Raw genomic sequence first — 72,089 nt, forward strand, 5'->3', positions numbered from 1 at the left:
CGAGACTTGTAAAGATTGGCATAAAGAAGTTACCATTTACCCTCTATGCTTATCGAACGTCGACCAGGATCTTCGTCGGGGCAACACATTACTCATTGGTTTATGGGATAGAAACGACTTTGAAGACAAGATTCATTTTCTATGAGTCTTGTCAGAGCTGAAGTTGGATAAGGCAGAATGGATCCAATCCCGACATGATCAGTTGAATTTGAAGAGAGGAGGTTGAAAGCTATCTGTCGTGGTCCAATACACCAGAAATGAATGATGTGAGCTTACGATAAAGAGGTTCATACTAGAGAATTCCATGAGGGAAACTTTGAATTGAAAAAGATCTTTCCTATACAAAAGGACTTCAGAGGAAAGTGGATGCCAAACTGGAAATGACCTTATATAGTAAAGAAGGCCTATTCTGGAAGAGCGTTGATATTGACCGAGATGGATGACAAAGATTTGCCCAATATGGTGAATTCAAATCCAGTATTCTACCTAAAAGGGGAAAGGCCAAGGTGAAAACCTTTAAAGGGCGCCTTGTGAAAAAAAAAAAGAAAAAAAAGGAGGGGCTAGGGTGAAAACCCTCAAAGGGCGCATTGAGACCAAAGGGGATTTGAGTTAAAAACTCAAAAAGGGCGGCTCAAATTTGGATCAAAGTGGGGCATACAGTAGTCTTGCTATGCCTGAATTAACAATGAAGAAGTATGCTATGTCTCGGGGAATATACAAAGTACTCCGGATCCCCTAAACATAGATTGAGCTCAAAATGGTCCTCAAGAAGTTGGTACAGAGAAGCTCAAGTTGCGATATCCGAGGCACCTAGTTTCCCATTTTACCCATTTTGAATTTTCTACCTTTGATTACCTTATTCTTTTCAAGATACGTCCCAATAAATTTCCTTCTTAATTGCATTTGCTATCCTTGATTAACTTACTTGCTTCGAGCCATGCTCCTAATTAATTTCCTTCCGGTCTATTGTTATGATCTTTTTTCAAGCATTTTACATTGAAATAACGATTAGTGGACAAATAATACTTTCATAAAAGGAGTTTCGCATATTACTTTAGAAGCTTCTAAATAATACAAGAACCTGAAACATGACTTTTGTTTAGAACTCACCAAGCCTAAAGGTTGGAAATATTAGAGAAAGATGATTATCTCTTTGGACTTTTTTTTGGTTGAACAAAAAGACAAGACATTTCATCGGTAATATAACCTCGACAAATAACAAGCAATGTCAACCCAAGTGTAAAAGGGGATCATTCTCGGGAAAAGAAAAATGATACTCTGCATTCATACAGATATCAGACATATACATCTGGTCATTACACCTAGGGAATGGTGTAATAGATCAAATTGATTAAAGATGATACAAATCCTATACCTCAGAGTTGTAGCAGGATGGATGGAAGAAACCAAATGTTATTCCCCTGAAGTTACAGTGGGAGGTACAAACTTTATGTCCCAGAAAGTACAGTTGAAGGGACTTTGAAATTACAGCGGGACTTTGAAAACAGACGTGGCAAATTTAGTTACAATCGCCAGCTAGTCCGTTGATGCTGTCACCATTTCACTAAAGACATTACGCATTCACTAAATTTTATTTTATGTTTGCTACACACCGTTCAACTAAAAGCAAAACACACCGTTTAAAACCCTTTGATTCTAACGCACCGTTCTATCCTATACATCATATTTTCTTGATTTAAATTCTACCTCATAACCTTCACTTTAGGCAATGTATACAACGAAGTGTCCAGCCACATCATAAGCTTCAAAATCTAACATTACAATCTGTTCAAATCTATTGTAGGTTTTCAAGGGACCTTTTTCTACAATTAGACTGGGATGAAGAATATTTTTTTTTAGGCATTATACTCTTGGACATTTGGAAATCATTAACTAGGAACTTGTTTCGATCATGTTTCCAATCCAGCTTCCTATGGGTTTATGATGATTGTGCGTTCGATGTTTGGGTTTTTTTTTCAGTAGTTTAGGGTTATTGGATTTGAATTTGGTGGGTAAAACAAAAATTGATCTTGGGGAAGTTTTATTTTATTTGTTATTTAAGTTTTTATTTGAAGGAAAGTAAAGATTAAAAATTAAATTATATGGACCAATAAGAACTAGACACTTGAATTATTATTAATATTTTATTTCTCACGTAGGGGAAAAATAAATCGAAAACGAAAATTAATAAAAATAAATTATTTTAATTTTTTGAAACAAATTAATTTACTCAATATTGAAATCCAACAGTTTCTTTACTTTGTTTAGAAGATGATTACGAAATGCTAAGCTGTCTCAGGTATTCAGAACTTTTGCTTACGCCACTCCACTCGTTTCTTTTAGCAATCCAACGGCTACCTACCAGAGAATCATCACTCCACGTAAGCAGAGGCAAACCTTTTATCTCTATCTGCACGTCAACGCTTTGAGTTTAAAGGAGTGCCCTAAGCAATTTCAGGAAAAACCCAAGTGGTATAGACAGTGAGAAAGTTTGAACTTGAGAATAATTTACTAAAATTCTATAAACAAAACAGTCGAATAGTAAGAAGTTATATATATATATTTAAAGCTTAAATTTTACAAATGAAAAATTAAAATTAAAATTTATTTAAGGTGAATAAATGATTAGTAAATTTATGTTATAGTTATTTAATTTTAAAATGTTATAAAATAGTTATAAAATTATTCAAAAATTTTTATTTAAATAATTAAATTACTCAAAATATTTTATTTAAGTTATTGGGCTGTTATGTTTTCTTTTTCAAATAAAAAAAAGAATCTAACTAGCGAGTTTCAAGTGATGATCGATACGAAAGATCAATACCCATCGATGAATAGAAAACATACTATAGATCTAAGTTGGTCTGATGGTTAGTATGAGAGATTAAAAAAAAATATTTGTATTTTGCCTCATAGGTACATTTAGAACTCTTTCATGAAAAATAATTGAACCGTAGAAATAAAAGGGGAATAAAATTTTTCGATAAGCATAGGCAGTGTGAATAAAAAAAGTCATATAATAATAACTTTAGCAGTCCAATTACTTAAATAAACACTTTCGAATAATTCAATCATTATATTGTAATTTGTTTGAAGTTAAGTAATTAAAATGTAAATTTATCGATAATAAGTAGTTTAGTAAAAAATAATATTAAAAAAAAATTGCTTTCCGTTTAAGTGTAAGATCTAATCAGATTTCAAAATTAATCAAAAAGAAAAAGAGAAAGAGGAAGAAAGAGAAAGGAGAAGAAATAAAATTCCCAACACCCAAAGTCCAACTATACCAAACCACATTCAGCTCTATATAATCTATAATTCCAAGCTAAAACTTGTGTCCCATCTATCCTTTTTTTCTTAGTATTTTCTAGAGGCTTTGCAAGTTTGCAAAAAAAATGAGTGACCCCAAATATGCTTATCCCTACCCTGCTCAAGGTACTCTTTTCTTTGTTTTTTATGTTAATTTCCCCTTATAAATCCTCTGCAAGTTACTTAAGTTCTCAGTTTTTACATTACTGGCCATTGTTTTTATTTTTTCTCAAGAACTTCCTATGTTTATGGCCATAGGGTTTTATTTTTAGGGTGATTTGTGTTTTTTTTGGCCGATTTTCCCTTTGGATTAAAGGGAATATTAAGGGTAGATTTTGGTGTAATTTTGAATTATAAATTTTTTTGGTTAGCAGGTTATTATCAAGGTCCCCCAGTGGTGGCACCACCGCAATATGCAGCTCCACCACCTAGGAGAGAACCTGGTTTCCTTGAGGGCTGGTATGGTGCAATATTTTTGAATTAAATTTAATTTATTTTTTTAATGTGTAAATTTAATTAATTTATATATTTTATTTTTTGGCAGTCTTGCAGCTTTATGTTGCTGTTGTCTTATTGATGAATGTTGCTGTGATCCATCCATCATCTTTATCAGCTGATAATAAATAAAAATATTCTCTGTAATCTCACTATATATATTGTGATGCTAGGTTTAAATTCTTAGGAGGATTAATCTTTTCAACACTAGTAAAATTATAATTTATAGATAGTGATGATGGGTGTGTTTGTGTTTTGTGGTTTGAAGAACTTGTTGCTTTAAGTTTCTGTTTATCTTCTTCATCTTTGTAATTTTCTTAAGCAATGGAAGAAAATAATCAGCGAATTTCCAGTAATTATTTTTTTCTCTTTTCAATTAATTAATTATGTGGCTAATGAAAAGGACATTAGTGGTTCAGATTCATTTGAGCTGTAAATCAATTCATAAATTGTGCAGTTACCTATTTGGTCCTAAGGTGATTTAAATGGCAATAAAAATAAATGATTGAATCAAATCACTTCGAACTTTAAATGAGTGTGAAAGGTTGGACTTTGGGAATTAATAAAGGTTAATAAGCGGAATGGATTCGGATGATTTCGGGTTTTTATAAGACGAAATTGAGTTAAGAATGTGTTGGAGTTTGTACTCCCAAGAGGTTGTTCAATCGTGGCCAATCGTCATTCATGCGCTAACTCGGTTGTATTGAGGCGTAAGCCACGTGAAAATGAAAAATGGGGGCCGGGCGGGGGGGGAGGGGTATTCGATTCTGATAATGGCAATATATTATTAAGTCTTGTTGATTAGTGAGAGGTAACAAGGGAAGAGGATGATGGTTTGATAGAGAAGACGGGAGTACGATGGTTGGAAGGAAATTTTGGCCTCATGGAGAGTTTACAGGTTCAGTGTGGGAAGTATCTGAGAATAGATTTACGTGAATTGTTTGCATGTCCTTTTTATAGTGGGGGACAAACTTAGCTACGTACCCTAAGTTTGTTGACGTGGAAGTCTGATTTGATATCGTTGTAATGGTGGTGATGTGACGTCCTAGGATGAGATATTTTAGGATGACTAGCAATCAATTACTCTGAGTCTCCATGTGGTCCTCATATTGCCTCACCGAAGGTGCACCGTTCTAAAGTTTGCCAGGCTATGGTTCATGAAGCAATTACTAGTTCGTAAAGTAGCTTTAGGTTCGTGGTACCATTGGTTCCATTGGAAGACACATGTCAAGCTCTTTATGGTGTTCTGTGAGGTTCGCAACGTTCGCTACACAAGGTACAACAATTGCCCCCCAAGCAAGTGAAGGTTATAAAGTGACCTTCGTGAGCCAGGTGAAAAAGTCTCAGCATGGATGTTTATCATGGAAGCATCTTGAAGTTTATGATGAAGTATTATACATTATATAGGGGTTCTCATTCTAAGTTTGAATATATATATTTTAAATTTGTAGTTTAAATTTTGAAAAATTGAAAATTTTAAACTATTTAAATTTATAGTGGGATAAATGACTGTTATTTTTTCGTTCATTTGAGTTGAATGATGAATTTGGCAAAACGTACAATTTGTTACGATGTGTTGATTGAATTTCCAATGAAATCGTCATCATTTTTAATATTTAGGTACACATGCTGTGTGTTAATTAGAGGGACCTTTCTTGTTCACAAGAGATGGTGCGTGCATGTGCGTGTGATAACTTACCTAAGAAGTTTCATAGTAATCAAAGGGTTTCATCTTGTTTATAAATATTAATAAATTTTTAAGCCTCATTACCATTTGCTTTCTAAGTTTTTAACTTTCTACAATTCCTCTCTCTTTCGTGTTCTTGGTGCAATTTAGTTTGATAGGTTCTAATCACTTTAATTTCTTTATATTGCTTTTTCATTTTCCTTTTTATTGTTAGCAAAACATGGTTCCGAGATTGCTTAGTGTTCCTACTGATAGTAAGGAATTTGAGTGTACAACATTTGTAGAGGAGATGTGAAAATTGTTGGAGTGTAGGGTAATTACGTGTTTTAGTAATTTCAGATACATATTCTATGTTTAGAAGGGGAAACATTGATTGAGTGATATGAACAATTGTAAGAGAGAAAATCGTTGGTTTCTTTAGCCCTTAAACATTTCTGAAGTAGGGTTTCATATATTTCTGTATCTTTTCTTTGCAGAATTGTTGAATTCATATACGGTGACTCCCGGGCAATTAATGGGTTCCTTGTGGTGGACTTTAATGGCGTATTTATTAGATTGCCAGCTACATGGAGAGTAAGCTTCTGTAAATCTATTCAGAAGAATATACATTGTAACACCTACTAGTGAAAGCAATAAAAGAGGGTTTGTAATGTTTGGCACTCTAAGGGGAAGGAAAGCTGTCGTAGATAACACCACCAGCAACTTGAGTTTGGTGAGGGATAAATAGATTAAAATTAAGTGAACTTATGGGGAATTCCCTTTTCATTTGGCCTGGGTTAAACCTTCCACTGAAAAAAACACTTGGGATATTTGTTCATTAATGTTAGAGTATGCCCAAAGACCAATCATGAGATGATTGTAATCAAATACTCGTTTTACCTTATTTTTAATATAAGGCATTGCCATTTTTATTTAAGTTTATTTTCTTTGTGTATAAATAAACTAGTTAATAATAAAGTCCTAAGAATAATATGATTATTCTTAAAAAGGTCATTAGTCGAGTATTATTATGGGATTGGACAATGATAATGCATTGAGACAAAAATCAATACATGTGTCTGTGTTAGAGAACAACATACTGGACTAACATGCCATGAGTATGTTTCTTAGATTATAATGTAATAGCCACAAATATTACTCATAGTGATAACTATGTATATGATTATCAGACTTGAGATCATTATTGTCTCAACATCGTGAGTCGTATATTTTGATACAGTCAAACGTATATTGTAACATGTTGTACTATAAAGATTGATGTTGGATATACCACAATCCATGTAGTGGGATATGGTTGATCAAGATAGGATTTATCCCTATTATATAATAGGATCAATATCTTAGGTCTTTTGATGGATTACATAGAGGCCAAGACGTTATTGTTGCGACTTGGAATCAACATCTTCGAAAGGGATCCCATCAACAACGTTATTCATCGCTTTTCAGTTTTTGAAAGGTATATTTTCGACCTTTGTTTCAACTCGATTCGTTCCTCGTACATGGATCCTTGGTTGACGATTACCAAAATAATTTTTTCGCTGCGCCACGAGGCGTAATGACAATCCAATAGTTAAATGCAGCAGAAGAGGCTCAATTCAAAAGATTGCAAACAAGTCCGCCAATTGGGTATGAACAAGTTCAAAGCTTAAGGAACGTTTGGCGATTCAGCTTAATGGAGAAAATTCAAAATATTTGAGATGATGTGGACTTCAATACCCTAAGTGAAGCTTAACTTGATGGAATAAAGCCATGTAATGAGGCTTAACCATATATGGGTATAAAAATGTAATAGCAGAAATTGTTTTAGGATTATTTAAAGAACCCAAAAATTGGTTATTTGAGTATGCCTTTTGTCAATAGCGTAGATGTGACTATCGAAGCTAGAAAGGATGGTTCCAAGAGCTATAAAAGGAAAGAAAACTGTGTAGGTGATTGAAGTTTCATGAGCTACTGAAACCATTCAAGGAGTTAAAATTTATGATGTTACTCAAGAACCACTTGAGGGGAGTGAAGGACTCAATTTGCAGGTTCGCACAAAGAGAATAAGAGATCCATATTCAAATTCTCTTCCTTCTATTGGTGAAGGTCCCTTAAACGAGAATGTGAAAGATATTGAGTCTCATGCAGACTCTAATACACAATCTAGTATTGGAGGTATTACTTTAAACTTTCTAATTTATTGAATTTGTTTTTGTAGGGTTTTGTATTTTCTAGGCAAACGAACTATTGTAACCAAGTGAAACATTCTCATTAAAGATGAATAGTCATAGTAAGATATCTGGTGCCAAGATTTATCCCTTGAATGTTTCATTAGATTGTGATATTCTTGATAAGGTTCTTTGTGAAAGTTTTAATTGGTCTTCTAGTAGTAGTTCCAGTGTGTATTGCTTTTATTACTTATCTATTTGCTAGAATTTAGAGTACTACCTGTTTGTTTGTCATGCAAAGAACTTATGTGGAGGTCAAAGTTCACTTGTGTCTCGAGATAATTTCATTGTACACAACCGTTGACAAGAAATAAAGTGATAAGTAAAAAGTATCATCTTTACAGTGATTGTATAAGCAAATTTTGTGAAATAAGACTTAGCAAATTGGCAGTGAAAATAATTAAGGGTGAATTAGACTAACTACTCTATTTAACTAAAAATTACCTAAGTAAATTAAATGAAAGAGAAATACAGATAAAAGCAACAGTTCACAAAAACAACCTCAATGACATAAATGTGTTAGATTAATTATCTTCTGGAACTATGAGTTATTAAAACCTAGTAATAATGTTAAAGAAAAAATCCATGGCAACTCGACTATTCATTAACCCATGAAATCATACTTACTAAATTATTAAAATTTTCTAACACAAGTCTATGTTAAATCAACTTGGTAATTTACATAAGCAATCATTCATAAAGTGAGGTAATGAAACATTTTTATGCTGAAATAGTTTAATCACATTAATTCTAGGGTTATGCAAGGTAATAAATTTTTTTCAATATTATTACTAGTTTAACCTATTTTATCATAAATAAGATCAAACATGCATCAATTAGATGGTGTGTCAATTAATTACAATCTAGGTCTGATTAAAGTATTAATTCAATTGCACCCACACATTCATAATGCACATATAGAGTGCCATGATTTTATTTGATTGAGTGAACAACCAAGACACATAACATCATTAACAACATTTTAATAAATCTAAGCTAAACAACATAATCAATCTAACAATAATAAATTTAAGTCGCTATGATTAAGCTGAAAATAAAAAAAATAAAAATTGACAAGCATGTTCATTAATGAAAAACAAAATAAAAGTAAAAATAGGAAGAACAAGAATACAAATCCAGTGTTTTTCTGCTCATACTCCCTTATTTCTTTTTTCTTTGCTCGTTTTGCACAAATCTCCTTAGGAATGTCAAAAAATTTATTCCCGACATGCCTTTGAATTGCTTCTCTCAACTTTCTATGTTTTTCTCTCAAATGGGGAGTAGAAGAATGAAAGAGAGGAGAAGAGATGATAAGTGAGTGAGTGATGAGTTGAGTAATCAAATAAGGCCTATTTATACATGAGAGGAGTGTCTATTTTTATCAAATTGAATCCTTGAAAATATCTCACCCCATGGCCTATCCTTGCTTTAAGGGAATGGAGTTGATGGTTTTGCTAAATTTAGCTTGGTGCATGAGAGAGGAAGCTTAAAAAGGGGAAAGGGGTTTGAACGAAAATATGAGAAAGTTTTTTTTTGTTATTTTCTAAATACTTTAACCAGCATTGGATGATTGATTTGGGCTCCTTGATGGACGGTTGAGCCTCTCTTCCTTAATAGGCAATTCAGACTCTTTTCTCCTTAGCAAACTGTCCAATTCTTCTCCCCAATTTCTGAGTTGGGTCAAGCATTCCATTAATCCCTTAATTGGGGCATCAAAAATTGATTATTAATCATCCCTCCTTTTCATGGCTTGTGCTATAGGGATGCTACAACATTTGAGTTCCAAAACACCACCGTCAAGACTGCCCTTTCTTCAAATGCACCAAACTGCTTCGAATTGGAAAAATTGTGTAAGTTTAACATATAAATAATTAAAAATAGATATTTATATTTAATTTTTTCCAAATTAGATATTATGTAATAAAATTACAAAAATATAATAAAAAAACTCGAAAATTTACATGAATTATTAGTTAGAAAATGCTATAAAAGTCTATATATTTTAGAGTTATCAACATGCAAGAGATAATAAATGTATTTCTATTAACCTTGAGGTTCTTATTGCTCTCAGTGTGTCCACTACACCTACCTCAACATTTCCTATAACTTAAACGTTCGCTTCTTTTATGGCCTCAACAAGTTGTACTTAAACTACTTCTGCCTCGATTTTTTTTAGCTCACCAATTTTAGCCACTTCAGATTCAAACATTAAGGAATTAGTTACTAAAATTCTAAGTTTTGTAAGGAGTGAACTTATAAATCAGAGGCCTCCTATTCTTCCCAAGGATCAACAACAGAAGAAAAAGCGGAAGACTGTTTCTCTAGGAGTTTAACCACACAAAATTAATCCCCTTTCACTGCCTCTTCAAGTAACTCTAGCCAAATAACTCATGTTATTCATTCTCTTCCATCGAGTTTATGCAACGAGTCTGCTCTTTTAGCTGGCTTATCTTCAAGTTCGCAGAGCTTACCTAGTGGCTTTGTTTCCTTAAATATATTCGATAATAAGTCTATTATTATGCATTATTTGCTTGATTAGTATACCCGTTATTTTATTTAAAACTAACAACTTAATTTGATTCTTTTTTAGTATGTTCTATCCCTAGTATATCCACCATAATATACAACTTCAAGCTCAGCTGCATCATCCGTTGCTCTTTCTTCCACTTTTTCAACTTCATCAATTCTTTCTTCTATCAGTGTTTCAATAACTTGAACAAACTCTCTTTCTGTTGGGGTTCTTCCTACATCTAGAGGACCTTCTCAAAGCTCTTCATCCATGAGCATTACTTTTTCTGAGATATATCTTGGTGGGATAATGAAGAGTCTTATAAGCCCTTATTCTTGCTATTTTCTTTAGCGAGGATTTGAAAAAATCATGCATCTTCTTTCATCCTAACAAAGAAACCAAAAAAATGTCTAGATGGTTTCCTTCAAAATAGATTAAGGGCCCATCTGTAATGTACCCTATGGATTTATGGAAGAAAATTGACAGTTAGAAGTATGAGAAGAATTTTGCACACCAACAAATGAGTAGATCTTTAAAGAAAAAGGAAGTTCAACTATATAAGCGGCTACACTTGGCATTCAAGTGGCTTATAACCTACTCAATATTTTCACTGTTCTGTTGGGTAAATTTTGCGATACTATAACATACTTTGTTATACTCAATCTTGTTGGTCTTCAATGGGAAGCTTTTAAAGAGGATTAAAAGCTGTTGTATTACTTCTTTCTAGTACTCATGCTAACTCAACCCTTGGAGAGGAAGAAACAGATAGTGGAGGTGGGGAGTATTAAGAGCTCTTTAATTTATTTTGTAATTAAAATGATTTTCTTCAATTGGCCTGTTCATTTTCTTTCTGAATGTAATTTTACTTGTAGCTTGACTCCTTAAAGATAACTCATTTCTTTAAAGCAAATTTAGATAACACACTTATTTAAAATGGCTTTACCTCTTTAAGGTAACATGTTTCTTTAAAGCAGAACTAGATAGCACACTTCTTTAAAGTGACTTTACCTCTTTAAGGTAATACATTTATTTAAACATGTTTATTTAAAACGGGCTTAGATAACTCACTTTTTTAAAGAGTTTTACCTCTTTAAGGCAACACGCTTATTTTAAAACGAACTTAGATAGCACACTTCTTTAAAATGGCTTTACCTTTTTAAGGTAATACACCATTTGGTGAAATCCTAGTTTGGCGAGCTGATAAGTCGTAATTTATACATATTTTTATCCCATGCTTAATACATTTTTGGATGAATTATCATTAGATTTATGGAATTTGATGCTCCTAATCCTTTAATTTCATGTTTTATACTTAGTTGAGCATAGGAGAGTAAAAAGAGCGAGAAATAGGCCAAAAATAGAGAAATTGGGTCAACGTGGGAAATCAACACGGCCTGTACTTCCTCACACGGGTAGACCACACGCCCGTGTCTATTTAATAGACTCTAAATAAGGCCTAAGCCACCTCACACGGGCTTGTCACACGGGCGTGTCCCTGTCGAGCCAAAGTCTAGTCCTATTCAGAAAAGGCCACTCTTGAGAGTTTTGAAGCATTCTAAAGCCTATATAAACACCCCAGGAGGTACCTAGAAGGGACACACGGAGTAGGAGGCAAGGAATTACTCGAAGAAAGCTGATTGATCCATCTCAGAAGCCGGATTTTCCTTCAAGACTGAAGATCTCCCTTCAATTTCCTTCAAGGGTTTTTGAGTTTTCTTTATGTTTTGTTATTATTCTTCTGAGATGTTTCCTTTTACACTTATGAACTAAGTCCCCTAAATACCTAAGGGGAATGAAACCTAAGACGGATCTTGTTATTATTTTCTGAATTATATGATAAATAATTGATTAGTTTTTAATTATGTGTTCTTAATTCTTGTTTTAATATTCCAGGATATTGATTCAATTATTGATGTGCTTATTCAGAGGAGCAAAAGTCCCTGCCTAAGAGTAGATCTAGAATAATTAAGCAGAGTTGATTGTACCTCTAGACATAGGGCGACATAAATCTGTCGGATTAGGGTCAAACCTAATAAGGGAATCCATAAATCGAGTTAATGCAACACTAGGGGTTTTAATTAGAAAGAGATTTCAATTAATCAACCTAGGGTTAGATGTTGTTAGTCTCGAGAGAGATAATAATACAACTTAGGGATTTATACGGATCGAGTCAATTTAATAAATCGTCTAGTTCAGAGTCAAGTAACAAGTGAAGTCTAGGTGGATTTTTCCTTGGGTATTGTCCAAATCAATCAATTTTCCCAAAAGTATTTCCCCAATATTCTTCCTGTGCATTCTTAGTTTAGTTAATTAGTTTAGATAAAGTAAATCCTCTTATTTTTAGGCTAGATAATAAAAAGAAAGTTAATACTAGTACTTCTAGTTCCTGTGGGTTCGACATTCCGGTCTTGTAGTCTATACTACTGTTTGATAAGTGCGCTTGCCTTCATTGTGATAATAGTTGGTTTGCAAGTACGATCAATCATAAATATAAAACTTATCACGAGACATCACATCACGAGCTCTAAGGTTTGTCAGACTTTTTTGTTAAGTATCAGCCCAACCTTAGATAATTTGGGCAAACTCATTAAATTCGCAGTCGTTTAGTTTTGTTTATTATTTTTTATGGTGATTTACTTAGTTAAGTTGAATTTTAGTTAGAATAGAACTAGATTACTGTAGATGATAAGACCTAAATTTTGTTAAGTGCACTCAATCACGTGAATTAAGAGATTTAGTGGAATTATATGATTTTTCCATTAATCTTTGTCTCTGTGCTTAAGTATACAAGGATAATAGTTGTCTTTCTGAACACCTTTTATGTTTTCTTCTTCTTTCTTGATTTTCTTCTGAAAGTATCTAAAAGCTTAAGTTTAGAGAACTTTTTAAAAGTGAAGGTTCACAATATCTAGCCAATATATACGTTAGTACCAGTTCACTGATAATTTCTAATGAACCCTTATGTTATGATTGAACTCATTTATGTGTTTTTCATACTACATGCTTAGATGTTAGAATGGTGTATGAGGATGGAAACTTCTTGATTCTGGATTAAGTGTTGTTGGTTATTGCATGCATGTTCAAATTTGATAGATTGATGATATGATATGCATAAATATCTTTATTTTAGCTCAAGAAGCTAACGAGGGTCCAAGTGATAAAGGCAAATGATTTGCTTTTTAGATTGTGCTAGAATTTCTGGTGAGTTCCTTCTTACTTCTATGTATTGTAAATTTCTTGTTTAAATAATTCGTATAAGGTAATTAATCCTCATCTGTAATGGGTGAAAGGTGTATATATAGACAATGGATATTCAAAGTCATCAGCCTGAGTTCAGTCAGTCTGTAATATAAAGTAAGTGTCATTCTTCATGCTTAACCCACTACCATCCTCTTTTAACATATTTTAAATGATATAGTCCGTGGTGATGGAAAAGAGGAGATATGTTTGTGTAGCCTATGGTAGGGCAAATATATTGCAAACTAGATTGGCAGGTCATGATAAAACATGTTATTCTGAATGAAAATGATATAAAGTGTTAAGGAGGTGAATGTATGAAAATGAGGATGTATGATATGCTTGGGATTCTGAATTCTTAATACATGGTTGGCATGAAGATGTGTTGTCTAAGTTATGTTAAGTTGGTATATAGTATACACCCATGTGTTAAGTAAGTTGACATACTCAGTTTGTCTGTTTTTGGTATACACCATTGGGGGTACTATGTTCATTGTGTGTAAGTGTCTCTGAAAGGTTCGATTGTATTGTAAGTAATGTTATGTATGATTTCTTCTTGGAACTCATATGAACTTACTCCGGTACATTTTCTTTCTCAAGTTTGCTAACAGAAGGAAGACTTTGTTAGAAGGACTACACCATAATGTTGTTGTTGTTGTTAGCTAATTGTTTTGTTCTGTATCATGCATAACTTTTGGGGGTGACATATAAATGTATTATGGAAATGAACAGTATAAAAAACTTCTATTTTGAAAAAAAACTTTGTTTTTACAATATTTCTATTAAGTATCAATGTCTGGTTTTGAATTATTGCATTCTATTTAATGAAGCTATTATATTTGAACTTATATGCCAAATGGCTTGAACATTATTTCAAATTGTTAATGATTTCATTCAAACTTCAGTAAAACCACCATTATCTTATGTTTATATGTATAAATTTGTAATAATTTTATAAAGTTTCCACCAAATTGTTTTGCTATAAGTTAGTCCGATTTTGAGTATTGACACATCAAGCTCGAATCTTATCATATGCTCGAGTTTGGCGTGTTACAGGGGCTTATTTTTATACTTTATCACTAACCCAGAGGATTTCATATTTTGAAAATCCTGTAAATGTTTTTCTAACTTCTCTTCTTTTTGTTCCAAAGTATTTTGACTAGCACAATTATAACTATCATCATAATCCTCATCATTATCTTTATCATCCATATCAACATCCTTATGCAACGACCTGAAAGTCAGTGGAGTTAGAAACGGTGATTTTGGAATACTGTTTTCCGATGATAAAATTTGTGAATATTAGTTATTAATATTTATGTTTGGTCTAATAATTTTAATTATTTGGAAAGTTAGACAAGATACAAGTGTATCGGTTTTAAAGTCAGTGGTTTGGGAAATTGAGGTATCGATACCTTGTTTTTGTAAACTGGACTTGTAAATATTTTTATTAAATATTTATGGAGTTACATTAGACGCGGATTAAATTTTGGATAAGAAAATTGCATGAATTAGGAACTATTATGGTACAGAGACTAAATCGCGTAAAGGTCAAAAGTTGAATTATAGATTTAAATAAATAAAAGGGACTAAAGTAGTAATTACACCGCTAATTAAATGATGTTGGATGGTTGTGGGGTAGTTGATGATGATAGTGTTATAATATTAATTAAAATTAAACAATAAAACTTATGTTATAATAATAAATAAATAAATAAAATGAAAACAAATGAAAAGAATATTAAGGAAAGTGAAATGAAAGAGAATTTTCAATTCTCTTTTGTATGCATTCGAAACATAGATAGAAGAAAGAAAGAGTTTAACGGTATTAGGGGTTTCAAGCATTTCAACTTCAAATTGGTTAGTGCAATTTAGTCCCTTTTTTGTAATTTTTACGTTTTTGGAATCCCAATACCTAGGGCTAGCTGACCGATGTTGCAATTTTTAATATTGTTCAATATTGATAATGTTACCATTGTTGATTAGTTGGAGTTGTAGGGATTAAATTGATAGATTTTTAAGTTCGAAGTGGAAAATGACTAAATTGTAGAATTAATTGTTGATTTTGAGAAATAGGGACTAAATTGTGAAACTTTTTTGAAATTTAGGGGGTAAAAATAAGAATTAGGGAATTAAATTCGGCTTAGAGTGAATTTGATATTAAATTTTGGGGTTAAATGTGGAAGTTAAGTTAGTTTTGACTTTAGGGACTAAATTGAATAAAGTGTAAAAGTTGTATAAATTAGAAATTAAATGTGAAATTCCTTTTGTATAAATGATATGTATGGTTTATTGATTTTCGTAGCTAATGTTGACTCAAATTCCTCGAAAAATAAGGGAAAATGCAAGGTTGTCAATGAATAGCTCGGAGATTATGATTTGTATTTCTATAACCTATATCTTTTCAATTGTTACACTCACAAACTGCGATAAGGACTAAATTGGTAATGACACACGGTAAGTAGGAAAATATGATAATGACATACGGTAAGATAGAAATGTTAGAACGAGCTGAATTGAACTGATTCAAATTACTTATTGCAATAAGGACTAAATTGAATAGATTTGAAAATATGATATATTATTATAATTGTGCAATTGATTTCAATTAGTGATGAATTATGCTGTTACATATGTGATTTAATGATTGGTTGACTAAATTATATCGTAGAATTGAGAAACTGAGTATAACGAAATTGAAATAAGGGTAGATAATAGATATTAGTTTATAAGCTCGGTTTAAGATATGTAAATAGATTGAATAATTAGATGATGTAATAGGACTTGGATATTGGCATGTTAAAATGCATTATAACTTTTATAATATGTGTTATTGTTTAATTATAGAAATACCACTGAGTTTTTACTTAGTGTGTAGCTTTGTTTTCCGTGCGCAGGTTAGGTACTTTTCAGTTTGCCGTAGATTCAACATCCAACAAGTGTGGTGATAATCTATTTTGTAATGGCATGTACCTAGGAGGTCCTTTGTTGAAGTTGTTTGTAATGTGTTGATATTTTGGTTTTCTAGCTCGATAATGGTCATTTGTATATATATGATTCTGGTTGAAGCTATATTTGATATGTTAGTTTGGCCTAAGGTTTTGGTATGTGTTTGTAGCTTAAAGCTTGATATCCTAAGTAGCTAGATATTAGTTCAATATTAGCAAATTTGGTATGAATGAAAGTCTTGATGGTTGATGTTGTGTTGATATGTTGGAAGATATAAAATGTGGTACCAATGAGGGTACATTGGTTAAACACTTAGGATGGTTGTTTTGGCTTGTTTTGAGCATGTTTAATTGAGTTTTGAATAGGTTAAATGACTGGTGAATTGGTTGCTTAGTGTCCAAGTAAACATAAATTGGTAAACTTGAGTTTTAAGGTACATTTAAGTTCACACGGCCTGAGACACGGTTTGTCACACGGGCGTGTGCCCTGAGTGTGTAGAATAACAATATAAGTGTAGTTTCTACACGGGTTGACACACGGCTTGGGACACAGCCATGTGACCTAAGTCAGCGAGTTACACGGGCTAGGACAAGGCCATGTGTCTCAAGTCAGTGAGTTACACGGGTAGAGACACGAGTTGCGACATGGCCGTGTGTCCCTTGTTTTTAGGTATTTTGAGATTTCACCCTAAACTTTTAAAATTATTTCAAATTAGTCCCTGCCTATTTTTAGACTATTTTTAGGGTCCCGTAAACTCGCATTAAAGACCATAAGAGTAACTTTTACTCTGAATTGGTATGATATGGTATGATTCGTTATTAAATTGCATAAGACACGATTATAGAAATATTAAATTAGCATACATTACTCATGTATCATGTTATGTTAATATTTAGCTTGTATCAGTGCTTGCAATAAAATTAAATGTTTTGATTGGTTAGTAATGCCTGTGACCCTAATCTGATGACGGAGATAGGTTAGGGGTGTTACACCTTATCTACTAAATTTTCATTACATTGGTCAGCATATTTTCCATCCTGCCTAGAATGGATGAATTTTTTCCCTTTTACACTTGGGATTTTACTTCTGATTCTTCCTATTTGCTTTAAGCTCCTTAATGAGCTTTTCAGTTCTTTCATTTCTCTCATCCGCCTGCTTTTGCCTTTCCATCTGCTCTTAGATGAATTTTTGTTGTTCTTCATATTTATTTTGTTAAGAAAGAATTTGCTCCTTCATAATCCTTAATCTTTCTTGCATGTCCAGATATTATTGACTATTAGACTGATGATGCCGAGACCTTTGATCTATCGGTGATGCTTCAGTATGGTGCTAGTTTTAGGGATTATAATACCATGAGGGATATTGATAAAACTACTGGTAGGGATTTTTTGGATTTTGGCTTTCTCAGTTATTTTTATTTTGTGGGATTGTGTTTTGGTTGCCATGCAATGGGTCTGAATGTTGGGTTGTTCTAGCTTGGTTAACATTTGCTTCTATGTTGTGACTGATGGGATTAGTAACTTGGTTATTAGTTGGGTCAAACATGTATTAGAATGATCATTGACACCTAAATTTAACATGATTTGTCCACGCTCACTGCACAAATTGTTGACCAATGAAGAAAGAAGGGAAGAGGATGATGGTTTGATAAAGAAGGAGGGAGTATAAAGGTTAGAAGGAATTTTTGATCTCATGGAAATAGTTCAGAAGTTTAGTGTGGGAAGTATATGAGAATAAAACTATGTGAGTTGTTTGCATGACCCTTTTATAGTGGGGGGGGACAGATTTAGCTACGTGCCTTAAGATTGTTGGCATGAAAGTCTGATTTGATACCTTTGCAGTGGCGGTGATGTGACATCCTAGGATGATACATGTTAGGACAACTAGCAATCATTTACGTTGGGTATCCACATAGTTCTCATATTGCCTTAAGAGAGGTGCACAACTTTAAAGTTCATCAAGTTATGGTTAACGAACTAGCTATGAGTTTGTAGTATCGTTGGTTCCATTTAAAGACAGGTGTTAAACTCTTTATAAATGTTTTGTGAGGTCTGCAAGATTTACTACACAAAGTATAATATATCTGCACATTAATTATGATATGAGATAGAGGCGCACCATGTTTAGGTATATATTACTATTATTATCATAAAGTTATATTCTTGGTTCCATCTCTATGGTTTAATAATGGATTTTTTTTTTTAAAAGGATGAATGATGAGTAAGATACCTTAGTTGATTAAACAACCCAAAACAGGACATTCACATAAGAACAAAAATCCCTAAAAAAAAAAACATAAAACCTAACACCATTAAAGATCATAATCGATGAACATGTTTTGAGTGTGTTGTAGTGGTTAAGCTGTACATACAAACTACACTTCTCCCTATGAAATTCAACTTCAACTTCAATCTAAACTAATATGACGTGATGATGAAATATTAAAAATTTAAACTTAAATTTACATAAACTCAAATTATCACATTTACGAAACTATTTAAATTTGAAATAATTTAAAATGATTTAATACTAAAAATTTGAATACTAAGTCCAAATTCTAATGACTCGAACACAAAACAAGTTGAAGTTAAAATTAAATTTGGCACAAAGTCAACTTGATTTGCAAATTTTCTTTTTCTAGTATAGCTACAAGTGCAATGTATTTTATGATTTGAGATTAATCTTATTTGTAATGATTCAAACCAAAAATTTTGAGCTTGAAGTTGAATTCAACACAAAATGAATGTTTCTTTTTGTAAACATTGTCCTTATTCTCTTAGGGTCAGGGATAACATAGTTTGATATTCGTTTCGTTCATAATAACTCAAACACAAAACAACCTGAGCTTGAAATTGAAATTGGCACAAAGCCAGTATCTTTGAACTACAAGTATCCTCATCTTATTTGGGCTAGGGATTATATAGTTTGGGATGAATTCGAACTTGAAACTCAAATTCACATAAACCTATTTTTTTAAAATTTAAGTGTCCTCATCTTGTTCAGGCTGAAGATGATATGGTTTGATATTAATCCTGTTCGTAATGACCTGAACACAAAGCAACCCGAGCTTGAAACTAAAATTGGCACAAAACCTATGTCTTTTTTTCGGACAACTACAAGTGTCCTCTTCTTTTCGGGGTAGGATAATATTTAGGTAAAATATTTTCAATAAAAACAAATCCAAATGCTTGGAGGAATTCACTTCCAAGTCTCATAACACTATTGATAAAGCATAACATGTTCGACGCTTTTAAAGAAGATAATAAATTCAAAGAGGAACAGTATGGGATAATTCACTGAAATTCGACATTAATAGATAGTAGCATTACAGAGTATTGTAATACTTTTTTTCCAGGAAAGTTTATTTTTTAAGGAAAATAGATATGCAATATTTTTGAAGGAAAATAGATATGCAAAGCCAGAATCTGAAAGAAACACAGGCCAAATATACAAACTTCATATAATAATAGCTGTACTTATTCACCAGGAGGAGGAAATGGAAATTAGCAGCAGTAAATGCAATGATTTACTGGACCATCATTATGAATAATGGTGAACTTCCCATGGTTCATCAAGCTTTTATAGCCGCCTCCATGTATGTGGGATTTTCACCCCCATTACTTTTTACCACACCTCCGGTTTCGACACAGGTATTTATAAGGTTGCCACACCCACTGCCACAACCACCACAACCGCCACCGCCACAACCGCCACAACCGCCACCGCCACAACCACTGTTCTCCTCCTTGAGTCCACAACCACTGCTATTCACCATGCTTCCACAACCTCCACAGCCACCACCACAGCCAGAGCCACAACTGCCGCTATTCACTATGCTTCCACAACCACCCCCGCACCCACCCCCGCAACCACCACCACAGCCACCACTCTTCACCATGTTTCCACATCCAGCACCACAACCACCGGCACCGCAGCTGCCGCTATTCACTATGCTTCCACAACCACCCCCACATCCACTGCCGCAACCACTACCACAACCACCACTCTTCACCACGTTTCCACATCCAGCGCCACAACCACTGCAGCCACCACTTCTTACCGTGTTGCCTTTCTCATTTCCACAGTCCCCATTGCATGAACCATCTTTTTCAGGTATCATTGCATTTTCCAATGTCACATCCGAATGGACTTCAGTTTCAATGGAGGCATGCTGGTCGTTGTCAACAATTACCTTTCGTGTTGCACCATCAATCTCTTTCGTACTTTTGCCATCAACAGTGAAGCCAATGCGTCCTTCCTTCTTCAAAATGTGAGAAAGTATAAACATCGATACCAATCCGGGCAAAACAAACCATCCCTCCTTTGCCTATTCATTTTCAATTAAAAAGTGGAACCAGTAAGTAAATTTGATCTTTTTATAATTGTATAGTTGCATTTCTAATAAATGGCAAATAGCTAACCTACCTTCAAGCATCTAGATTTCAAGTTAAGCAATGCAACAGCTTTTCCGTATGGATGTTCAACAGAAAATTGAACCGCAGTCATAAAGTCACCTTCGTTCTTCTGCTTCTCACAATGTTGGGGCTCGTAATCCAGTTTTCTACCAGAAAAAACTTTTACCTGTTCAATAATCAAAAGAGAGGGAAATTTAACACTTATCATATATATATATATGCACAACTAAAACATGCAGACGCTCGGGCAGCAAAACTCAAAAGAAAGGAACAATAAAATGCTGGAGTATGATCTCCCCGAGTGTTGTGTAAGAGGTGAATGAATGATTTAAGTAGCTGATGAAACAAACTCCTAGCAAGTTCAATATATGTCAGGATGGAAGTTGAGGTAAAAATAACAATCTCTATTACTTTACGCTTTATTTGCGTAAATGAAGGTTCATCATGTATAAGAAACTTTGCAATATCATAAGAGATTTATATATATGATGTGAAAATAAATGGATGCATACCGTCCTATCGCCTTTGAGATCAAAGAGATGACCATTTTCACCGACTTCTGCATTGTGAAGAACCCATTGGGAATTCATCAAATACCAATGAGTCCCTAGAAACTCTGCTACAGTATGAGTTTCTCCATGCTTTGTGATACCAATTACTTGCTTACTCAAGATGCTGTTCTCTTTCATCTTTGCCTTCCCGGACTCCCTATAATCAAGCCCCGAAATTGTCAAATTAATGCCAAGCTTTACAAGTCTTGAAACTAACAGTGGTGAGAAAACAGAAAGATGCATAGGTGCTATAATTGTTTTCCAAAGAATTATCATATGTAAACAGCACGGGCTAAAGACACAAATATACTTGGCTTAGACGGTATATAAATATTCAATAACTTGTAAAAATACTCGGAAGTAAGCTTAAAGTTAATTGCCAACATTTAACTTGGTGTGGATGCTTAAAGTTAATTGCCAACATTTAGCTTGGTGTGAATGCATGTATATACCTCATTTGGAGTCTTATGACCTCAGCTTGAGTTTCATCAATGACACGGGTGTAGCTCTTGCCACTTGGGACAGTTCCGGTAAGAGGGAGATGAAAACAAGAACCTTTCGAAAAAGGATGGGATCGAACCATGTGAAGCACATGTGGTGCTGCTGTAGGAACCGTGAAGGAAGCAGCAACACGTAGGCCAATCAGTTTTGAAGATCCATTTCCAGAAGGGGGTACCAAGTCCAACCATTTCTCCACAGCAAGTTTGGAAACCGGATCTAGAAACTCTTCTATGGAGAGTGAAGCAGTGCCTAGAGTTTTGCATGTCTTTGTTACTGGTAAAGTGGAAGTTGAATTTGACACGAGTTCGAAATGCAGTTCCCCAGTAGGTTCACACTGAAATAAAAGAACCTGTTTCTTCCCAGACTCAGATAAAATAGTCAGTTTCTGCTTAGTATTACAGATTACATCGGGTTGAGTTTTACTTAACAAGACAAAGAGATTCCCCTTCTTTTCGTCAGGTAAGTTCTTAACTGCAACAATCTCCAAAAGTACCTGAAAAAAGGCATCAAACATAATGAGAAATGACCTTTAAAATACGAAAGCAGCATCGGTACCGTGGTCCAGGTTAAATATAGGTAAACTACCTCTACAACCCTCATCTCAGGAAGCTTAATAATGCTCGGAAACTCATTTGTTGCATCTATTTTCTTAGGTAAAATGTCGGGAATGCAAGGAATAACTGCAAGAGGAGATGGAGAATTCCCTCTATACATGGCCCCCGACTTCCAGTATCTTTTGCCGAATGTATCCTCCCACTGTTTAGTAGTCCCCAAAAATCCGACATCGAGCTTCTTCCCCTTAGTTCTGTCTGAGTCTGTATCATCATGCTCCAATATCTTACCAAGTACTGTATTCAAATCTTTGCAGTAAGAGACAGGATGCAACTGGTGCGTGTGCCAGATAAGGTCGATGTCATAGGTTGGAACGCAAAAGCGCTTTGTCGAATTCTCTTGATTCCTCTTGATCAGATGAAGGAAACCCTTATACCTAGCTACAGCTTCTTCGATAAAGATATCGTTATTCATATGCGCTCTGGATACCTAGAGTCGAAATTAGGCAGATTGTCAAAGAAGAATGCTACTGAAAAGATAACAGTTTAGATCATGCCCGGACTCACCTGATAAAAGAAAGGACTCTGCCTTTTAACAGCTGAAACTAGATCATATTCAGTGTGTTTTTCAAGTCCAGAAAGTGTTTCAGAGGCATTTTCAGACAAGGCTTTGGTGAAATCGAAGTCATAAGCTTCATTTGGATAAAGTCTGTTCCAAATTTCTTCAGTTCGCTGTTTACATGCGCCTCGAAGGGAAGACACAACATTAGTATTGTCAAGGATCTTCCCATAGAGTTCTTCACAGTCAGACTTGTAACGAACCTGATTTAAAAAGACAAGAAAATCCCAACTTCAATTTATAAAAAATAAAACAAGCAAAAAATTTCAGCTTAGAGACATACTGGGTTTAGCCTATGGCAATGCCAAATCCATTCACAATCAAGAGGAACAACCAAAGGCCCTTCCAAAATGGGTTCTTCATAACTTTTGGCTAGCAAGGGAAGCCAGTAAGCATTGTACCTAAAAATTAGCATATATAAAAAAAATCAACAACCCAAATTTTGATTCAAAATGCACATCAATTAAAAGGGTTTAAGCAAGGAATCAAATGCAAAACTTGGAGAAACTTAAACAAAATGAAATCCCCAAAAAGACCCAGAATTTGGAAATGGTAAAAATAATGATTTTAGCAACAATCAAGAAATTGAGCTGTGAAAGCGATCACCTGTAAATGGCTCTATGGAGAGTAGGGCCATCGTAGAGCCAACGGTTCCTATCGACAGCAGCGAGGAATTCAAGCTGGTTCTTGGCAGCAACTGCAAGGTCCAAACTGACTTCGATCTTTTGAGCTTCGATCCATTCCAGTCCTTGCTCTTTCTCCATTTCCATCTCTTCTATTTCCACATAGAAACAGAATCCCATTAATAGAAAAACAAAATCAAAGAAGGAAATTAATAAAATAACAAAAGAATTATAACTGATTTTTTTTTGTTCATAACTGATGATGAAAAGATTGAGAAGAATACCGGAAACGTATTTCAGTTGGCTTGTCATTGCTTTTCTCAGTTGTGATATTTCGCAATTTCTGTCGAGCTATATATTGGAGATTCTTGTCTGAAACTCTTAACTGAAGTTCAAAGAAAATGACCAGCATGTCCTTTTCATGTTTTTTTTTGTTAAAATGTCCTATTAGTCCTTGTACTTTGTGAATATTGTTGATTTAGTCTTTGTACTTTAGTGTAATCAATTTTATTCTTTGTACTTTTCGAATTTTAAAATTTTAGTCCTTAACCAAATAGTAGCAGTTAAATTTGGTTGTTTAAATTCAATTACTAGTCCTATACAATGTGTATCGTTGTAGGTCCATATTCTCCAATTAGATCATTCTAAGTCCTATACTTCTTAAGCTTTGAAATTTTAATCTTGACACAGATGACCGTATTTAATCCATTAATTGGATTTTTAGTGTGTAGTATGTGGAAAAAAATTAATTTAACAATTATCTTTTCGTAAGGATTGAAATTTAAAAATTAAAAAATATAAAAACTAAAATGACCAAATTAAAGTAAGGGATTAAATCCATAATCATAAAATATGGGGACTAATAGCAAAATTTAATATTTTTCTTATTTTCTCTGAATTGTGACATAGAATAATATAAATGAGGACAAGGTAATATTACAAATTTTCCGTTTAGTCTCTAAATTTTTTTATCCATATTAGTCTCAAAATTTGATTAGTTTTTCAATTTGATCTTTGAATTTAGATTCGATAAAATATGATGATATGATACTTTAAAATTGTGTCATGTTATCACTTGAAATTTTATTTTAAAAATAAATCTTCAATATTCATTTATAATTTTAATAACTTTTATTTATTTATTAAGATTTTATATATATATTATTTTTAAAAATTATGATTGAGCAAGGATGTAAAAGTAAGGGTTGTCTTTTATCTAGGGTCTCCAATGGGATAATATTTTATTTCTCTAAATATTATTTTCTTTTGTATGGATAATATCAAAGAACAATAATTTATAGTAAATTAAGGAATAAACAAAGATTAGTAAGCTATTGATAGGATTTGCAACTTGCATTGAAATTGTCTAATGATGTTCTCTTTCTTTCTTACATCTTTATATAATTTTTTATTGAATTTTCTATGAAGTAAGAAGGAAAATGCCCAACTGAAATCTTACTATTAAAAATAAATTTATTTATTTATTTAACACTCATATTTTCAAATAACATTTAACATAAATATACACATATTTTTTTTTCAAAATCGAATAATTATTTAAACATTTCAATTAGAATCGATTTTTATTTTTCAATTTTATTTATTATTTCATTAGATGGGGCGAATGAAAATGGATAATAAACAAGACAAAAAGAAAATGGGTATAATAGTGAGGCATTTGCCCCATTTATGGTAAAATGAAAATAGGATTTTAAGAAATAAACAAAAATGAAAGCAATGGTGGAACCAACTGCCTGTCAGGGTGAGGAAAATGATGTTGATTTGTTTCGTGTACGAAAACGCCAGTGAAGTGAAGAGAGCTCAGTTGGTACTTGGTACTACTACATCTAACTCAGATGTGCAGTACAATTATCGCTTTCCTTTTTTTCAAAATTAAGGTAGCTATCGTTGGTTGGTGCTTTCCAAAAATGTATGTGGTTGGCTATAAAGTACATTTTAATCGGATTAAAGAATTTATATCACACTGTGGTTAGTATTTTATATTTTGTTTTAATGTTTAATTTGGTATAAATTTTTATTTTAATTTGATATTTAAGTTTAACTTTATATTCAATTTAATATTTAAGTATTTTTAAATTGATACTTGTGTTTTCTTTATCTTATTAAGTACTTAAATTTTATTTTAATGTTCAATTTAAAACTTAATTTTTTTAATTCTGGTACTGCATAATGTTATTTGGTTTGAATATAAAATTAATTGTTGAAGCGAAATATAAATACTAAATAATTATTAACCCATTTTCAATTAAATTCAAAATCCAACTATTCAATAAAAGGTAAATTATTTTTAACACTTTTTTAATAAACAAGACTCTACTCCCAATATTACTGCTCGTCGTAACAATCATTGACTTTATGAGCTTCATTTCAAATAGGCTTCGGATTAATATTTAATGCATTGAGATCATTATCAATTAATCAAATGATTATGTAAAATTTTAAAATTAATTAATTTCATTTCATTTATCATTAATGGTTGATTAATTATGCATAAAATTATATAACGAAACTAAAGGTCTCTTTTGATGTGTATTTACTTTCAATATAGTGTGTTTAGTTTTGTTTTTATTTCATGCTACAATATCGTTATACTATTTATTCTTATAACTATTTTTACATTAATCACAAATAAACGTACCGTTCATCAAAATAAACCCTAAAATTGTAAAAATATGATAACATGTGCTCTAACTCCGCCTTTATTTCCGAAAAAGTTGAAGGAAAGCTCTTCAAAATGAGATTTCCATGAGCTTTTCAGTTGGGAGTGTAACTTAAATGAGTTGCTTAATCGAATATTGGTGTCCCTTTCACGTTAGCATTCCTTTTAATTTCATTAATTGTTTTAACTTTTAAAATTTACTAATATTAGTTGTTGTTTTATAGTAGAAAGTAATTATAATAAAAATAGTTTAAATTTAATTTTATTATTATATAATTTACAATTATGTAGAGATTTTAAATTCATTCAAAAGTTAAGGTGTATCACTAAAAATGAAAAATTTTGCTCCAAATAATAATAAACAAATAATAAATCAACCTGCAAGTAACTATATAAAACAAATTATTAAAATATTAATTGTTTTAGTAAATTAAAAAGTTAAATTTTTAATTGATTTATTTATTCTAAATTTAATTTTATTGAATAATAATTTCTTAATTTATAGTAATTGTATTTGATGCAGATACATAAGTTTTATGCACCATTGGTGAAAAATAGCAAAATGCATCATAATTAAATTAAACAAAAATAGAGGACTTATAAATAAATATTAATAATTTTATTTAACCATAATTAGACATTATTGTAACTCGGCAGTAGACTTGACAAGATTTTCGTGTAGAACCAATTAGATTTTCAGTGCAGCTCCTGATTTAGCTGCTAGTAGTAGCAACCCATCAAAACTCATAATGATAGATTAATTGACCAAATTGATTTAATTCGGTTACTCAGTCGGTTAAAGATTTTTTAGATTTTTGGTTAACAGTAAATTCGGTTTAAAATCGGATAATTAATTGAATTAATCGAAATTAGTAAATAATATTATATATTATATGCATTAAGCTATTACTAATTCGGTTAATTCGGCCAAATGAATATTCAAAAAATTTTATATGTTTTATACTTGTTTTAACCAGAAAAAATAATTTGGGTATTTTTTTTTAAAATTTGGTTCAGTTAATGGTTAAAAGATCAAAAACTTTGGTTAATTCGATTAATACCAGTTCGGTTCAGTAAATCATTTGAACACCCTAGCCCTAAATCAAAATTGAATCTAAATCCTAAACTAAAACCCAAGTTGAAACCCCAAACTTACGGTTTTTGACAAATTTAGGTAACTAAATTTAAGGCCTTCTAAAACCTTCTATTATTACTCATTCTACTCGAACATTGAGTGATTTCTATTGCATGAATTTTATCTTTTCATTGGTATTTTTTTCTAGCCAAATTAACTTTTGTGTTAAAATAATTAAACTCCCACATTACTAGAAATAAAAGAGTGAAAATAAAATAAAAGAAAGAGGCTAAAAATGAAAACAATGCATTGAATTAAGTTACAACTTAATTACAAAGAATGAGAGGGAGAAGTTGGAAGTTCATCCAAAATAAAAGCTCATATCTTTTGCGAAAGTGACTTAATACGCGTTTGTATATTGTGAGTTGTGGTTGGTAGTCATTCATTTGTTGTTTTTTCTCCCCCTTAAAATGCCAATTAATTTGTAATATACTAATAATATTTTTTAGGACGATTAAAAAATGCATCAAGAAGGCGTACCTAACTACTAACTAGAAATTGAATGAATTTTATTCATGTCTATTCCATGAATAACAATCGGGTATGCAAAGCTTTTGAATAGAGAAAGAAATTTTAGATAATTAAATAGGTAGATAATGGTATTAGGATGTGGGGGTAATTTAAGGCGATAATTACGCATCGGTCAACTTTTAAAAACATCATCTCAGCAACTAAATCATCAATCTGGGAACATCAGACTTGACAGGATCTTCGTGCAGAACCAATTAGAGTTTCAGTGCAGCTCCTGATTTAGCTGCTAGTAATAGCAACCCACTGTAGTGGGCCAAATTTGCCTGGCCCAAATAAACTAAAAAACCATAAACATAAAATAAATAAAATTATAACAGTCCATTAATTAATGTCTTTTTACAAACCAAATCATTACATGGCCCAAACCAATTACATAACCTAGACCTAAAATTAAAACCAAGTCACAAGCCCAATGACTTAGCTCAATACCCTAAACGGCCCAGAAATCGAGCCTAATGTCAGCAAACCCTAGCAGCCTTGGCTTGCGCCGTAGCAGCCCTAGCAGCCTCCAGGCGCCGTACACTCCTCCTACGCCAGCATACGCCCTCGTACACACGCCACTCACCTGTACCTGCAAAGAAATGAACAAGACGACAATAGCAACAATGGCCAATACGAAAAAAGCACAAAATTGTATTTCTTTTTATTTCTTTTTTGAACATTCGGCTATAAAGCCGATGATTTTATATTGTAGAGGGGTTCCCTTTTTTTTTTACTGAAGCATTCAGTAGCAATACAAAGCAGAGGCAATATACGCAGATATACAATACAGAAATTAGCAAGAAAAAAGGTGATTTTGAGCGCTCATACGTTCTTTCTCTCAATTTTGTTTCATCTTTCTTGGTTTGGCATGTGTTTTCCGAGTATAATAAAGTCAAAACGAAGACTTACCTTTGTGTATGAGCCACTGGAATCTATCTTCTTCGTCGGTGTCGAAGTTTGGGAAGATTCCAAGGCTGAAATCGGCAGACTATAGGGTTGGATTCTGAATAAGGAATGAAAAAGGCACTATCGGGGCGCTATTCATCGTTTGAAAGGACGAAACAGAGGTTAAACGGCGCAGAGGATTAGGGTTTCCCTTCTCCATTGATTCAGTCGAATAGCTCAGCTTTGGGGCCCTTTTAAGCAACTAAAATCGACACCGTTTGAGCCCGCTTCAATGGCTCCAAAACGGTGCCATATGGACAAGACCCGACCGACCCGACTCCTAGCCCCTGGGATCCGCGTGTTTTTGCGGTGAGGGGTTAATTCCGCTTTAAATCCCTTCCCTTTTGCACCAAGTTTAAATCGGCCTATTTGTGCTTTTTTCTTTTTTTAAAAAAAATTGTTTCCTTTAATTTACGCACGTTTGCAATTTGACCCGCGCTTCAGCGCCGCGTTTTGGGAGCCTGGAATATTTCCAGATTGAGCCCCTGTGCATTTGTGCGCATCGCGCAGTGGTCCTTTCTTTTATTTTTTGTTTTCAAATTTTCCCTTTTATTTTGGATCGTTTTTAATTAAGTTCTTTTAGCGTATAACCCTATGTGTTCTTAATTCATTATTATTATTATTATTATTATTATTATTATTATTATTATTATTATTATTTTAAAAACAACTTTAGATGATTGTTTTTTATTATTCTTGTAAATTCGTTTCTGTAGTATTAACATCACCCTTTGAATGTTTTAAATGTTTATCTCCTTTATATTATTATACATGTACGAATTTCATAACAAGGTTAATGTATTTGTATGTATATAATGATTCTTGACTCTGTTCATGTATTTTGGTATATATATTTTATTATTATAACACATTTTGTACATATATTTTACGTAAAGTTTAAATTATTTTTATACTTATTTATATTAGTACACATATTCTATATATATTTCTAAACCTATACATTTTATATATACATTTTCTTTACACGAAAGCATGTTTTTTTAAAATCTATTGTTTAATTTATTATAAAATTAATTTAGCCCTACAAATATTATCTTTTCTATGTAATTTTACATGTAATTATTTTTAAAAGTTATATATATATATATATTGATATTATTACTTTAATAGGTTTTCCTACTTACAACATTTTTTTTGCTATATGAGTTATCAAGTATTTTCTTTATGCATGTATATGGAAGAATCTTAGAAACCTCATTTTTTTGTAATCACAAAATTATTATTTTGAATATTTCTTTATATTATATTAGTTTTGTGTTTTATATAGCCTCTTATTTAAATATTTTGATATAAGGGTATGTATATAATTTTAGAATAACTTAAAATTTATATATATTATTATTAATCTCATGATTTTATTTTACAATAAATTTACATGTACATATGTTTTATAAATCTATTTTGTGTATTATGTCTTGTCATGTATCTTTATTATTCTTTTGTATTATATATATTAAATTAGCATGTACTTTGTCAACTTTTAAATAAATTTGTGTCTAAAATATTTTACACATAATTTGATTCGAACTTTTATTTTATAATATCTATTTCTATGGTTATATATCCCTAGTTTTTATTCAAACTTGTCAACCTATATATCTTAAGTTTATTAATCTTATACCATTTTGATTTCTACATTCCATTTTGCTTTGCACATATCTTGTTGTTTTTTATATATTATAACATGAATATATATTATCATTGCATGGTATTCATCTCATTGATTTGTTAATTGTTCTTCATACGTGATTGAAATTAGGCTATGATTTTAGATTAATCATATTTAATTGCTTATTCGCTAGTTCATTAATATTCACATTCATCAAGTATCGTATCTCATGTGTGCTGTTACCCCATATATCGTTTTCTACTTGGTTTATGAAATGTGGTTTTTAAAATCAAATTTTGTGATTAAATTCGTTTCATTTCAAAAACGCATTAATACATTTTAAGCTAGTTTTATAATTATTCATTTAAAAATTCTTTAAAACGAAGACGAGATTTGATATTTGGCAATTCGCGGAATCGTGCCCTAACGTGCTGGGTTGCAGTTTCGCGTTTACTCAAAATAATCGAATATCCCTTCAAAATTTCACCCATGTCTCCTAAAGATTCTTTAAAACGAAGGCGAGGTTTGATATTTGGCAGTTCGCGAAATCGTGCCCTAACGTGTTGGGTTGCGATTTCTCGTTTGCTCAAAATGATCGAATATCCCTTCAAAATTTCGTTCATGTCTTCTAAAAATCCTTTAAAACGAAGGCGATGTTCGATATTTGACAATTCGCGGAATCGTGCCCTAACGTGCTGGGTTGCAATTTCTCGTTTGCTCAAAGTAATCGAGTGTCCCTTTAGAATTTCGTTCATGTCTTCTAAAAACTCTTTAAAACGAAGGTAATACTCGATGTTTGGCAATTCGGGAATCGTGCCCTATTGTGCTGGGTTGCGATTTCCCGTTCGTTCAATGATCGAAGATTCCTTTAGAATTTCACTCATACTATCTAAATTCTAAAATAAGGCAATATCTTATGTCTAGAAATTCGATGAGTCGTGTCCTACTATGCTGGGTTTCGATTTTCTCGTTGGACCGGATAATTGGGTATCCTTCTGCGGTTTTCAACTTACAAATTTTTCGGAAGTCAAAATTTATCATGTTTTCGAGGGCATAAATGATCATGTCCTATCGTGCTGGATGTGGTGCTATATTCCTCTTAAGGAAGAGAATTTTGATAACCAACTCGGGTATTTCAAATATTATCGAAAAGGAACCACATTTCAAAAACATTTTACATAAGGACAACATTTAATCGATTTGGTACCAATTTTGGGTGTAGTGAGGGTGCTAATCCTTCCTCATGCGTAACCGACTCCCGAACCCATTTTCTCAAAAGTTCGTAGACCAAAATCGTTGTTTTAGTAAATAAAAAATGTTTTATTAAAATAACCAAATTCTTAGGTGATCCGATCACACCTAAACAAAAAGATTGGTGGTGACTCCATGTTTTATTTTCAAAAGTCGATTCCCCGCTTTTCATTTAAATATGAAAATTTAAATAAGGTGGTTTCGACAGCTTGGCGACTCCACTGGGGAAGTTCGAGAGTCGAGCCATAAAATTGATTAATTGCTGTCCTTTTGTCAAAAAACCGAAAATTTGTTTTGAAAATCTTGATTGCATTTGTTTGTGTAATTGTTATGGTTTGGGTTTTTAGAATAATACTGCATTTCATTGCATGACCACTATGGTCACACCTTTTAAGTGGGAGTAAGAAACTATGCTTTCGTGAGGTTTTCACCTCCGCATGGGCTAGTGGATTGCTTCCGGGGTATATCCGTACCTATGATTTCGTGAGATTTTCATCTCCGCATGGTCATAGGGAAATGTATCCCCCCGAACCAAACTCGATCTATATGAGCCTATAATGGGTGAAGATTGAGGAATCTGCTAGTTCAGGTACCTTTACTCTAGAACCGAGCCACATGTAGAGAGACCTTAGGAGCTATCCTTGGGTGGAGCCGCGTCAAGCCCTAGTACTTACCCATACATGCGTTATAATTATCATTTATGTGCTTGCATTCTATCGCTATTATTTTGGTACTAACTCATATTTTGTTTTGATTGTCTTTTTTGCATGACATTGCATACTAAAGGAGGTGTTAATCCGTATTCAATTACTAAGTTAGAAAGTTTGACATGGAGAATGAATTTCTTAGTAAAGTCGAGGATAATGCGGCCGTTCGTGCATGGTCGGAGAGGCTACAATCAGAGAGAGGGGATAGCTTGGTAGAAGGGTATATATCGGAGCTGCAGGATTTCACTCGCGTCAATGTAGTACAGAATGAGCTGCAAAAGTTGAAAGACATTTGGGCTAGTTGGGATGAAGGGATCAAGCAGTTGTTTTACCAAAACTATGGTGACATATCCTACCTACTATACATTAGAGAGGATAAGCATTTGTTCCGAGCCTTGGTGCAGTTTTGGAATTCTGCGTACAAGTGTTTCACTTTTGGAGAAGTGGATTTGGTACCTACCATGGAGGAATACACTACTTTGCTCAGGTGTCCCAAAATTCTGGTCCGGAAGACTTATGCCTTGGTTTTTAGTAGTCAAACTTTCGTGAAGAAACTGATGAGCATTTCTGGGATGAGCGAGCCTTGGGTCACTGCTCGGATTCAGCAAAAAGGAGATAGTAAATGTATCTCTTGGGAGAATTTGCAGATTTGATCTTGACGCATCCAGAAGAAAGAAAGAGGATCGGTATATTTGCCTTAAGCATCTACGGATTTGTGATTTTTCCTAAGGCTTTGAGGCATGTGGACGAGGCGGTCATTGACTTGTTCGATCGCCTTGAAAAGAGAATCACATCGGTACCGGTAATATTGGCAGAAACGTTTAGATCTTTGAGCTCATGTCGAAAGATAGGCGAGGGGCGATTCATTGGATGTGCACAGTTGTTGATGGCATGGTTTCACGGGCACTTTTGGAAAGTAGACAAAGTTTCCTATCGAGTCTTTTTCGAGGGTTATTCTCCGTTGAAAGAAGAGGCAGCTCTACAGAGGAGAGAGGATATCTCGGAAGAGAAGTGAATGGACATTCTTCAGAACCTCAAGGAGAGGGATGTCGAGTGGAAAGCTTATTGGATGGTTCCTGATGAGATCATGTACCGATGTGGTAACTTCGATTGGGTACCATTGTTAGGAATTTTGGGAGCTACCGGGTATACTCCGTTGATAGCCTTGAGGCAATATAAGTCGAGGCAGTTTGTACCCATGACCTACGGGCTTGCTCAGAGTGAATTCTTTTTTAAGGGTGCTCATTATAAGAAGAGAGTTCGGGAGTTATCGGATGCTTGGAAGCAAACTTGTTGGATGAAGAGATTAACCGTTGGTTCCATGGTAACGCTTGAGTATAACGAGTGGTTTAAGAAGAGGGTTAATGATAATGTTCCTAGGCCAAGCTTGGGGAATGCTCGACCTATCGGGGAACAATTAAAAGTCGCCCCATCAGAATTGGAAATTATAAGGCAAGATTTTAAAAAGAAGAGTTCGAAGCTTGGGAAGAAGATCGAATAGTTGGAGGAAGAGAAGATGCACCTAAGGTTAGACACTGATGTTCAGAGGTCAGAGGCTGAGAAGTGGAGAAAAGGAAAAACTAAGGCCGAAGAAGATCTAGACAGCTTGAAGACGGACTACAAGAAGTTACGCCTATCTATGAGGACTGCGGGTTTAGGTAAGACTTCCGAACAATGGTACCATGAAATTCGAGAAGAAAAGGCTAATACTGACCGGTGGGAAAGGAAATTTCGAGAAGCTCAGGCACGAAACAAAAATTTGGAGAAAAGTCTGTCGGAAAGCAGAAATGAGCGAGGGGAATTAAGGGCTAGAGTGGCAGAACTCGAGAAGTCTCTATATCAATACCGAAACCGCAACACCGTAATGGAACTGAGGGCAAGCTTGAGCAAGATAGAAGAAATGCAAGGAAAAATAGAAGGGTTAGAGGCGTCACTACAACACTGTGAGATGCGGGTCCAGTTTTTAGAAGCAAACGAGGATCGTTGGAAATAGCAGCTTCACCATGCGCAAGACCAAGTCAGAAACAGAGATTACCTTATGGGGGAAGCCATAACCCAGATTCGAGAGGTAGCGGACTACTTGCAAACTTTAGCGGTTCAGGCGGACACACTGAGTGTGAAATATGAGTTGGAGTCGAATCGCGGACAAGAGCTGGCCTTGTTGCTTAGAAAAATTAGGACTTTGAGTGTTAGAGCAGAATTTTATTTGTAACTCAACTTTATGTAAAGATTTTATTTTCAAGTGAAATTTTCTAAGGGCAATTGAATCAAAATTGATGCCTCCTTTGCATTTATGCATTTTCATTACATCATACCATTATGCATTAAAGGCCATAAGAGTTTTCTAATTAATTAATTAAAAATTATTTCAGTAACCTGAAAACCAACGAAAACCAACCAACCACGCACCCCTACGATACAAGAAAAAAATCAATGGATAAGAGACTCAAGAAATTAGAGCAAATGCAAAAGGACATGCAAGATCAAATGCAGTCTCAGATGCAAGAGCAGCTAGCCAAGATTCAACGAGGATGAAGGAGCAAAAGATGGAGTCCTAGAGAGAAATGATGTCCCAGTTATCCAAATTGCTGTTGGGAGGAACGGATAAGGGAAAGGGCCCCATGAACCAAGTTGAGGAAACTAATGAATATCTCTAATACCCCCCGGGCTTTACCCCGACGTATATACCGATGAAGCCCGAGATTAACCTAGAAAAACCATCTGTCACAATCATGCCCCAGCAAGTCCAGGCCGGAGCTTCAATTCCGATGAACTTCTAAACCGGCTCAGGCTCTAACTTTGTCAACAACCCAAACTATCCGCCCGTTCTCGACTTGGATGAAGTTGCTGAAGAAGAAAAGGCGAGGATGGATTCGCAAAAACAATTGGAAGAACGGTGTAGATGGCTCGAGGAAAAATTCAGAGCCATGGAAAGCGCAGATCATCATCAAGGGATTGATGCTAAGGACCTGAGTTTGGTCCCAGATTTAGTCCTTCCCCCCAAATTCAAAATGCCCGAGTTCGAGAAATACAATGGAACAAGCTGCCCTCAAGCCCACATCACTATGTTGTGCAGGCGAATGATGGGGTATGTTAACAATGATCAGCTATTAATCCACTGCTTTCAAGATAGTCGGGTCGGGGTGGCGTCTAAGTGGTATAACCAATTAAGCCGAGCTAAAATTAACTCATGGAAAGACCTAGCTCAGGCATTTATGAAGCAATATAATCATGTGATGGACATGACCCCCGATAGAATCACTCTCTAGAATATGGAGAAAAAGTCAAATGAAAGCTTCAGACAGTATGCACAAAGGTAGAGAGAGGTGGCCATCCAAGTTCAGCCACCACTTCTAGAAAAGGAGACGACAATGCTCTTTATCAACACCTTGAAAGCCCCTTTTATCACTCATATGTTAGGAAGTGCCACAAAAAGCTTCTCCGATATAGTGATGATGGAGGAAATGATCGAAAATGCTGTGAGGAGCGGCAAGATAGAATCGGGAGAGAGTGCCAGGAATTCAGCCCCGAGGAAAAGAGACAATGAAGTGAACAACACGAGCACATTCAACAAGGGTCAGTCTAAGTCATTCACCGTAAATCAACCCAAGACGGTGACCACCAATCAGCAAAGCTTTGTAAGACAAGAATCCAACGCGAGGGAGAACACAGAAAGGCCACAATTCACCCTTATGCCCATGACGTATAAGGAGTTGTACCAGAACCTGTTCAACGCTCATGTGGTGTCCCCTTTCTACTTGAAGCCACTGCAGCCCCCGTATCCCAAATGGTATGATACAAACGCCTAATGTTCATACCACGCGGGAATCACCGGGCACTCTATCGAAAACTACGCTCCGTTTAAAAAAGTAGTTGAAAGACTCATTAAGATGGGGATCGTGAGATTTGACGACCCAGCCACACCCAATGTAGCAGGAAACCCACTCCCCAATCATACCGACTAAGGAGTGAATGGGATAAGTGAAGGCTTGAACAAGAAGACCAAGTATGAGGTAGCAGAATTTAGGACCCCGTTGAGGCGGGTATGGAAGGAGATGGCCAAGAGAGGATTGATCGCGTTGGATTCGAGGGAAGAATCCAAAGAAGAGAGAAACTACTGTGAGTTTCACGACGAGGTGGGGTATGGAATCCAAGATTGTGTGGAGTTCAAGGCCCTAGTACAAAACATGATGAACAATAAGGAAATAGAATTCTACAAAGAGACCGAAGACCCCGTAGAGCGAAATATATATGCATCAGAGGGAGGATCGGCAGTGCAGAATCAAACGACCAACTATCCTGTGGTTATCATATCGAGACCCAAAAATAATGAAGCTGGAGTTCAAATGCCACCAAAGGTCATAATCCAAAGACCTGCAGTCTTCCCCTATAAAGACAACAAAAGGGTCCCGTGGTTATGATTACAACGTAACGATTCTGGGAAAAGAAAGCTTGGTGGATGCTTCAAAAGAGGGTCAAGACAGGGGTTCCTATACATGTAGCGGGAGGCGTTACGATACATCAAATAAGGAGGCACAACCCACAAAAGGAAAAGCCCCAATGGTCGAGGAAACGAAAGAAAAATCAACCAAACCTGTTAATGAGCTAGTTAACAAAGAGGAGGCCAAGGAGTTTTTAAAATTCCTAAAGCATAGCGAATACAGTGTGGTGGAATAGCTACGTAAACAACCAGCCAACGTTTCAGTGCTGGCTTTACTTCTGAGCTCGGAAGTCCATCGCAGCGCGCTAATGAAGGTCTTGAATGAAACGTATGTTACCAATGATATCTCTGTTAACAAGTTGGACCTCTTGGTTAGCAACATCAGTTCCGACAACTATATATTCTTCAATGACGATGAGATACCACCCGGGGGCATGGGGTCGACTAAAGCTTTGCATATCACCACGCGCTGTAAAGGGTATACGCTGCCAGGCGTACTGATTGACAATGGATCGGCTTTGAACATCCTGCCATTGACCACACTTAATAGATTACCTATAGACAGCTCTCACATGAAGGAGTGCCAGAACATCGTGAAGGAATTCGATGGCACGGAGAGAAAGGTGATGGGCAAAATCGACGTACCTCTTCAGATCGGGCCAAACACATATGAGGTGGATTTCTTTGTAATGGATATCAAGCCCTCATACAATTGCTTGTTGGGGAGGCCCTAGATACATTCAGCTGGGACAGTGCCTTCCTCGTTACATCAAAAATTGAAGCTAGTATCGGAGGGGATGTTGATAACGATCAAGGCTAAGGAGGATATTATTACAACTGTGAGCAATAATGCACCCTACTTGGAGACAGATGACGAATCAATCGAATGCTCATTTCGATCTTTGGAATTTGTTAACGCGACGTTCATCGCCGAGGGAAGTAAAATTCTGGTGCCGAAATTGTCTAAAACCACGAGGATGAGCCTCCAGTTGATGATTGGAAAAGGGGCCCTACCCGGAAGGGGACTTGGGAGACATCTACAATGAAGGATTGAAACGCCAATGCTGAAAGATAAGAGAGACCGCTTCAGCCTAGGATTTAAGCCGGATGTCAAACAACGGATAAGAGAGCTAGAAAAGAAGCAAGAAAGAAGAAGAGCACGGTTAACGGGGGAGGAGATCAAGTGGGAACCAATGGCATTCCCCCATATATCGAAAACATTATGTCCGGGGGAATCATTCATCCCGAGAGAGACACGCTAATAACGGGAGCTATAGAAGAAAGGCTGGAAAGCTTGAACATCAACGTCATGTACGAAGAGGAGACTGGAAGAGAAAATTTATCGGGCATTTACCCCTACACACCTGGAAGTGTTCTGGACAACTGGACTGCGGAAGAGATTCCTGTAGTTTTTAGAACGGATTCAGAGTAATGTCCAAAACACACTTATTGCTCTAGGCCAAGGAGTAATAAGAATCTTTTATGAAATAGGCCGATGTTTAAAAACGTTATTTCAACAAAATGTACGGTTATTATCATTTTTGAGCAAAAGTTCTCTCATCCTTTCAATTTCATTCGTAACTATACAAGTGATTACTTTCGGATTTTTTTTATTCACGAAACACTCTTCTAAACACTCTTTCATTTGCCATTCATAATCATACCACACAAATAAATGTTTCAAATTCTTTTGATTCTTGGTATCTACCTTCATCCTCATAACAGGTCCCTAGATATTAATGATACGAGCGACATTGCTAGCGACTTAGAATTTCCTTTCGAGCAAGATGTGTGGATGGATGATTCTCAGGATTTTGAAGATGACCAAGGCTGTAACCTATCTCCTGATTTGTTGAGGATGGTAGAACAAGACGAGAAACAAATCCTACCTTACAAAGAATCAGTTGAAATTGTGAGCTTAGGGGAAGGACAAGAGGTGAAGATCAGAACATGTATCACTACGGAGATGAAGCGAGACCTCATTGAATTACTTCAAGAATTCAAAGATGTCTTCGCATGGTCATACCAATTATGTCTGGGTTGGACACTGACATCGTGGTGCACTGACTCCCCATAAAGGAAGTATGTAGGCTAGTTCAGTAAAAACTCTGAAGAATAAGGCCTGATGTTTTGCTAAAAATAAAAGAAGAGGTTCGAAAGCAGTTTGACGCTAGATTCCTGAAGGTGGTAAAATACTCAGATTGGGTAGCCAACATCGTCCCTATCCCTAAGAAAGACGGAAAAGTGCAAATGTGTGTGGACTACAGAGATTTGAACAAAGCTAGCCCGAAGGACAATTTCCCACTGCCTCATATTGACACCCTAGTGGACAACACGGTAGGACACTCACTGTTTTCATTCATGGACAGTTTTTCCAGATATAACCAGATTAAGATACATCCTGAAGATATGGAGAAAACCACATTTGTAACCATGTGAGGCACGTTCTGCTACAAGGTGATGCCGTTTGGACTGAAGAATGCGGGGGCAACTTATCAAAGAGCCATGGTAACCCTCTTTCATGACATGATGCATAAAGAAATCGAGGTTTATGTCGATGATATGATAGCTAAGTCTCGAACAGAGAAGGAGCACATACAAGTCCTGAGAAAATTGTTCTTGAGGTTGAGGAAGTTTCAACTAAAACTCAACCCCACCAAATGTACCTTAGGAGCCAAGTCTGGAAAGTTACTCAGATTCGTGGTTAGTGAGAAAGGGATCGAGATCGATCCAGACAAAGTTAAAGCCATACAAGAGCTATCCCCGCCGCGCACTCAGAAAGAAGTTCGAGGCTTTCTAGGAAGATTAAATTACATCGCTCGGTTCATTTCACAACTAACCGAGAAATGTGATCCTATTTTCCGCCTCCTCAAGAAACACAACCCATGTAATATCCCGAATCAAGGCCTAATCGGAATAGTGGTTTCGTGACCATAAATCTAAGATAGAAATAATTATTTTATAATTATTTTGAGGTTTATGATATGATTGCATGATTGTGTGAAAATTTCGTGATGAAATTCTATGCCTAAAGTGCTTAAATTGAAAGTAGGGACTAAATCGAATAAGTTGCAAAACATGCATTCTAGAAGTTTTTAGTATGAAATTGTTTTGGAATATTAATGAGGAGGTCTTAAATAGAAATTTGACCAATTTTAAGTTCATGGACAAAATTAGGACATGGAAGGAATTTTGGAAAGTTTAGTAGTAAGGGTATTTTGGTCATTTAGTTATTAAAATGAATTAAAACAAAATTAAAAGCCAATTTTGTCCATCTTCTTCATTAGGCCGAAATTTCAAGGGTTCTCCATAGCTAGGGTTTGTTTCAAGCTTCCAAGCTCCATAGTAAGTGATTCCAAGCCCGCTTTTAATGATTTTTACGTTTTGAGATCCGGTAACTCGATAAAGCTTATGTTAGCAATAATTTAACCTAGGGTTTATATTTGGAAAAATACCCATAGGTTAAATTTGTGTATTTTGATGTTTTATGATAGAATATGAAGTTTTAAATTATGTTAGACAACTTGTACTAGTCGATTTTAAGCAAAAACGAGTAAAATGGCTTAATCGGTAAAAATACCTAATAATCATAAGTACATGTTAGAGTGAGAATTTGATGTTGCCATAGAAGAGAAAAGTGATCAGCATGTTGTAAAACATAAGAATAAGGAATAAAGTTTAATCCGGCGTAGGGGCAAAAATGTAAACATGCAAAGTTTAGGGGCAAAATTGTAATTTTGCAAAAATTTGAGTTAAGGATTAATTTGATAATGTGAGTATTAAATAAGCTAAATGTATTATTTTAGATCAAGAAAGGCGTGGAATCGACCTCAATCGAGGAAAAGAAAAGATTATGGACTAAATTGCAAAATCTTTGTATTTTGGTACCAAGGTAAGTTCATGTGTAAATAATGTAGCATAATGGTTATTTTAAGTTATTGATGTTAATTATATGTTATGCTGAATTTTATTATGAAATGTATGCTTTGTGGTTAATTTCAAATAATATGTAAATTATGTGAACTACTTGTTAAATATAATTATTCCGATTATTGATTTGGCATTCTACGGAAGACGGCAAGGATAAGTGTTCGAGGAAAAGCCCGTTTGAACCTTAGGAATAGATTAAGATACAAGTGACATGTCACTAGGATGGTTGAGCATCCGAACTCGTTGAGTTGAGTCCGAGTTCACTTATGGATGCGAATGTCCGAACTCGTTGAGTTGAGTCCGAGTTCGTGAAATGTAACTAGGCATCCGAGCTCGTTGAGTTGAGTCCGAGTTCACTTATGGATGCGAACGCCCGAGCTCGTTGAGTTGAGTCCGAGTTCGCTTATGGGCGGGTTACATGATTGCTTGATTGTATATATGGCACTTATGTACAAGTTATCCATGTATCCGAATTATATTCCGATGTGTTCAACGGGTAAAGTTCTACTCAAATGGAGGAATATTCGAGATGTAAAGAGACGTATTGGTAAGTGATATGAAATGGATATTTTGGGCAGGTATGTATTTAACCCTCGGGTTGAGTATTGATACAATCACGATAAGGTAATAAGATGATGAAGAATGATTAAAAAAGTGATATGTGTTTTAGTGATGTATGCTAATGTTGATTGGTATAACTGTTTGTTATGTTACTTATTATTTGCATATGAACTTACTAAGCATTTATGCTTACTCCCTCCTTCTTACTCATTGTAGTTTTGGACAAGCCAGCTCAGGAGTCGGGATAGGTCGAAGGCTCGACCACACTATCCGGAAGACTTTTGGTAAATGGCTTGTAAATTTAAGTATGGCATGTATAGCAATATACCTATTTTGTGTAAATGATCTTATGGTATGGTTGTGGAATGGTTGAGGAAATGCTTGATAATGATAAATTATGAAAATGGTTAATGTAGATTATGTTTGATGTTAAAGAAAACTATTAAGATACTTAGTGCATAAAAACTCATAAAAAGGATGAAATTTGCCATAAACAGAATACTGCAGCAACACTGACGCGAGTTTGAAAATTTACTAAAAATCATAGAAATTGAATTTGGTGATGGAATACATATAAAATTGAAGATTATTATGTCTAGTTTCATATGAAACAAATGAAACAAGTAAAGGAATTATATGTTAGAAGATATTTGAATTTTAGTGAAACAGAGTCATAGCAGTTTCTGAATCCCCTGTTCCTACTTTAGAAATTCACCATAAATTGTAAAGATATCATTAGGTGGTGTATTTTATATCCTCAGAATCCTTATTGAGTCTAGTTTTAGTAGAAATAAATATCATAGTCATATGAATTTGTTACAGAGAGAAATATGGTTCGTAGTAAATAGAGGTCAGACCAGTCGAGTCCTGAAATAGGGGTAAATTTAACTAATAAACTGTACTAATTGGCCCAACCAAAAATTCTATAAAAAAATTAGTAGATAGTTATATGAGTCTAGATTCAGGGAAAATTTACAGATCTTAATTTCGAGTTTCGTAACTCGAGATATGATTTTTCTTGTGACTGTGACGCAAGTAGCTTACAAGCTGTGAATGTAGAAACAAATAATCCAAAGTTCCAAAAATGTTAAACTAAGCTTAGTAACACCTCATACTCGACTCCGGCGACGGTCTCGGGCGTGGGTGCGTTACATTTAGTGGTATCAGAGCAGGTTTAGTCGATTCTCGGACTACGTGTTGTATGTACGGATTTTGCTATACATGCCATATGTATAAATTGTGATAGTGTGACGACTTCTGACCTTTTTAAATGATTTTTTTTATAGTAAATGGATCCCGATCCAGTGTGGCAGATGAAGTAGAGAGTAATCGCCACTCGGCTGAAGGAGCAGCACTGACTGAAAATCCACCTCCCTCTGTTGGTCGGGGAGGAGGAGAAAGGGTCGGAAGCCTTTCTCCAAATGATGAGTGCATGGTACACTGAGTTCGTTCGTACGAACCCAAATGTACAACCTCCCTCACCTCCCCCAATTCCTCAACCTGTACCCCCGATGCCTCAGGGTGTAGACCTGATGAAATTTCATAGAACTCCAGTTGATAGAATTCGTAAGCAAGGGGTCGAAGAATTTAAAGCAAATATTGATGATGATGCCGAGAGAGCAGAGTTCTAGCTTGAAAATTCAATCCAGGTATTTGACGAATTATCTTGTACACCTGAAGAATGTTTGAAATGCGCTATATCTTTGTTGAGGATTCAGCTTATAATTGGTGGAAGACTTTGATTTGGTGGTACCGAAAAGAAAATAACTGGGAATTCTTTCAAGAAGAGTTTGGAAGAAATATATTAGTGAAAGATTTATTGATCGAAGCGTAAAGAATTTCTTGAGTGAAGCAAGGTAATATATGATTCTGAGAATATGAAAGAGAGTTTGTTCGATTAAGTAAGTATGCCAGAGAGTATGTTCCTACAGAGGCCAAGATGTGCCGACGATTTGAAGACGGGCTCAACGAAGACATCAAGGTATTTGTTGGAATTCTTGAATTAAAAGAAATGGTAGTATTGGTTGATCGAGCTTGTAAGGCCGAAGAATTACTTAAAGAAAAGAAAAAGGTAGAGGCTGAGACTAGAAATTGGAAGAAAAGACCGATGAGCGGTTCATTTTCACAGCAACCTGGAAAGTCAAGGAATATGAATCCTCGTTCCCAAGCTTCAGCTGGGCAATCATATGGGAATTATAGGAAGCAAAATGTGGGTCCTAAATCCCAGACTACTTGGCTGACGGTGTAGGGAACTCGAGATTTGTTAAACACGAGTGAAAGTGGTGTGGTAGAAATCATTTTGGTCCGTGTAGAGCAAATGAATGTTTTCAATGTGGTTCTCCGGATCATTTTATTAGAGCGGCCAAAGAGAGTGAAAAGAAAAATTTCGAATACAAAAACAAGTGGGCGGATTCGAGAGGAAGATATCGAGAAAAGTGGAAGTGAAACAAGCAAGAAGAATGTAGCGAGGATGCAGGTTAGACTGAAGGAAGGGCTCCGCTAGAACTTATGCTATTAAAGCGTGAAGATGCTTCCTCACGATGTGATTACTGGTACATTTTTCGTCTATAATGTTAATGTTATTGCTTTGATTGATCCGGTTCTACTCATTCATATGTATGCATGGCTGGTGTCTAGTATGAATATACTGTTGAGAACACAGAATTTATGATTAGAGTGTCGAACCCTTTAGGCAAATGCGTGATAGTTGATAAAGTAAGCAAGAAATGCCCTTTAATGATTCGGGGTCATTACTTTCCGGCCGACTTGATGTTGTTACCATTTGATGAATTTGATGTTATTTTGGGTATGGATTGGTTGACATTGCATGATGCTATAGTAAATTGCAAAGAAAAGGTTATAGAATTAAAGTGTGGAAATGGTGAAACTCTGCGGGTTGAATCAGATAAATCAGAGGCATTGCCTAGTGTGATTTCTTCAATGTCGGCTCAAAGATATCTGAGAAAGGGTTATGAAGCTTATTTGGCGTATGTAATTAATACAAAAGAAGTTGAAAAGAAAGTTGAATCGGTCTTGGGTTGTGTGTGAATTTGCGGACGTATTTCGGAAGAATTGCGGGTTTGCCTCGATCGTGGAAGTAGAATTTGGTATTGATTTGATACCGAACAGCTCGATTTCGATTGCTCCGTATAGAATAGCACCAGCAGAGTTGAAGGAATTGAAGTCGTAGTTGCAAGAGTTGAGTGATAAAGGTTTTGTGAGACCGAGTTTTCATCTTGGGGTGCTCCGTGTTATTTGTGAAAAGAAGGATGGTTCTATGAGGTTGTGTGTTGATTATCGGCGGTTAAACAAGGTGACAATCAAAAACAAGTACCGTTGCCAAGAATTGATGATTTGTTTGATCGGCTAAAAGGAGCGACATGGTTTTCAAAGATTGACTTGAGATCTGGTATTACCAACTGCGGGTAAAAGAGTCGGATGTGCCTAAAGCGCTTTTAGAACAAGGTATGGTCATTATGAATTTTAGTTATGCCATTCGGATTGACAAATGCTCTCTTTGTGTTTATGGATTTAATGAATCGCATATTTCGCCATACTTGGACAAATTTGTTGTGGTGTTTATAGATGATATTTTAATTTATTCAAAAGATGAGACAGAGCATCTTTGAGCATTTGAGGATAGTTTACAAACTTTGAGAAATAAGCATTTGTATGCTAAGTTTAGTAAAAGTGAATTTTGGCTCAGGGAAGTTGGATTTTGGGTCATATTGTTTGGTGATGGTATACGGGTTGATCCTAGTAAAATTTTAGCCATTGTTGATTGGAAACCACCGAAAAATGTAGCGAAGTTAGAAGTTTCTTGGGGCTATTTGGGTATTATCGGCGGTTTGTAAATGGATTTTCTATAATTGCTGCTCCTATAACTAGATTACTCGAAAGGATGTTAAATTTGAATGGACGGAAGAATGTCAATGAGTTTTGAAGAATTGAAAAGTTATTAACAGAGGCACCGGTGTTAGTACAGCCCGAATCGTAAAGAATTTATGGTGTATAGTGATGCTTCTCTAAATGGTTTGGGGTGTGTACTCATGCAAGAAGGAAAAGTGGTGGCATATGCTTGAGGCGATTAAAACCTCATGAGAGGAATTATCCTACTCACGATTTGGAATTGGTGCGGTGGTGTTTGCTTTGAAAATTTGGCGACATTATTTGTATGGTGAAAAATGTCGGGTATATACCGACCACAAAAGTCTTAAGTACTTGATGTCACAAAAGACTTGAATTTGAGACAACGAAGATGGTTGGAGTTGTTGAAAGATTACGAGCTTGTTATTGATTATCATCCGGAAAAGCGATTGTGGTTCTTGATGCTTTGAGCGAAAGTTGTTGTTTGCTTTAAGAGTTATGAACACTCAATTGAAAGTGTCGGATGATGGTTCGATTCTAGCGAGTTAAGAGCAAAACCAATGTTTTTGCAAGAGATTTGAAGCTCGGAAAGATGATCAAGATTTGCAAGCCAAAAGAAAAGCGATGTGAAGTAGATCTGAGTCGATTTCAAAATTGGTTCGATGGGTGCTCAATGTTTAAAGATCGGATTTGTGTACCAAAGAATGAGGAATTGATTCAAAAGATCCTCTGGGAAGCACATAGTGGTTATTTCTCGATTCATCCGGGTAGTACGAAAATGTATAATGACTTGAAGAAAATGTATTGGTGGAATAGAATGAAAAGAGATATATCGAGTTTGTGTCCAAATGCTTAATTTGTCAACGGTGAAAGTGAACACCAAGTGCCTTGGGATTACTTCACCTATTATGGTTCTGAATGGAAATGGGATCGGATTATTATGGATTTTGTTTCAGATTGCCATTGACTCCGGAAAGAAAGATGCCATCTGGGTAATAGTTGATGATTAACTAAGTCGGCTCATTTTATCCCGATGCGTCGGATTATTCTCTTAACAAGTTGGCTGAAGCGTATATTAGAGAAATTGTTAGATTACGGAATACCATTGTCGATTATATCGATAGAGATCCAAGGTTTACCTCACGGTTTTGGCAAAAGTTGCAAGACGCGTTAGGTACAAAGTTAAATTTCAGTACTGCTTTTCATCCACAAACTGATGGACAATCAGAGAGAGTAATTCAGATTCTTGAAGACATGCTCAGATGTTGTGTATTGGAATTTCAAGGAAGTTGGGAAAGATACTTACCGTTGGTGGAATTTGCTTACAATAATAGTTATCAGACGGGCTTGAAAATGGCACCTTATGAAGCATTATATGGTCGTAAGTGTCGAACGCCATTGTATTGGACTGAACTCAAGGAAAATCAGATTTATGGAGTTGATCTAATAAAAGCGAAGAAAAGTGAAGATAATTCGAGATTTTTGAAAGTCATTTGAGATAGATGTAAATCTTATGCGAGACCTAAAGCGAAAGGACATTGAATTTCAAGTTGGTGATAAAGTATTTTTAAAGGTGTCTCCGTGGAAGAAAGTCCTTAGATTTGGACGGAAGGGCAAATTAAGTCCGCGTTATATTGGGTAGTATGAAGTAATTGAAAAAGTTGGACCGGTAGCATATCGGCTAGCATTACCACGAATTAGAGAAGATTCATGATGTGTTCCACGTATCTATGTTACGTCGGTATCGTTCGGATCCTTCACACGTAGTTTCACCGAGCGAAATTGAACTACAATCGATATGATCTCTGAAGAAGAACCGATTAAGATTTTAGCTCGAGAGGTCAAACAACTAAGGAATAAAAATGTTGCACTTGTGAAGGTGTTGTGGCAAAGGCATGGAGTAGAAGAAGCTACATGGGAATCAAGAAACTATGAGAAATCAATACCCACATCATTTATGGTAAGATTTTCGAGGACGAAAATCATTAAAGGGGAGAGAGTTGTAATATCCCGAATCGGGCCTAATCGGAATAGTGGTTTCGTGACCATAAATCTGAGATAGAAATAATTATTTTATAATTATTTTGAGGTTTATGATATGATTGCATGATTGTGTGAAAATTTCGTGATGAAATTCTATGCCTAAAGTGCTTAAATTGAAAGTAGGGACTAAATCAAATAAGTTGCAAAACATGCATTCTAGAAGTTTTAGTATGAAATTGTTTTGGAATATTAATGAGGAGGTCTTAAATAGCAATTTGACCAATTTTAAGTTCATGGACAAAATTAGGACATGGAAGGAATTTCGGAAAGTTTAGTAGTAAGGGTATTTTGGTCATTTAGTTATTAAAATGAATTAAAACAAAATTAAAAGCCAATTTTGTCCATCTTCTTCATTAGGCCGAAATTTCAAGGGTTCTCCATAGCTAGGGTTTGTTTCAAGCTTCCAAGCTCCATAGTAAATGATTCCAAGCCCGCTTTTAATGATTTTACGTTTTGAGATCCGGTAACTCGATAAAGCTTATGTTAGCAATAATTTAACCTAGGGTTTATATTTGGAAAAATACCCATAGGTGAAATTTGTGTATTTTGATGTTTTATGATAGAATATGAAGTTTTAAATTATGTTAGACAACTTGTACTACTCGATTTTAAGCAAAAACGAGTAAAATGGCTTAATCGGTAAAAATACCTAATAGTCATAAGTACATGTTAGAGTGAGAATTTGATGTTGCCATAGAAGAGAAAAGTGACCAGCATGTTGTAAAACATAAGAATAAGGAATAAAGTTTAATCCCGAGCCTAGGGGCAAAAATGCAAACATGCAAAAGTTTAGGGGCAAAATTGTAATTTTGCAAAAATTTGAGTTAAGGATTAATTTGATAATGTGAGTATTAAATAAGCTAAATGTATTATTTTAGATCAAGAAAGACGTGGAATCGACCTCAATCGAGGAAAAGAAAAGATTATGGACTAAATTGCAAAATCTTTGTATTTTGGTACCAAGGTAAGTTCATGTGTAAATAATGTAGCATAATGGTTATTTTTAAGTTATTGATGTTAATTATATGTTATGCTGAATTTTATTATGAAATGTATGCTTTGTGGTTAATTTCAAATAATATGTAAATTATGTGAACTACTTGTTAAATATAATTATTCTGATTATTGATTTCGGCATTCTACGGAAGGCGGCAAGGATAAGTGTTCGAGGAAAAAGCCCGTTTGAACCTTAGGAATAGATTAGGATACAAGTGACATGTCACTAGGATGGTTGAGCATCCGAACTCGTTGAGTTGAGTCCGAGTTCACTTATGGATGCGAATGTCCGAACTCGTTGAGTTGAGTCGAGTTCGTGAAATGTAACTAGGCATCCGAGCTCGTTGAGTTGAGTCCGAGTTCACTTATCGATCTGACGCTTGAGCTCGTTGAGTTGAGTCCGAGTTCGCTTATGGGCGGGTTACATGATTGCTTGATTGTATATATGGCACTTATGTACAAGTTATCCATGTATCCGAATTATATTCCGATGTGTTCAACGGGTAAAGTTCTACTCAAATGGAGGAATATTCGAGATGTAAAAAGATGTATTGGTAAGTGATATGAAATGGATATTTTGGACAGGTATGTATTTAACCCTCGGGTTGAGTATTGATACAATCACGATAAGGTAATAAGATGATGAAGAATGATTAAAAATGTGATATGTGTTTTAGTGATGTATGCTAATGTTGATTGGTATAACTGTTTGTTATGTTACTTATTATTTGCATATGAACTTACTAAGCATTTATGCTTACTCCCTCCTTCTTACTCATTGTAGTTTTGGACAAGCCAGCTCAGGAGTCGGGATAGGTCTAAGGCTCAGTCACACTATCCGGAAGACTTTTGGTAAATGGCTTGTAAATTTAAGTATGGCATGTATAGCAATATACCTATTTTGTGTAAATGATCTTATGGTATGGTTGTGGAATGGTTGAGGAAATGCTTGATAATGATAAATTATGAAAATGGTTAATGTAGATTATGTTTGATGTTAAAGAAAACTATTAAGATACTTAGTGCATAAAAACTCATAAAAAGGATGAAATTTGCCATAAACAGAATACTGCAGCAACACTGATGCGAGTTTGAAAATTTACTAAAAATCATAGAAATTGAATTTGGTGATGGAATACATATAAAATTGAAGCTTATTATGTCTAGTTTCATATGAAACAAATGAGACAAGTAAAGGAATTATATGTTATAAGATATTTGAATTTTAGTGAAACAGAGTCATAGCAGTTTCTGAATCCCCTGTTCCTACTTTAGAAATTCACCATAAATTGTAAAGATATCATTAGGTGGTGTATTTTATATCCTCAGAATCCTTATTGAGTCTAGTTTTAGTAGAAAGAAATATCATAGTCATATGAATTTTTTACAGAGAGAAATGTGGTTCGTAGTAAACAGAGGTCAGACCTGTCTAGTCCTGAAATAGGGGTAAATTTAACTAATAAACTGTACTAATTGGCCCAACCAAAAATTCTATAAAAAAATTAGTAGATAGGTATATGAGTCTAGATTCAGGGAAAATTTACAGATCTTAATTTCGAGTTTCGTAACTCGAGATATGATTTTTCTTGTGACTGTGACGCAAGTAGCTTACAAGCTGTGAATGTAGAAACAAATAATCCAAAGTTCCAAAAATGTTAAACTAAGCTTAGTAACACCTCATACTCGACTCCGGCGACGGTCTCGGGCGTGGGTGCGTTACAACCCAGGTGAATGGGATGAAGAATGCCAAAGGGCTTTCGATAAGGTCAAACAGTACTTATCCAACGCTCCGGTGCTAATGCCACCGAACCCCGATAAGTCGTTGATACTGTATTTGGCTGTATTCGAGAACTCCATGGGGTGCGTATTGGGTCAGCATGATGAGTCAGAAAGGAAAGAAAAAACTATTTACTATCTCAGTAAAAAGTTCACGGAATGTGAGACAAGGTACCTGCTGATAGAGAAGTTGTGTGGTGCCCTAATTTGGACAACCCGAAGGCTGAGGCAGTATATGTTGTATCACACCACTTGGCTCATATCAAAATTGGACCCTTTAAAGTACATGATGGAGTCAACAGCCTTGAATGGAAGGATGGCCCGATGGCAGATTCTACTTTCTAAATTCGACATAGTCTATGTGAACTAGAAAGCAGTAAAAGGAAGTGCAATAGCAGATTTTCTGGCCAGTAGAGCTTTGGAAGACTACGAGCCTCTGAACTTCGACTTTCCGAATGAAGACCTAATGTGTATTGGTACCACTAAAGAAGGTGCTCTGGAAGAACTTCCTTGGAAACTGAACTTTGATGGGGCGTCAAATGCTGTGGGTAATGGAATCGGGGCCGTCTTGGTATCCCCAAATGGAGATCATTATCCATTCACTAGTAAATTGGATTTTGATTGTACGAATAACATGGCAGAATACGAAGCGTGCATCATGGGTATTCGCGCAGCCATAGATCGCAAGATTAAAGTGCTAGAGGTGTTTGGGGATTTTGCGCTAGTGATTTATCAACTCAAGGGAGAATGGGAGACCAGAGACCCCAAGTTAATTGATTATCGGAAGCTGGTCCTTGAATTGGTTAAAGAGTTTGATGACATTACCTTCCACTACCTTCCACGAGACGAAAATCAGATGGCTGATGCTTTGGCTACTCTAGCCTCCATGATCAAGGTAAACAAACAAGAAGATGTCAAACCCATCCGGATAAGCATTTATGAAGTTTCGGCCCACTGTTACAATATTGAAGAAGACGAAGAAAAAGATGATCACCCTTGGTATCACGATATATTGCAATACGTGAAGAATCGTGAGTACCCAGACCAGGCAAGTGAGAATGACAAAAGAACACTAAGAAGATTGGCTATCGATTATGTCTTAGATGGAGATATCCTATACAAAAAAAGAAAGGATCAAGTGCTACTAAGATGTGTAGACGCTGTAGAGGCTAAGAAAATCTTGGAAGAAGTCCATGAAGGTGTCTGTGGGACACACGCTAATGGCTTTACAATGGCCAGACAAATTATGAGATTCGGGTACTATTGGTCCACCATGGAAGGAGACTGTGTCAATTACGCTAAGAGATGCCATAAGTGCCAAATCTACGGAGACAAAATTCATGTGCCTCATTCACTACTGCATGTCATGGTTTCTCCATGGCCATTCTCTATGTGGGGCATGGATGTGATTGGACCAATATCGTCGAAAGCTTACAATCGGCATCGGTTCATCTTTGTGGTTATCGACAACTTCACCAAATGGGTAGAAGCCGCTTCGTATGCTAGTGTCACAAAGTCAACAGTGAGTAAGTTCCTAAAAAAAGAGATCATATGTCGATACGGAATGCCGGAGAGGATCATATCTGGCAATGCATTAAACCTGAACAATAGTACGATAGCGGAAGTCTGCAGTTAATTCAAAATCAGACATCATAACTCGTCACCCTATCGTCCGAAGATGAATGGGGCAGTGGAAGCAGCCAATAAAAATATTAAGAGGATTGTGGGGAAGATGACCGAGACCTACAAAGATTGGCATGAGAAATTACTGTTTGCCCTCTTTGCTTATCGAATGTCAGTCAGAACCTCAACCGAGGCAACCCCTTTCCCTTTGGTCTACGGAATGGAAGTGGTGTTACCGATCGAAGTCGAGATTCCATCCCTCTGAGTGTTTTCGGAACTAAAATTGGACGAGGCAGAGTGGGTCCAGTCTCGATATGACCAATTGAACTTGATCGAGGAAAAAAGGCTAAAAGCTATTCGTCATGGTCAGATGTACCAAAAGCGAATGATGCGGGCTTATGAAAAAAAGGTCCGCCCTAGAGAATTCTACGAGGGAGACCTGGTCTTGAAAAAGATCCTTCCCATACAGAAGAATTTTCGAGGAAAATGGATGCCTAATTGAGAAGGGCCTTACGTGGTGAAGAAAGCTTTCTCCAGAGGAGCATTGATTCTAGCCGAGATGGACGGTAGAAACTTGCCCAATCCTATAAATTCGGATTCGATCAAGAAATATTTTACCTGAAGAAAGAGGGCCAGAGTAAAAACCCGCAAAGGGCGCTCTGAAATTTGAAAAAAAAAATGGAGAGGCCAAGGTGAAAACCCGCAAAGGGCACTTTGGAACCAAAGGACCTTTGAGTTGAAAACTCGAAAACGGGCAGCTCAAATTTTAAATATGGGGCATATGGTAGTCTTGTCCTCCCGAAATCAGTAAGACAGAAGAACTTTACACCTTGGAGTATCAACAAAATACGCGGGATCTCCTAAACACACATTTGGTTCGAAGGAGCCTTTGAGAAATTAGAATAGTGAAACTCATGCTGCGACATCTGGGGCACATTTTTCTCATCTTTTGCACCTTATCAGATTCGTTATCCTATGTATTCACATCAAATTTTGCTTAATAAAATCCCATTTGACCATTATGATAATCTCTTTCGAGCATTTTTGTTGAAATCACGATTTTTGAACATGTAATATCCACACAAAAGATGTTATGCATATTACTCTGGAAAGTCTCTAAATAGTGTAAGGACCTGAAACAGGACCACTAGTCAGGACTAACCAAGTTCAAAGTTGGAAAACATTGGAAAAAGAATAGTCCAAATTAGGACTATTTTTTCAAATTCTCTGTCAGAGATAACGGCTAAGTAAGAAGACGCGATAGCACATCAATGATAGAACCCGAATGAACCATGAGCAATGATACCTTAAGCGTTTAAAGAGGAATTACTCTCATAGCAGTTCTACATTCATAATCATTCTTTAGGAGCACTTGATTCATTTCGATCATAGCATTCTAATTATCTGACATAAACACCACATCTAGTTAGGGACATTTGATTCATCTCGATCATAGCATCCTAATTATTTGATACAGGAAACCAATTCTACAAATCATGTCTTTGGAAGACAGTGTAGTGACATTGGCGAATCCTACAGATCCTGTTTCCCTGAGATTGCAGTGGAGCAGATCGAAGACGGCGAATCTAGGCTTCCTGAAGTTGCAGTGAGACAGATTTAAGCCACCAACCTAGCTCCCTAAGGTTGTAGTGGAGCAGGCTGAAGATTGTAGATCTTGTTTCCCTGAAGTTGTAGTGAAGCAGATCGAAGACGGTGAATCTAGGCTTCCTGATGTTGCAGCGAAGCAGATTTAAGCCACCATCCTAGCTCCCTAAGGTTGTAGTGGAGTAGGTTGAAATTGTAGATTTTGTTTCCCTGAGATTGTAGTGGAACAGATCAAAGACAGTGAATCTAGGCTTCCTGATGTTGCAATGCAGCAGATTTAAGTCATCACCCTAGCTCCCTAAAGTTGCAGTGGAGTAGGCTGACGATTGCAGATCTCGTCTCCAATGGAGAAGATCGGAGAAAACGAGCTTTAACCAGGGCAACAGGCCAAAGATTGCAAGATTTTGTCTCCCAGAAGTTGCAGTGGAGCTAAATCAAAGTCACAATCCTTATCTCTCTGAAGTTGCAGTAGAGCAGGATAAAAACACACGAACCATGTCTCCCTGAAGTTGCAGTGGAGCATATTAAAGCTACTTGAAGAAAAGAAGCACCAAGAAGTCGAAGCTCAGCAGGCCCTGGCAAAATTGGCCCATTTATAGTCTTTGCTCTATTCTCGTTCCATGGCAATGAGCAAAGAGGGGCAGTTGTAGTGGGCCAAATTTGCCCGGCCCAAATAAACCAAACAACCGTAAATATAAAATAAATAAAATTATAACAATCCATTAATTAATGTCTTTTTACAAACCAAATCATTACATGGCCCAAACCAATTACATAACCTAGACCTAAAATTAAAACCAAGTCACAAGCCCAATAACTTAGCTCAATACCCTAAATGGCCCAGAAATCGAGCCCAATGTAAGCAAACCCTAGCAGCCTTGGCTTGCGCCATGAAGAGTCTCAAAGACCTCCAGCGCCGCACACTCCTCCTATGCCAAGACTGCGCCCTCATACACATGCACACTTTTGTACTGCAAAGAAATGGACAAGACAGCAACAACAACAATGGCCAATACGAAAAAAGCACAAAATTGTATTTCTTTTTATTTCTTTTTTGAACATTCGGCTATAAAGCCGATGATTTTATATTGTAGAGGGGTTCCCTTTTTTTTTACTGAAGCATTCAGTAGCAATACAAAGCAGAGGCAATATACACAGATATACAATACAGAAATTAGCAAGAAAAAAGGTGATTTTGAGCGCTCATACGTTCTTTCTCTCAATTTTGTTTCATCTTCCTTGTTTTGGCATGTGTTTTCCGAGTATAATAAAGTCAAAACGAAGACTTACCTTTGTGTATGAGCCACTGGAATCTATCTTCTTCGTCGGTGTCGAAGTTTGGGAAGATTCCAAGGTTGAAATCGGTAGACTATAGGGTTGGATTCGGAATAAGGAAGGAAAAGGGGCACTATAGGAGCGCTATTCATCGTTTGAAAGGACAAAACAGAGGCTAAACGGCGCAGAGGATTAGGGTTTCCCTTCTCCATTGATTTAGTCGAATAGCTCAGCTTTGGGGCCCTTTTAAGAAACTAAAAACGACAGCGTTTGAGCCTGCTTCAATGGCTCCAAAAAGGTGCCGTATGGACAAGACCCGACCGACCCGACTCCTAGCCCCTAGGATCCGCGTGTTTTCGCGGTGAGGGGTTAATTGCGCTTTAAATCCCTTCCCTTTTGCACCAAGTTTAAATCGGCCTATCTGTGCTTTTTTCTTTTTTTTTTTAAATTGTTTCCTTTAATTTACGCACGTTTGCAATTTGACCCGCGCTTCAGCGCCGCGTTTTGGGAGCCTGGAATATTTCCAGATTGAGCCCCTGTGCATTTTTGGCGCAAGCATCGCATGATGGTCCTTTCTTTTATTTTTGTTTTCAAATTTTCCTTTTATTTTGGATCGTTTTAATTAAGTCTTTTAGCGTATAACCCTCTGTGTTCTTAATTCATTATTATTTTTTAAAAAAAACAACTTTAGATGATTGTTTTTTATTATTCTTGTAAATTCGTTTCGTAGTATTAACATCACACTTTGAATGTTTTAAATGTTTATCTCCTTTATATTATTATACATGTACGAATTTCATAACAAGATTAATGTATTTGCATGTATATAATGATTCTTGACTCTGTTCATGTATTTTGGTATATATATTTTATTATTCTAACACGTTTTGTACATATATTTTACATAAAGTTTAAATTATTTTATACTTATTTATATTAGTACACATATTCTATATATATTTCTAAACCTATACATTTTATATATACATTTTCTTTACACGAAAGCATGTTTTTTTTAAATCTATTGTTTAATTTATTATAAAATTAATTTAGCCCTATAAATATTATCTTTTCTATGTAATTTTACATGTAATTATTTTCAAAAGTTATATATACATACATATATATATATATTGATATTATTACTTTAATAGGTTTTCCTACTTACAACATTTTTTTGCTATATGAGTTATCAAGTATTTTCTTTATGCATGTATATGGAAGAATCTTAGAAACCTCATTTTTTTGTAATCACAAAATTATTATTTTGAATATTTCGTATATTATATTACTTTTGTGTTTTATATAGCCTCTTATTTAAATGTTTTGATATAAGGGTATGTATATAATTTTAGAATAACTTAAAATTTATATATATTATTATTAATCTCATGATTTTTTTTACAATAAATTTACATGTACATATGTTTTATAAATCTATTTTGTGTATTATGTCTTGTCATGTATCTTTATTATTCTTTTGTATTATATATATTAAATTAGCATGTACTTTGTCAACTTTTAAATAAATTTGTGTCTAAAATATTTTACACATAATTTGATTCGAACTTTTATTTTATAATATCTATTTCTATGGTTATATATCCCTAGTTTTATTCAAACTTGTCAACCTATATATCTTAAGTTTATTAATCTTATACCATTTTGATTTCTACATTCCATTTTGCTTTGCACATATCTTGTTGTTTTTTTATATATTATAACATGAATGTATATTATCATTGCATGGTATCCATCTCATTGATTTGTTAATTGTTCTTCATACGTGATTGAAATTAGGTTATGATTTTTAGATTAATCATATTTAATTGCTTATTATGCTAGTTCATTAATATTCTCATTCATCAAGTATCGTATCTCATGTGTGCCTGTTACCCCATATCGTCGTTTTCTACTTGGTTTATGAAATGTGGTTTTTTTAAAATCCAAATTTTTGTGATTAAATTCGTCTCATTTCAAAAACGCATTAATACATTTTAAGCTAGTTTTATAATTATTCATTTAAAAATTCTTTAAAACGAAGACGAGATTTGATATTTGGCAATTCGCGGAATCGTGCCCTAACGTGCTGGGTTGCAATTTCGCGTTTGCTCAAAATAATCGAATATCCCTTCAAAATTTCACCCATGTCTCCTAAAGATTCTTTAAAATGAAGGCGAGGTTTGATATTTGGCAGTTCGCGGAATCGTGCCCTAACGTGTTGGGTTGCGATTTCTCGTTTGCTCAAAATGATCGAATATCCCTTCAAAATTTTGTTCATGTCTTCTAAAAATCCTTTAAAACGAAGGCGATGTTCGATATTTGACAATTTGCGAAACCGTGCCCTAACGTGCTGGGTTGCAATTTCTCGTTTGCTCAAAGTAATCGAATGTCCCTTTAGAATTTCGTTCATGTCTTCTAAAAACTCTTTAAAACGAAGGTAATACTCGATGTTTGGCAATTCGGGAATCGTGCCCTATCGTGTTGGGTTGCGATTTCCCGTTCGTTCAATGATCGAAGATTCCTTTAGAATTTCACTCATACCATCTAAATTCTAAAATAAGGCAATATCTTATGTCTAGAAATTCGAGGAGTCGTGCCCTACTATGCTGGGTTTTGATTTTCTCGTTGGACCGGATAATTGGGCATCCTTTTGCGGTTTTCAACTTACAAATTTTTCGGAAGTCAAAATTTATCATGTTTTTGAGGGCATAAATGATCATGTCCTATCGTGTTGGATGTGGTGCTATATTCCTCTTAAGCAAGAGAATTTTGATAACCAACTCGGGTATTTCAAATATTATCGAAAAGGAACCACATTTCAAAAACATTTTACATAAGGACAGCATTTAATCGATTTGGTACCAATTTTGGGCGTAGTGAGGGTGCTAATCCTTCCTCATGCGTAACCGACTCCCGAACCCGTTTTCTCAAAAGTTCGTAGACCAAAATCGTTGTTTTAGTAAATAAAAAATGTTTTATTAAAATAACCAAATTCTTAGGTGATCCGATCACACCTAAACAAAAAGATCGGTGGCGACTCCATGTTTTATTTTCAAAAGTCGATTCCCCACTTTTCATTTAAATATAAAAATTTAAATAAGGTGGTTTCGACACCCACCAAAACTCATAATCAATACAACCCCATAGTTGGCTCATAACTGAGTCAGATCTCCTCAACTGTTGTTTTTCAACTAATAATGTCTCCATCCTAAATCTACAGTCTTTTCTATCACTTCTCATCTTCACACATAGCTTTAATGGCCACACTATTCTCTTCCCATGTTTAGCGATTTCTCTTGTAATCACATCGCTCGTCTTTTCAGCCTCACCATCTCAAAAGGACCCTTTTTAGCCTTTAATCAGACTCTTTAGATTTTGCATCTTTGCTCGCTTTTCTTTTAGAGTATCCCTACCTAAAATAACAAAGCTAATTACATTACAACTTGCCTCTACAACTATGAATTGTGTGGTTTTTTTTCCTATTCAAAAAATTCGATGAGCGTTGAAACCACCAAAAATAATTCCTATAAAATAACTCTAATTAATAGTAAGAGTAGTAGTAGGGTCGAATCCACAGGGATTGAATGCTATAATCAACTTTCGTGTATAACTTATGATCAGAGTGTTTGTTATGTTGAAGGTCGTGGCAACAGTCGTGCCCACAATTCCAATCGTACTTGCAAAAAGAATAAAAATAAAAGTAAATCGGGGGGTTTTGAAATGTTTAGAAAAAAAATAATTGAAACAACATAAATAAATAATTAAATAAATCAGAAAATAAATTCAGAATTTTGCAAACAGATAACATAAGCCTTAGCCTTAGACTCGGTAAATTTCGTATCAAGAATTGATCCTCGAAAATTAATCTTCTCCTCCAATCGATAAGCCAGTTATAGCAGTTAAGAACGTCCTAACCACCAATTCTTCCTCTAGTAGCTGGTTCCTGTACGACCTGCAAACCAACCCTTACCATTATCTAACAGACATACACGTGTTTTCGATTCAAGATTCTGGCAGCCTTGCGTTCTGAAGAACCCAACTCGAATTAACGGTCGACCTCAACCGCGTGGGTCATTTAAATACGATCACTTATTCCTCGATTTGTTCTTGGAGATCCGAATACAGTACAGCTGACTCATTTCTCCAACTATCAGCTAACACAACTCTAACCCAATGTGCACTTTTTGATTTGTAATCGAGTTAATCTTATGGGATGAGTTGTCAATCCTGATACTTAGAGAAAGAATGAATACCGATTGGACAGTTTTTAGCACGAATTCATATCTTACGATTCCCGACCGGAAAGAACACCGGCCTAAAGCTAAGAGGAAATTTAGGTAAGCATGGATTTAATCATGCTTGTAGGTTGTGGAAAGTGATTGGATTTGTAAGAAAGCTGGTGGAAATTGGGAAGGAAAAGTACTTAGAAGGCAATTAGCCCAATTTTATAAAAGAAACAAGAATTTGAAACAATGCTACACAATGTTAACGTCGAAGTGAAAGAAAAAGGGAGGTAATTCTATTCCAAATTGGAGTAGGAATACAAAATTAATGGATGATTTCCTAAGAATATAAAGCTCTTATTTATATACATAGGGTTTACTAAATTTAGCCTAAATTAATTTAATATAAAATCAAAAATAAAATAAAAATAAATAAAATAAGATTTTCCTATTTTTGGCTTTTACAAAGTCAAAATATTTGATGTGTCCTTGGCTTCTTCTACCTTTTTGATTTGGCCCCATTTCAATGATTGTCTTTCAAATTGGCCCTTTTTAGCTTGTTTTTGACTAATTGCATCCCTGACAAGATTAAATCATCAAAGTACTTAATTAGAAGGGTTTAGTTCAAAAATAAACCAAATTAAACACAAGAAATATGCAAATTAACATGTTTATCAATGCTTGATAGATTTTTTTGGATGCTTCATTTTTATCTTTTATGGTGTTTTTTATAGCATAGGATTTTATAAATTTGAGGGGTTTTTTTTCATAATAGTGTCATAAGTTTTATAAATTTGAGGGGTTACCATTATTAGCATCTATTTTTTTAAATATGTAAATTTCATTCAAATTTATAAAACCTATGACAGCTCTAAATAGTTTTATTTGCAGCTCTAAATCTATTTCAGTTTTACATCTCCTCTCACATTTGGCATTGGTCATGGCTCGAATTTTTCTTCAATGGCTTACCTAGTTGCGATCATTTGGCTTCAATCCATAAATGGAACTAACTCAAATTTCTCAGCTTATTCATCCCAACTTAAGCATCTCCTTTCCATTTCACGAATTGAGCTAAATAACCGAGGATAAGGACCAACCACATGGGCAAGTTGTTGGCAGTGCTGCCTGAAAGCCACCTGAATAGCTTACCGACATCAGAGGCAAAGGCCAAAATAGAGATGGGCGTTTCCAAGTACTTAAGCAGATTAGTGATAACACCTATCAAATAAATCTGCCCGGTGAGTACAATAAAAGTTCTACTTTTAATATTGCTAATTTATCTCCCTTTGATGTTTTAGATTCGAGGACGAGCCTCTTTGAGGAAGAGGGGAATGATATGAATCGCAAGGCCCAAAATCAAGTTCATGAACGTGATGGGCTCAAATTTCTTCAAGGCTAAATAACGAGGTCGAAAGCTAAGCAAATCCAAGCAAGATTGAACGGGATCATCCAAGATTTCGTTACCAATGCCCTAGCTGTGCACACGACTGAAAAATAAAATTAAGATTCACTTTCTTGTTTTCAAGAAAATCAAGAAACCGAATCTTGGTCTAAGTTTGTTGTTTTAGACAATTATTTAGTTGAATTTGTAAAATGGAAAGGAGATTCTTGAGTTGGAATGAATAAGCTGGGAATTTTGAGTTACTTTCATTTATGGATTGAAGCCAAATGATCACAACTAGGCTAAACCATTGAAGAAAACTTCGAGCCATGACCAAAGCCAAATGCGAAAGGAGATGTAAAATTCAAATAGCTTTGGGGTACTAATGGCGTATTTAAAGGAAATAGGAAAGAGAGGGAATAAGTGTTTTAGACATAATCTAGATAATTTTAGATATAACCATAACTCTTTGATTTATTTTTTATTTTTAGAGGTTTTTAAAGATTGTGATTCTATTTGTAGGCAAATTTAGTCCATAGTTGTTGAATTGTTTCCTATATAAACACTAGTTTCAGTTCAACAAAGTATACTCCTTCCAATCCTAATTACTTTTCTTATTTTCTTCACTATGTTGTTTTCTCTTTTCAATAAAATTTTTTTCTCAAAAACTCCAACACATATGCATGAAATAAATTATGATGGGTTGCTACTACTAGCAGCTAAATCAGGAGCTGCAATGAAAATCTAACTGGTTCTGCACGAAGATCCTGTCAAGTTTACTGCTCTCAAATTGATGATTTAACTGTTGAGATTGATGTTTTTAAATGTTGGCCGACGCATAATTATCGCCTTGAAATGCCCCCACATTCTACTGCCATTATCCGCCTATTTAATTATCTAAAATTTCTTTCTCTATTCAAAAGCTTTGTGTACCCGATTGTTATTCATGAAAAAGATAAGAATAATCCATCCAGTTTCCAGTTAGCAGTTTCTTGGTGCATTTTTGAATTGTCCCAAAAAATAATAAGGAAGCTGAAAAATATTATTAGTATATTACAAATTAATTAGCATTTTAAGGGGGAGAAAAAACAGCAAATGAATGACTACCAACCACAACTCACAATATGCAAATATGTAATAAGTCACATTCGCAAAAGATATGAACTTTTATTTTCGATGAACTTCCAACTAGTCCCTCTCATTCCTTCTAATTAAGTTGTAACTTAATTCAATGCATTATTTTCATTTTCTGCCTTTCTCTTTTATTTCTAGTAGGTTACTGTGGGAGTTTAATTATTTTAACATAGAAGTCAATTTGGCTAAAAAAAAAAATACCAATGGAAAGATTCAATTCATGCAATAGAAATCACTCAATATTCGAGTAGAATGAGTAATAATAGAAAGTTTTAGAAGACTTTAAATTTAGTTACCCAAATCTATAAAAAATCGTAACTTCGGGTTTCAACTTGGATTTTAGTTAAGGGTTTAGATTCAATTTCGTTAGGGTTAAGGTGTTCAAATGGTTAACCGAACCAAACTAGTATTAATCGAATTAACTGAAGTTTTTGATCTTTTAACCGTTAACTGTATCAAAGTTTTTTCAAAAAAATTTACCTGAATTATTTTTTTGGTTAAAACAAGTATAAAACATTAAAAATTTTTTTGATAATTTTCATTTGACCGAATTATCCGAATTCATCAAATTAGTAATAGCCTAATACATATAATATTATTTACTAATTTCGTTTAATTCAGTTAATTATCTAATTTCTAACTGAATTTACTGTTAACTAAAATTTTAAAACATTTTTAATCGACCTCTAACTGAACTAGATCGGTTAACCAACCTGAGTAACCGAATTAAATTAGTTCGATCGATTAATTTATCATTATGAGTTTTGATGGACTCCTGCTACTAGCAGCTAAATCAGGAGCTGCACTGAAAATTTAACTGGTTCTGCACGAAAATCCTGTCAAGTCTGCTGCTTCAGATTAATGATTTAACTGCTGAGATTGATGTTTTTAAAAATTGGCCGACGCATAATTATCGCCTTGAATTGCCCCACATCCCACTGCCATTATCCACCTATTTAATTATCTAAAATTTCTTTCTCTATTCAAAAGCTTTGCTTACCCGATTGTTATTCATGGAATAGACATTAATAATTCATTCAGTTTCTAGTTAGTAGTTAGGTATGCCTTCTTGGTGAATTTTTGAATTGTCCCAAAAAATAATAAGGAAGTTGAAAAATATTATTAGTATATTACAAATTAATTAGCATTTTAAGGGGGAGAAAAAACAACAAATGAATGACTACCAACCACAACTCACAATATACAAACGTGTGTAATAAGTCACTTTCGCAAAAGATATGAGCTTTTATTTTGGATGAACTTCCAACTTCTCCCTCTCATTCTTTGTAATTAAGTTGTAGCTTAATTCAATGCATTATTTTCATTTTTAGCCTCTTACTGTTATTTTATTTTCACTCTTTTATTTCTAGTAGGTTATTATGAGAGTTTAATTATTTTAACAAATAAGTCAATTTAGCTAAAAATACATACTAATGGAAAGATTCGATTCATGCAATAGAAATCACTCAACGTTCGAGTAAAATGAGTAATAATAGAAGGTTTTAGAAAGACTTAAATTTAGTTACCTAAATTTGTCGAAAATCGTAAGTTTAGGATTTCAACTTGGGTTTTAGTTTGGGGTTTAGATTCAATTTTGACTTTGGGCTAGGGTGTTCAAATGGTTAACCGAACTGAACTAGTATTAACCGAATTAATCGAACTTTTGAATCTTTTAACCGTTAACCGAACAGATTTTTTTCAAAAAAATTACTCGAATTATTGTTTTTGGTTTAAATAAGTATAAAACATATAAATTTTTTTGATAATGTTCATTTGACCGAATTATTTGAATTAACCGAATTAATCGGATTAGTAATAACCTGATGCATATAATATATAATATTATTTACTAATTTCAGTTAATTCAGTTAATTATCTGATTTTGAACTGAATTTACCGTTAACTGAAATTTCAAAAAATCTATAATTGACCTTTGACCGAATTAGATCAATTAATCGACCGAATAACTAAATTAGATCAGTTCGATCAATTAATCTTATCATTATAAGTTTTGATGGGTTGCTACTACTACCAGCTAAATTAGGAGATACACTAAAAATCTAACTAGTTTTGCGCAAAGGTCCTGCCAAGTCTGCTGCTCCCAGATTGATGATTTAGCTACTGAGATTAATGTTTTTAAAAGTTGGCCGACCCGTAATTATAGCCTTGAATTGCCCCCGCATCTCGCTGCCATTATCCGCCTATTTAATTATCTAAAATTTCTTTCTCTATTCAAAAGCTTTGCGTTCCTGATTGTTATTCATGAAATAGACATTAATAATTCATTCAGTTTCCAGTTAGCAGTTAGGTACCCCTTTTTGGTGCATTTTTTAATCGTCCCAAAAAATAATAAGAAACTTGAAAAATATTATTAGTATGTTACAAATTAATTAGCATTTTAGGGGGAGAAAAACAACAAATGAATGACTACCAACCACTACTCATAATATACAAACATGTAATAAGTCAATTTCGCAAAAGATATGAATTTTTATTTTCGATGAACTTCCAACTTCTCCCTCTCATTCTTTGTAATTAAGTTGTAACTTAATTTAATGCATTATTTTCATTTTCAGCCTCTTTCTTTTATTTTATTTTTACTCTTTTATTTTTAGTAGGTTACTGTGGAAGTTTAATTAATTTAACACATAAGTCAACATGGCTAGAAAAACATACCAATGGAAAGATTCAATTCATGCCATAGAAATCACTCAACCTTTGAGTAGAATGAATAATAATAGAAGGTTTTAGAAGGCCTTAAATTTAGTTACTCAAATCTATCGAAAACCGTAAGTTTAGGGTTTCAACTTGGGTTTTAGTTGGGGGTTTAGATTCAATTTTGATTTTGAGCTAAGGTGTTCAAATGGTTAACCGAACCGAACTAGTATTAACCTAATTAACCAAAATTTTTCAAAAATTTACTTGAATTATTATTATTTTGGTTAAAACAAGTATAAAATATATAATTTTTTGATTATGTTCATTTGACCTGTTAGAATTAAGTGACCCAAATTCTTATTTAAATAAAATACGATGGAAAATAAAATAAAAGTAAAATCCATATAGAACTAGACTTCTTTTATTTTATTTTAGAATAAGGTTTTAAACCTTATTAAACTCCATCTATTTTATATTGATTAGGATAAGGTGTTTCAATCCTACTAGAATATGGCTTTGCAAGCCTATAAATAGACATAGTCTATTCCTCTTGTATTTGAGTAAAAATTTTTCGACATAGTGAATTTTCTTCTCTCTGCCTGTGGTTTTTTCCGAAAGGGTTTCACGTAAAATTTATGTGTTCTTTATTTTATTTATTTTATTCTATTTTATTTTCACAAATTGGTATCGAGCTTCCGGGTTATTCATCTCGATCACGGTAATGGCGTCTTTAAAGTATGAAATTCATTGTTGGATCGCAACACCGATTTGCGTTGTGGCAAATTAAGATGCAAGCGTTCTTGCAGATGGATCTAGAGGATGCCTGCTAGGATAGATAAGATGCCTTGACATTAACAGATGAAGAGAAGAAGCGTAAGGATCGAAAGGCATTAACACAATTACATCTCGCATTTGTCCAACGAAATTTTGCGGGATGTGATGAAAGAGAAAAGCGCATTGCATTATGGAAAAGGCTAGAACAAATATGTATGTCGAAAACTCCAACAAGCAAGTTGCATATGAAGCGGCGTCTTTATGCTCATCGTTTGGAGGAAGGTGCGTCGTACCGAACACTTAACAGTGTTTAAAGAAATTCTCTCAAACTTGGAGGCCATGGAGGTTCAAGATGATAAGGAAGATCTAGGGTTGATTCTACTTTGTTCGTTGCCCGTCTTATTCAACCTTTAGAGACACGATTTTATATAGCGCGAGTCTCTCACAGTTGATGAGGTTTATGATTCTTTAACCTCGTATGATAAGATGAAGCATCTTGTAGTTAAACCCAACTCTCGGGGAGAGGGTCTCATTGTTCGTGGGAGACAAGACCGAATGTTGATGATGATCGTGGTAGAACACGAGAACGGAATCCTCGTGGTAAATCTAAGGGTAGATCGAAATCTTCAAACAGAGGTAAAACTTGCAACTTCGCAAGAAGAAAGGGCACATTAAATCTGAGTGCTATAAGCTACAAAATAAGATTAAAAGGAGGTGCGAATCAAAAGGAAAACAGCCGGAAAATTCGGTGAAGTGATGTTGTAGAAGACTACGGCGATGGTGAACTTCTAGTTGCTTCATCAATGATTCTAAAGTAAGTGAGAGTGGATACTTGATTCAGCTGCACCTTCCACATGAGTCCCAATCGGGATTGGTTTACAACTTATGAAACGATGTCTGAAGGTGTTGTTTTGATGGGAAATAATGCTTCATGTAAAATCGCGGTGTTGGAACAATTAAAGTTAAGATGTTTGATGGAGTTGTCGAACACTTAGTGACGTGCGGCATGTTCCAAAATTGAAAAGAAATTTAATTTCGTTGAGTACTCTTGATTCAAAAGATGCAGATACACGGTGAAAGTGGGGTTTTAAAGATTTCAAAGGGTCCTTGTTGTGATGAAAGGGCAAAGAAAGATTGCCAAGTTATATGTTTCTATGGGGTTCTATTCTATCGGTGATGCATTGCCGCTTCCTCTTCCTTGTCGATGATGATATTACTAAACTTTGGCATATCGCCTAGGGCATATGAGTGAGAATGGCATGGCGAATTAAGCAAAGAGGACTTCTTAATGGGCAAGGAATTTGCAAACTGAATTTCTGTGAGCACCTTGTGTTTTGGGAAGCAAAGAGAGTTCGATTCACTAGAGGAATCCATAACACGAAGGAAACGTTGGAGTATATCCATTACGATCTGTGGGGCCGTCGAGTGCCTTCGAGAGGTGGAGCTAATTATATGCTAACCTTTATTGATGATTTTTCCGAAAAGTTTGGGCGTTCTTCACGAAGCGAAAAGCGATGTGTTTTCCACATTTAAGTCTTGGAAAATTATGATTGAAAAGCAGACGGAAAGCAGATAAAATACCTCCGCATGCACAATGGCTTAGAGTTACATTCGATGAGTTTAATAGATTGTGCAAGTCGGAAGGATCATGAGACACTTGACGATTCGTCATACTCCTGACAAAAGCGGCGTTGCGTAAGCGAATGAACAGAGCGATCATGGAGAAGGTTCGATGTATGTTGTCAAATGCCAACTTACAAGTCATTTTGGGCGTAAGCGACCTCTACTACATGTTTTTGATCAACCGATCTCCATCCGTTGCCATTGAGAAAAAGACTCCACAAGAGGTATGGTCCGTAATCCGCTAATTATTACGATTTAAAGATTTTTGGGTGTCTGCGTATGCTCATGTTGATAATGGAAAATTGGAACCGAGATCCATTAAATGCGTTTTCTTGGTTATAAAGTGGTGTAAAGGCTATAAGTTATGGTGTCGAAAATAGAAAAGTTGTGATTAGCAGAGATGTTGTTTTTGATGAAAGCGCTATGCTACCTAACTTATCTCTTAAAGACTCTTCCAATAAAGAAAACCAAAAGCAAGTGGAGCATCAGTTAATCTGTAATCAACTCCTCAAGCCAAGACAAAATTGAGAATAGAGTTGCTTCTTCACCACAATACTCTATCGCCAAAAACAGGACAAGAAGAGAAATTAAACCTCCAAAGAAGTATGCCGAGGTTGATCTAGTTGCTTATGCTTTAAATGTGGCTGAAGATATAGATGCGAATCAAGAGCCATTTAATTATTCGAGGCGATTAGTGTGAAGACTCGAGAAAAGTGGATGTTTGCTATGCAAGAGGAGATGGAATCACTCCACAAAAATAGAACATGGGATCTTGTAAAACTTCCTAAAGGTAAAAAGGCATTCGTTGTAAATGGGTGTTTAAAAGAAAGAAGGGACTCAGGAGTTGAAGAACCGGATATAAAGCAAGGCTTGTTGCAAAGGGTTACTGATCAAATTCGAGTGGACTTCACAGATGTGTTCTCTCCGGTTGTTAAGCATAGTTCGATTCGAGCTTTGCTTGGTATTGTTGCCATGCATGATTTGGAGCTTGAGCGGTTAGATGTAAAAGCGCATTTTGCATGGAGAACTTGAGGAAGATATTTACATGCAACAACCAGAGGGTTTTATAGTCTCGAAAAAGAGGACTATGTTTGCTTCTGAAAAAGTCCCTTTACGGTTTGAAACAGATCACCAAGACAAGTGGTACAAGAGGTTTGATTCCTTTATGACTTCTCATGATTTCAAAAGAAGTAGTTTTGATGATTGTGTCTACTTTAAGAAAAGCAGTGATGGTTCTTTTGTGTATCTACTTCTTTATGTTGATGACATGTTGATAGCGAGAAAAGATAAAGAGAGATAAGAAAGGTTAAAGCCCAACTAAGTGAAGAATTTGAGATGAAAGATTTAGGACCAGCAAAGAAGATACTTGGTATGGAGATTCTCGAGATAGAAAAGCAAGTAAATTGTACCTAAGTCGGAAGGGTACATTGAGAAAGTTCTTTGCGGGTTCAATATGCAGAGTGCTAAGCTGTTAGTACTCCTTTAGCGACCCATTTCAGACTTTCATCGGCCTTATCTCCTCAATCGGATAATGAGATTGAGTACATGTCACATGTTCCATACTCTAGTGCGATGGGATCTCTCATGTATGCTATGGTTTGTTCACGTCCGATTTATCATATGCGATCGGTCGCGGTTAGCGAGATACATGGCGAATCTCGGTAAAGAACACTGGAAAGTAGTTCGATGGATTTTAAGATACTTACGAGGCACTACTAATGTTTGCTTACAGTTTGGAAGAACTAAAGATGGAGTTATAGGGTATGTTGATGCTGATTTTCTGGAGACCTTGATAGAAGAAGATCTCTCACGAGTTACGTCTTTACAATCGGAGGTTGTGCAATTAGTTGGAAAGCCACTTTGCAAACTACGATCGCTTTGTCTACCACTGAAAGTCGAGTACATGGCGATTCTTGAGGCTTGTAAAGAAGCTATTTGGTTGAAGGACTATTTAGTGAACTCAATGAAGACCTTCAAATCAGCCACGATGATTTTGTGACGGTGAGTGCCATCTTTCTTACAAAAGATCAAATGTTTCATGAGAGAACAAAACACATTGATATTCGGTATCATTTTGTTCGTGATATTATTGCTCGTGGTGATATTGTTGTGAGCAAAATTAGCACTCATGAAAATCCTGCAGATATGATGGTGAGTCACTTCCTATAACCAAGTTTGAGCATTGCTTAGACTTGGTTGGTGTTCATTGTTGAAGTTAAACCCTTAAGGGTTTTTGGAAGAGGTGAAGAACTTGTTTATTGAAAGTTCGCGATGAAGAACTTGTTCATTGAGAATTTGTGTCAAGGTGGAGATTGTTAGAATTAAGTGACCCAAATTCTTATTTAAATAAAATACGATGGAAAATAAAATAAAAGTAAAATCCATATAGAACTAGACTTCTTTTATTTTATTTTAGAATAAGGTTTTAAACCTTATTAAACTCCATCTATTTTATATTGATTAGATAAGGTGTTTCAATCCTACTAGAATATGGCTTTGCAAGCCTATAAATAGACATAGTCTATTCCTCTTGTATTTGAGTAAAAATTTTTCGACATAGTGAATTTTCTTCTCCTCTGCCCGTGGTTTTTTTCCCGAAAGGGTTTCCACGTAAAATTTATGTGTTCTTTATTTTTATTTATTTTATTCTATTTTATTTTTCACATGACCTAATTATCTGAATTAACCGAATTAGTAATAGCGTAATACATATAATGTAAAACCCCTAAATCGTATCTGTCGCCAGAATAGGGTTACATAGCATTATCATAAAAACATAACTATATAACATACATTTAGTACTTCAACATAAACATGGCATAATTCATTCATATACATGCATGACGTCCCTTAATCGATCCCTCGAGGCCTTAGAAACACCTTAGAAATGATTAGGGACTAAATAAAAAAATATTTGGAACATTTAAGAAAAAGTTGGAAAAATTGAACTGTAGGGGTCACATGGCTGAGGCACACTCCTGTGTCTCAGGCCGTGTAACAATCGAAATAGGGACACACGACCGTGTCCTAGCCCGTGTTCGGTGCACGTGTAACTTTCAAAGTTGGGTGACACCTCCAAGCCGTACGCCTGTGTGCTAGGCCGTGTAACTGCCTGACTTGAATGCCTTTAAAACCTACAGGGGACACACGACCTTATCGTATGGCTATGTGTCACACACGGCTGAGACACACGCTTGTGTCTTAGGCCGCGTGGACATGAAATTGGCCAAAATCAAGCCATTTTCATCACCCATTCCAAGCTTGTACCTAAACACAATTTGTGCACAACTTCAAGGCATCAAAAACATACCAATACGTGCTTAAAATGACCAAATCAATATACCATTATCATACAACCAGTGAACCATGTAAGGCACCTCAATCACAATCAATCAAACATGCATAAACATATGCATAGTTAACCATATTTCAGTCATATCAAAATATACCATAATTTGACCTATTCTATGTCAATTTAAACTTACCACTTGTACCATTTCTCTCATGCATCAAATACACATAATGACACAATTCAAGCATTACTGAAATGGTACCAAACAACCAACATATATACATACCAAAATCAACATTTAGCATTCAACCAAACATTAAACATAAGGCCACCTATACATGTCATTATAACCTTGGCCAAAACATCAAAACTACCGATACAATCGCTGGATAGTGTGATAGATCTCCGACGAACTTCCAACTCGTCGAGCTTCCAATAATCTATAAAGTAAGGGAAAATAACTATGTAAGCAATGAATGCTTAATAAGCTCGTATAAACTTTAAATATAATATTTCATTTCGATAATGAACTTTGTAGGATAACTATAAACCCACACCAATACCATAAGATTTATAAAACTACATTAGCATCAACTTACAAATGAGTAAGTCAATCAACATCACTTATATTTTTCATTTTTATCATAATAGGATTTTATAACACATATTACACAATCATTAACCTTTTCATAAGACTAACCACTCCATTTACTTACTTTCCATTTCATTTACTTAGCATAAGTAAATTTCTCACATATAAGTACGTCATTCAACTCGTCAATCCTTTTATCATCATATTACATCTCAATTATGAACTTACCTTTTCTTACCCATTTTATTTGCATTATACAAGATATAAGCATAAACATCAACCATAACCACAAGCTTGACACAGGCCTAAACATCATCATCAATACACAAGTTAGTGCATTTATGTAACAGCCCGTTTTCAGTGAAATCAAAATAGTGGTTTCGGGATCACAAATTCGAGTTAAAAAGAAAATTTATTTTAATGTCATTGCATGGTCTATATTATGATAGGAAAGATATATGAAAATTTTGATAAGAAAATTTTACCAATATCATGTTTAATTAGGGAACGGACCAAATTGCATAAAATGAAAAAGTTGAGTTCTAGTAGCTAAAAGGATCAAATAGCTATGGAATTCAAAATAAGAGCCCTTATATGGTAATTAGACCATTAAAGAAAAGTTAGTAGATATTTTTGATGATTCATCCATGGAAAAATTAGAAAAGGATAAGGACTAAATTGGAAATGAGAATAATTAAAAGATGATAAATAAATTAAAAAGAAATATCATATTATTATATCATCTTTTTCCCCAAAATTTCTATGGAAACTCTCAAAAATGGAAAGCAAGCTTTCTTGGCTTAATTGGATCTAGAAAGACCAAATACGAAATTAGATCGAGGAAACTAAAAAGTAACGGATTAGTAGATTTTCGTATACGAACGAATATCAAGGTAAGTTCGTGTAACTAAATTGTGTTTATTTTATGCTTGAATTGAATGTGGTATGTGATTATATGAATTATATAAATGTTTTAGATATATGAAATAATCACATGTCCGATCATGTCCGGAAAATGTTCAATTTTGTTTGAATAATGAATTTCGATGGATACATGATTTCTCATATTGAATGTGGTCCTGCATATGTTGCAGACAGAATATAGCTCGGATGAGCAATGTTGTTATAAGCCCTCTTGAGCGTCTTGTTATATAGTTCCTGCAAGCATCCTGATCGGTAGTAATCCTGCATGTGTTGCACTCTACCGTAGTTCTTAGTTAGCGTCCTGTTACATGATTCGATCGGTTATGATCCAACATATATTGCGGACACAAAGGCAGCTATTCGTGAGTGTCGTAATATAGGCTCTTATGAGCTTCTTGACATGGCTTGCTTGAACTTCTTGTTAAATGGCTATCCGATGCTCCCTGATTATAACTCTTCGGAGTTACCTGTTAAGCCCTATGAGCTCCCTGATTAAAACTCTTATAAGTTTCCTATTTAGCCTGGATAAGCTTCCTAATACATGGCTCACATAAGCATCCTGTTACATGGCTCGAGAGAGTGCTTCCTGATTATATGCCCTAATGGGTACTCCTGAACACGAATTGACGGATTATTGTTTTGTACACCTTGAGTGTACTACCTAAGTATCCATCAAAATTTCAATGATTCAACAGATAAGACTCCCGAAATGAGAAACTATGAGTTAAGTGAATTATATCTCGAACGTTTCTGAAATACCTGGAAATTTGTAGCGTGATGAGCTCATCTCTATTTGCTTGAAATTTTATGTTATTTACATGAATAACATGTTGGATAAGTGCACGTGATTAGGAAAT

At 34.9% G+C, this 72,089-nt stretch overlaps 1 protein-coding gene and 1 long non-coding RNA gene across 3 annotated transcripts; one reads left to right on the forward strand and one right to left on the reverse strand.

The window, feature by feature from the left end:
- Nucleotides 1-3,209: 3,209 nt before the first annotated feature.
- Nucleotides 3,210-4,157, forward strand: LOC108466693 (uncharacterized). Its single transcript, XR_001868683.2, has 3 exons — nucleotides 3,210-3,432; nucleotides 3,681-3,765; nucleotides 3,851-4,157. It is a non-coding gene; the product is annotated as an uncharacterized LOC108466693 (long non-coding RNA).
- Nucleotides 4,158-19,674: 15,517 nt separating this feature from the next.
- On the reverse strand, nucleotides 19,675-24,079 carry LOC108467028 (glycine-rich domain-containing protein 1). 2 transcript variants are annotated; one of them, XM_017767482.2, is made up of 9 exons: nucleotides 23,935-24,079; nucleotides 23,634-23,802; nucleotides 23,311-23,428; nucleotides 22,976-23,230; nucleotides 22,443-22,898; nucleotides 21,809-22,350; nucleotides 21,318-21,513; nucleotides 20,816-20,971; nucleotides 19,675-20,717 (listed from the first exon to the last, which is right to left on the reverse strand). In XM_017767482.2, the coding sequence occupies exons 1-9, from the start codon at nucleotides 23,960-23,962 to the stop codon at nucleotides 19,962-19,964; spliced, it is 2,676 nt and encodes an 891-aa protein (XP_017622971.1). In that variant the 5' UTR covers nucleotides 23,963-24,079; the 3' UTR covers nucleotides 19,675-19,961. The 2 variants fall into 2 exon arrangements, with proteins under 2 accessions (XP_017622971.1, XP_017622972.1); XM_017767483.2 differs by having other exon boundaries at nucleotides 23,634-23,799; nucleotides 23,935-24,063.
- Nucleotides 24,080-72,089: the final 48,010 nt, after the last annotated feature.

Source organism: Gossypium arboreum, chromosome 2 (assembly GCF_025698485.1).
Source record: "Gossypium arboreum isolate Shixiya-1 chromosome 2, ASM2569848v2, whole genome shotgun sequence".
NCBI classification, from domain to species: domain Eukaryota; kingdom Viridiplantae; phylum Streptophyta; class Magnoliopsida; order Malvales; family Malvaceae; genus Gossypium; species Gossypium arboreum.

Excerpts from the sequence above, each read along its gene's own strand:
- LOC108467028 (XM_017767482.2), bottom strand. The coding sequence starts at position 23,962 with ATGACAAGCCAACTGAAATACGTTTCCG. Across the intron at positions 23,231-23,310 it reads ATTGCCATAGGCTAAACCCA|GTTCGTTACAAGTCTGACTG; the intron begins GTATGTCTCTAA and ends TTTTTAAATCAG. Across the intron at positions 20,972-21,317 it reads ATCTCAAAGGCGATAGGACG|GTAAAAGTTTTTTCTGGTAG; the intron begins GTATGCATCCAT and ends ATTATTGAACAG.